We start from the raw sequence: 70801 nt of genomic DNA, 5'->3' as shown, positions 1-70801 counted from the left end.
AGAATAAAAGGATTCCCATCCAGCCATGAGGGCCCAGTGGAGATTAGATAATGGGGATTTATGGTGGACCCAGGCAGCTCTATTACATGACATCCCCGAGAGATGTTCATCAGCCTGGGTGTAGGAGTGGAGAGAGTGGTTGGTGGAGGTGACTCAGGGTTGAGGACAGACAGGATATTAATGGAGGTGGGAGTCTTCAAAGGTAGGGACATGGTTCAACTATTAGGGTCAAGGATGGGATAAAAGCCAAAGTGATAAAAAGCAGGCAAGGGGGTGGCTAGGTGGCGCAGTGGCTAGAGTACTAGCCCTGGATTCGGGAGGACCTGAGTTCAAATCTGGCCTCAGACACTCGACACTTACTAGCTGTGTGACCCTGGGCAAGTCACTTAACCCTCATTGCCCCCCTCCCCCCCAAAAAAAGCAGGCCAATGTCCTGATTTTCAAAAAAAAAAAAGTGAAAGAGAAAGGAGTTTACAAAGTATAGGTCAATGAGTCTGACCAGTTCCTGGTAAAGTTCTAGGATGGGTTATGGGTGGAAGAACATCCAGCTAAGTTAGGGGCGATGGCAAAGTCAGAATGGCAGTTTCACCGAGAACAGGTGGTGTCACGCTGACCTCATTTCATTTTTGGGCAGGATTTGTCATCACAATAAGGATTATCATTCATATTCAGTTTCAGGTTTGTAAAGCACTTTACAAATAGGATCTTACTTGGTCCTCCCAACAATCCTGGGAGATGGGAGCTGTTATTATCATCCTCATTTTCCAGATGAGAAAACTGAGGCTGAGAGAGATTAGGTGATTTAACCAGGGTCTCACAGCAGGTAAGTGTCTGAGGCAGGACTGGAATTCAGGTCTTCCTAACTCTAAGTCTGGCACTCCACCTGCTAATATTGTAGATGTGTTTTTTTGTCATTGTCGTTTGGTTGTTTCAGTCATGTCTGACTCTCCATGGTCCTATTTTGGAGTTTTCTTGGCAGAGATACTGGAGTAGGTGACCATTTCCTTCTCCAGCTCATTTTACAGATGAGGAAACTGAGGCAAACACAGTTAAGTGATTTGCCCAGGGTTACACAGCTAGTAAATGTCCAAGGCCAGACTTGAACTCAGGAAAATGAGTCTTTCTGTCTCTCTATCCACTGTGCCAGATGTGTTTTACCTGGATTTTTTTTTTCGTAGGACAATGAGGGTTTAGTGACTTGCCCAGGGTCACACAGCTAGTAAGTGTCAAGTGTCTGAGGCCAGATTTGAACTCAGGTCCTCCTGAATCCAGGGCCGGTGCTCTATCTGCTGTGATACCTAGCTGCCCTTCATAACTTTTTTTTTTTTTTAGTGAGGCAATTGGGGTTAAGTGACTTGCCCAGGGTCACACAGCTAGTAAGTGTCAAGTGTCTGAGGCCAGATTTGAACTCAGGTCCTCCTGAATCCAGGGCCGGTGCTTTATCTACTGTGCCACCCAGCCGCCCCCTGTCCCTCATTTTTGAAGCCGACCCATGGCATCATGGGGCAATGCTTTGATTCTTTTGTGAATTGGATTTAAGTGAAGCCTCACTCCTCCAGAGTCATCAAAATCCACTGGCAGGAGAAAAGTCAGAGTGACCGGCAATGGCCCAGGATGCAGTGGATGGTGACCTTGGCGTCTTCGGTGACACAGCTTCAGTGGACCTCATGGTCATTGGAACAAATTGTTCTCATACGCCCATTCCACTGGGGAAAGTCTTCACATTTTTGTGGAAAAGATGGAAAGATGTGGGCTAGATAATAGAGCAATTATATAGAATCAGACCTGGCTGAATGCCTAGACCTAAAGGGGAGTCATTAATGACTCCACATCAACTTGGGAAGGAGGTCTCTAGTGGAAGGCTGCAGGGATCTGCTCTTGGCCCTGTGCTGTTTAACATTTAAAAAAATTTTTTTTTTTTGCTGTTTAACCTTTTAATCTGTGACTTGGCTGTATGGATGTCACACTTATCAAATCTCCAACCGACACAGAGCTGGGAGGGATGGATATTACTCTGTGTGACAGTCAATCCAATTCAATTCAATAAACATTTATTAAGCACCTGCCATGTGCCAGGGATACAAATAAAGAAAAGAAAGACAATCCCTGCCCTCAAGGAGCTTACTATCTACTGGGGAGAAGGAAGGGGCAAAAGGGAAGGTTTGGGGAGACATTTATTGCTCTACTTTCTAGTCCTCCAATCAGAGGGGAGAAAGTGATGAATATAAAAAAATGAGTTAGCCCACATGGTGATGACATTTCAGATCACCAGGAGGCATGATATTCTTGTGGAATTGAAACCAAGCTGATGGAAAATGGAGAGTTATCTGGAAAGCAAAAAGGTCTTGACAGGCTAGAGCATGGGACTGAGTCTAATATGATGAAATGTATTTTTTCTTCATTTTTTTACGGTCTTCATCTTATTTATATTGATGCTTTTTGTTGCTACATCATATTAATTTCTGAATATATCCTTCTCCTACCCAGTGGGCCATCTATCCCTGGTAACGAAGATTTAAAAAGAAAGAAGAAAATGCTGTTTAATAAATCGAACCAATCTGTCAACTGAATCAGAAAATATATGCAATGGCCTATATCCATAGAAGGGCACCTACGTGGCTAGATGGCACAGTGAATAGGGGCAGAAAGACTCATCTTCCTCAATTCAAATCCAGTCTCAGACACTTACTAGCTTTGTGACCCTGGGTAAGTCACTTAACCCTGTTTACGACAGTTTCCTCATCTATAAATTGAGCTAGAGAAGGAAATGGCAAATCACTTTAGTATCTTTGCCAAGAAAACTCCAGATGGGGTCAATAAGAGTTATACATAACTGAAAAACTACTGAACCAAAACAACAACAACACACCCATAGATTTGCCCAACTTTGCAAAAAAAAAAAAAAAGGAGGAAGGTGAATTTTCTTTTATTTTTTTATATTCATTTATCTGTTGATTCTACATGACTTCAATTTCCAAACACATACCCCTCTATTTGCCTCCCAGGTAGCCCTCCCTTATAACAAAGATCAAGAAAGAAAAAAGGAGGGGCAGCTAGGTGGCACAGTGGATAGAGCACTGGCCCTGGAATCAGGAGTACCTGAGTTCAAATCTGGCCTCAGACACTTAACACTTACTAGCTGTGTGACCCTGGGCAAGTCACTTAACCCCAATTGCCTCACTAAAAAAAAAAAAGAAAGAAAAAAGGAGATGTGCAGCAAATGACCACATCAGCTGAGTGTCACAGTATATGTAGGACTCTGGACCCAACAGTCCTCAACTTCTACAAACAAAGGAGGGATGGGGGCAGCTAGGTAGCACAGTGGATAAAACACCGACTCTGGATTCAGGAGGACCTGAGTTCAAATCCAGCCTCAGACACTTGGCACTTACTAGCTGGGTGACCCTGGGCAAGTCACTTAACCCTCATTGCTCCACCCCAAAAAAGAAAAAAGAAGAAAGAAAAGAAAAGAAAGGGAGGAGGATTTTCTCATCTCTTCTCTGGGGCTGATTGGTCAGGGTATTTACAAGGTATACAGTTTCATTTGAGGAGAGGGGGTTCTTCCTACTTAGGAGTTTCTATTTGTTTTTCCTGTTTTTAATCACTGTATTCATTGTGTCTAGCATTTTCTTGGTTCTGCTCACTTCATTCTGCATCAATTCATATAAGTCTTCCCATGTTGTTCTGCATTCTTTTTTTCTTTTTCTTCTTCTTTTTTTTTTTTTTGCAGGGCAATGAGGGTTGAGTGACTTGCCCAGGGTCACACAGCTAGTTAAGTGTCAAGTGCATTCTTCATAGAATAATAGATCTAGAACCTCAGAGGCCATCCTTCATTCTGTAGATGAGGCCTAGGGAAGTTCAGTGACTTGCTGTCATAAAATAGCAAGCATCGTTCCTTGTGACACTGAAATATATTTTTATATTTGAGTACCACAGTTTATTTAGTTGGTCTCTTATCAATGAGCAGCATCTATTTGTTACCAGGTCTTTGGGAAAGAAATAAGGAAAGGAAGGAAGGGAGGGAGGGAGGGAGGGAGGAAGGAACAAAGGAATGAAGGAAGGAAGAGAAAGAAAGAAAGAAAGAAAGAGAAAGAGAAAGGAAGGAAAGAAAAAAAAATCTCCTGAGAACATTTTGGCACTGATAGAACCTTTATTTCTGTAAGATGAGATTAAATAGAATATATTCACATTTTTAAAAAAATAACTTCCCAAGGACAAACCAATTGCTGTAGTTTGCCTGCTGTTGGTTTGAAAAAAGATCTTATACTATGAATACAAAGTAACCTTAATAGAAAGTCAGAGTGGGATACATAGGGCCACTGGGGGGTGTCATAGTGTACAGATCAATAGGATTAGGAGAGCTAAATAGCACATCAGACAGTTCCTAGCTGCGGGACCCTGGGCAAACCACTTAACTGCTGAGTCAGTTTTCTCATCTGCAAAATGGGAATAATAATAATAGCACCTACTTCCCAGGATGGGTAAGAATCCAAAGGAGATAATAGTCACAAAGAGCTTTGCAAACCTTAAACCTCAAGATAGATGCTAGCATTGGGGGAGGGAGAGGCACAGCAAAAAAAGCTAATGGAAAGCTGAGAGGTAGAGGGTTGGATTTGGCATCAGTGGGGCCTGAGTTTGAATTCTGACTTTGCCACTTCCTTTGGGTATGTCATTTAGTTTAGTTTAGGGTTTTTTGGTTTTTTTTTAGTGAGGTAATTGGGGTTAAGTGACTTGCCCAAGGTCACACAGCTAGTGTTAGGTGTCTGAGGCCGGATTTGAACTCAGGTACTTCTGACTCCAGGGCTGGTGCTCTATCCACTGCGCCACCTAGCTGCCCCTGGGTATGTCATTTAACCCGGAAGGGCCTTCTTAGGCCATCTGTCCAACCTTCTCATCTTACAGACAAAGAAACTAAGGTCCAGGACCAGGACTTGAACACTCATCTTGTGATTCCCAATCCAGCCCTCTTTCTGTAATACCATCCCACCTCCATGGGCCTCAGTTTCCTTATTTGTAAAATGAAGTGTTTGATTAAATTCAAGGTGTCAGACTTGCAGCCCACACCCAAGTGGTCCCCAAAACTCCCTAGTGTGATCCTGAACTAGATTAAACATAATTGGGAAGTGTTTAACAAAATTAAGAAAAATACAATGTAATATAGATGTTAATTTGTGATTTTTCTAAGTCAATCTGTGGCCTTTAGGGATCTTTTTCAATGCCACTGGACCAGGTGTCTTTCTAAGGTCTCTTTCAGATCTATATTGAGGATCTTAGGCTCCTAACAGAGGCACAGTTTACACTGAACCAGGGAGGGGATTGTCCCACTGTACTCTGCCCTGGCCTGTCCACACCAGGAGTGGTCTGCACACACTGCATCCAAGGGGCAGCATCTATAGGCAATGCAACCTTCAGGGGAGGCCACCTGGGATGCTGAAAGATCTTGTGTCCTTGTCCTCTGAGGACCATTTGGAGGAAATGGGGACTCTTAGGCCTGGAAGAGAGAAGTGAGGGGTGAGAGGGAATGTCAAAGGACATGCTAGTTGTGTTTAAATATTCAAAGGAGGGTCACCTGGAAGAGGGAGCAGGATTGTTCCATTGGCTCTAGAAGGAATTCCAGCAGCAGCAGGCAGAGGTTTTGAAGAGCCCACTTTAGACCTGGCAGAGAGACACCTTAAAAACCAATCCAGGCGCAGCCATCTGGCTCAGTGGATAGAGCACTGGCCCTGGAGTCAGGAGTACCTGAGTTCAAATCCAGCCTCAGACACTTAACACTTACTAGCTGTGTGACCCTGGGCAAGTCACTTAACCCCAATTGTCTCACTAAAATAAAAAAAAAAAAACAAAAACCCAACCCAGAGCTGTTCAGCTGCAGAAGGGGAGGGTGGGGTGCCACCTCAGCAGGTGGTGGCTTCATTGGAGAGCTTCAAGCAGAGATTCTTGACTCCTTATTCAGAAGGTTGTAGAGGATTTTCTTGGTTAGATACAGGTTGGACTCGAAGCTCTACTTGAGTCATGGTATCCCTTCCTCTAACTAGTTTTTTTGATTCTGTGAGCAGAATCCCCACTACTTTACCAGGACCCTTATTTGTACTTTAAGCCCCCCTTCCTTTCACTAATGCTGATTTCGCCTCCAATGAATCCTCCTCCACTTCACTGACTGCTCAATTCTCACTGAGCCAGGGGTGTGCTGATTAATGTTTAATAACCAGGTCTACCCCCCAAAAAGGTACATATAACGCACTTGAGAGTTCAATTTACATCATTAACTTTTTCTCTCGCTTTTCAAGTATTTTTTTCTTTTTCTTTTCTTTTTTTTTGCAGGGCATTGAGGGTTAAGTGACTTGCCCAGGGTCACACAGCCAGTAAGTGTCAAGTGGCTGAGATCAGACTTGAACTCAGGGCCTCCTGAATCCAGGGCCGGTGCTCTACCCACTGAGCCACCTAGCTGCCCCCCCCCAAGTCTCAACAATCAATAGAATGTAAATTGAGCCCTGCTTTGTAGAGTCTGTTGATCTGTAACTTGTAAAAGCTTGAGATGGAAATTTAACAACTGGCTTTCCAGTTAGATCTGGCGCTAGCACACCCCTTTCCATCCCTTGTGTTATTTCTTACAGTATAAAAGCATTCCGTTCCCATACCACATTGTGTTCAGCACTGCCCAATGGATAGGCATTCCTTTCATTTCCAGCTCTTTTCCAGCTTAAAAAATGTTGCTGTAAGTATTTTTGTACGTATGGGATTTTCCTTCCTTCTTTGATCTCTTTGGGGGATGATATGTTATATACTGGAGAACAGCAGGTAGGCCCATGAAGGGCAATAATGTGAAATAATTCTAAAAAGATGGTCTGGAGACAGGTTGGGAAAGGCCTTAAATACCAAACAGAGGGGGTTCGTGTTTTATTCTGGGTACAGTAGGTAGCCAGGAGCTTCTTGATCAGGGGAGTGACTTGTGCATGAGAAATATCAACTTGGAAATTACATGGAGGTTGGTTTGGAGAGGGGAGAGGCTGGATGGAAGCAAGGGGACCAATTAGGAGAATATGACAGTAGTCTAGGTTAGGAAGCAATGGGAGTTTGAAGTGGAGGCGTAGCTGGGGGAACAGGAAGGTGCCCAGGGTGTTGGGGAGGGAGAAAGGACAAGATTTGGCAACTGGTTGGATATGGGGAGTAGCCAGAGTGGAGAATGAGTCTGAGGTTGTTGTAATCATGAGTAGCTGTTAGGATGGTGAACCCAACAGAAATAGGGTAGTTAAGAAGAGGACTGGGTTTGGCGGGGAGAGATAATGAGCTCTTTTTTGGAAGTGTTGAGGACAGCTAGGTGGCACTACAGTGGATAGAGAGAGTGTTGGAGTCAGGAAGACTCATTTTCCTTGGCCTCAGACACTTCCCAGCTGTGTGACCCTGAGAAAGTCACTTAACCCTCTGTTTGCCTCAGTTTCCTCATGTGTAAAATGAGCTGGAGAAGGAAACAGCAAACCACTCTAGTATCTTTGCCAAGAAAATCCCAAATGGGAGTCACAAAGAGTCAGACACAATTGAAAAACAAAACAAAACCAAAACAACTGAACAACAAAAAGGTTGAGATGCCTCTGGGACATCCAGGTGAAGATATCTAGCCCGGAGGTGGCTAGTAGTGTGGGACTAGAATTTTGGGGATATGTGAAGCAGGCTCCCCTGCTTAGTTTCCACTCCATCATTATCATCTTTTTAATTCCCTCTGGCCTTCCCCCTTTCAGCTGCCTTTTGTATATTGTCTTCTCCCATTAGACTGTAAGCTCCTTGAGGGCAGGTACTGTCTTTCTTTTCCTTATTTGCATTTCCAGTGCTTAGCACCGTGCCTGGTTTAGGTGCTTAACAATGTTTATTGTATCACAAACAAGGATTGGGTAGAGATACATACTTAGATGTCTATCTAGATGGAGAGGGAGGGAGGAGGGAAATAGAGGAGTCTTCTCCCTCTGTATCTTTTTTTTTTTGTGAGTCAGTGGGGGTTGAGTGACTTGCCTAGGGTCACACAGCTAGTAAGTGTCAAGTGTCGGAGGTCGGATTTGAACTCAGGTCCTCCTGACTCCAGGGCCGGTGCTTTATCCACTGCGCCACCTAGCTGCCCCTGTGTATCTTTATAGGAGATAATTTAGTACTTTGAAGCTAAGGAGGTCACCACATGAGAGAGTAAGAGTAGGGGGAGAAAAGAAGAGAGCCAGGATCCAGCCCTGGGCTGTTGTTTGTCCTTCGTTCCTGAAGAGGACATTGGGGTGATGTCATGACTTGCAGTCAATGGATTTAAGTAAGGGAGGGCTGTGCAAAAACTTTCTCCTCCAGAGCCATCTGGGTCCAGTGGCAAGAGGTGGATCAAGAGGACTGGAGATGGCCCTGGATGTTTAAGGCAATTGGGGTTAAGTGACTCGCTCAGAGTCACACAGCTAGTAAGTGTCTGAGGTGAGATTTGAACTCAGGTCATCTTCATTCCAGGGCCAGCTTTCTATCCACCTAGCTGTCCTTTCAGCCCCGGCCATGCCTATGGGGGGGGGGGCGCGGCAGGGAGATAGGAATGATGATCCATCGGGGAATCTGAGGAGTGGTCAGACAGGTAGGGGGAGAACAGAGAGGGCAAGCTCTTCCATGAAAACGCAGATAGGAAAGACTATTGAGGGGGACAGTGGGGCACTGTCAGATGCTGCAAAGAGGTTGAGAAAGATGAAGGCCAAGAAAAGGGAAGAGATCGTTGGTAGCCCTGGAGAAAGCAGTTTCAGTAAAGAGGTGGGGTTAAAGTCAGATTGCAAGAAAGGATAAAGAAAAAAAAAACCCCAAGCAATGAGGGTTAAGTGACTCGCCCAGGGTCACACAGCTAGTTAAGTGGCAGGTGTCTGAGGCTGGATTTGAACTCAGGTCCTCCTGAATCCAGGGCCAGTGCTTTATCCACTGCACCACCTAGCTGCCCCAACCCAAGCATTTATTAACCGCTTACTGTGTGTCAGGTCTACTGGGCTGAGTACTTTTCACCTCATTATCTCACTTGTTCTTGAGAACAACCTCGAGAGGTAGGTGCTATTACTTTCCCCATCTTAAAGTGGAGGAATGAAAGGCAGAGGGAAGTTAAGTGGCTTGCCCAGGGTCACACAGCTAGTAAGTGTCTGAGGCTGGATTTGAACTTAGGTCCTTTTAATTTTAGGCCCAGTGTTCTATCCACTACACGACCTAGCTACCTCTTAGAAGGGGGTAAGAAGTGAGTGGAGAGTTAAGTGGAGGTAGAATATTGGAAGCTTTTTTTTAGAAGTTTGGCTGAGAAAGGAAGGAGAGATAAAGGATTGTCACTTGAGGGGATGGAATAATCAAGTGAAGACTGGTTTTTTAGAGATGGGGAGATCTGGGCTCATCTGAGTGAGAATGATTAAAGAGGCAAGCTCCTAGGAGGTGTATATATATTTTTTGTTCAGTTGTTTCAGAATCTATGTGACCCCATTTGGGATTTTCTTGTCAAAGATACTGGAGTGGTCCATCAATTCTTTCTCCAGCTCATTTTACACATGAGGAAACTGAGGCAAACAAGATTAAGTGACTTGTCCAGGGTCACACTGCTAGTAAGGTCTGAGACGACTTGAACTCAGGTCTTCCTGACTCCAGGCCCAGCGCTCTATCCACTTTACCACCTAGCTGCCCAGGCACATAGTAAATATTTATCGATTGATTGAGACCTGAGGGCCAGTAGCTAAGATGTGGTCATCTTAGATGGACAGAGTAAATCTCAAAGGAAATGAGGTGACTGAGTGATGGGGAAGGGAGGCAGGTCTGGAATGGCCGGCTGATTGATTGATTGATTGGAAGCGGTAATGAGCAATGATGGATATGCCTCCTCCTCCTGATCCTGGGGAAAGGGAGGCATGAGGTTCACCTAGCCCTAGAGAGGGTGAGGCCCAATGCTGAGTCTTCTGGTGGGAGCCAAGCATGCAAGAAGAGGGAAGCAGTGTGGGAGGAAGAGGGCTAACCCAAGAATAGTTTGTTAACAACTGGACGATCCCATGGAAAGGGAGGGCAGGAGGGAGAGGGTGAGGGCTCAGGTAGACCTAGAAGAGGAGAGGGAAGTGCTGGGCAAAACGAGTTTTCTCTTCCTCAGGCTCTGCTAGGGCCTAGCAGAATTCCCCAGGAAGAGGAGTTAGCATATTAAGAGTGTAGACTGCAGGGGCAGCTAGATGGCACAGTGGTTAAAGCACTGGCCCTGGATTCAGGAGGACCTGAGTTCAAATCCAGCCTCAGACACTTGACACTTACTAGCTGTGTGAGCCTGGGCAAGTCACTCAACCCCCATTGCCTAAAAAAAAAAAAAAAAAGAGTGTAGATTAGTAGACAGGTACCCCTCTCCAATAAGCCCCAGTCAGATGATTTAATATCAATTTTTAATTCATCTTTCTTTCTCACAATGCTGGGGGAGGGGAGGATCCAGGGCCTGATCTCAGGCAAGGTCCAGAGAGCCAGTTTGGGAGACTCCTGGGGTTCTTTTTTGGGGGGGGGCAGGGCAATGAGGGTTAAGTGACTTGCCCAGGGTCACACAGCTAGTAAGTGTCAAGTGTCTGAAGTTGGATTTGAACTCAGGTCCTCCTGACTCCAGGGTCAGTGCTTTATTCACTGTGCCACCTAGCTGCCCAAGCCCCAGCTTTCTAACTGAACCCCTAGCCCTCTCCCAGCCTCCTCCCTAAGCCTCTGATTATCTCTGAAGGCTGATTTCTCAGCAGCTCTGGAAGGCCCCATTTCCCCTCAAGCCACAGCAGATCCAGCCTAGGCAGGTCCCAGATTTCCTCTTCCCCAAGTTTGATCCCTCTGGAGCCCTGAGACTCTGTGGTCAGGTCAGGCGGGAGAGCCAAGGGCGGGAAGAGGAAGGAAAACTTCCCCCAGTTTCCCTGGGGAGCAGCTGAGGCATCAATCATTGGTCCTCAGGAAGCCGCTGACCTCAGGGCTGGCCCGGCAGCCACAGAGCCCGGCAGTCTCTGGGAATGGCTAGGGGCCAGCAGCCTTGGCTGGGCTGGGATTCCCACTGGAAACAGGGCCTGAATGAGCAACCTTTCCAAGCCTTGGCCATCTTGGGAAGAGGCCCCCTCCCTGGGTCAAGGGAAGGGATGCCAGGCCCTGCTAAGGAGGCATGCCAAAGGGAAGAAGACCCCCAGGGCCCGGAGATAGGAAGGGGTGGGGAGGAGACAAGGATAAGGAAAATACATTTTCCCCCACTAACATGGGAAGGCTAAACCCTTTTCTTTGTCAGCCCCCTTGTGGAAGCAGGGAGTGGGGATGGGAAGCATCCCAAGCTTAGGGGAGCAGAGCATGAATGAGGAGGAAAGGTGATATTTAGGGAAAGCTAGGGATTCTAGATCTCTAGAAATGGAGGGGTTTTCCAAGGCCACCAGGTCTCAGAATCTTGGAATCTCACATTTTACAGATAAGACAACTGAGGCCTAGGGAGACAAAGTTGAGTTCCAGATCCTTCCAGGGAGGGAAAGTATAATGGTCTCTCCATACCCTTGTCCTATTGCTCCTCTGCTCCCCAAACCCTATACCCCCAAAGCGCCCAAGTGTGAGGACAGAGAGATAGAAAGACAATCTCTGTCCCACTAAAATGTAAGCTCATTGCCCGGTAAGGATTATTTCATTCTTTGTATCCCCTCAGTGCCTAGGATTGGGCTTGGGTTTGGGGGAGACATCAATCAATTGCCCTCAGGGAACCCCAAGTTGCTCAGGAGAGAGGCTAAGAGACAGCAACAGTAATGATCTCTCCAGGGCAAATCGGGGTTTGATTTTCTCATGGGGAGGCCAGCAAAAGTGTATCTTTTTTGAGGTAAGTGTGGTGTAGTTAATAGGGCACTGGGTTTGGAGTAAGGAAGACCTGGGTTCAAATCCCACCCTTAAGAAACTTACTATTCAAATTTTTTTCAGTTCAATAAACATTTATTGAGAGCCTACTATGGATCAGGCACTGTGCTAAGTACCCAGGATACAAATGAGAAAAAAGAGTCTCTTCCCTTAAGGAGTTTACAATCTAAAGAGAAGGAAAGTTTGGGGGCAGCTAGGTGGTGCAGTGCACAAAGCACCGGCCCTGGAATCAGGAGTACCTGAGTTCAAATCCGGCCTCAGACACTTGACACTTATTAGCTGTGTGACCCTGGGCAAGTCACTTAACCCCCATTGCCCCGCAAAAAAAGAAAAAAAAAAAGAAAAAAAAAAAGAGAAGGAAAGGAAACTGGGGGGAGGGCAGGTAGGACATAAGAGGGGCCCCCAGTCTGGGGCATTGATGTTTTCCCGAGTCCAAACCAAGCAGAGTTTCTGATGTAGAGTTAGATAGAAAGTTCAGCTCTCTAGAAAGGAAAGTGTTGGATGTTCCTTTTTTTTTTTCTTTTTTTCAGGGCAGGGAGGGCTAAGTGACTTGCCCAGGGTCACACAGCTAGTACGTGTCAAGTGTCTGAGGTCGGATTTGAGCTCAGGTCCTCCTGAATCCAGGGCCGGAGCTCTACCCACTGCGCCACCTAGCTGCCCAAAAGGAAAGCTTTGGGAAGACTTGATCAACTGTGTAAGCCTGGGCAAGTTACTTAACCTATGTCTACCTCATTTTTCCTCTCAGATAAAATGACAGGAAGTTGAAGTCCTCTGAGGTCCCTTCCAGCCCTCAGTCTAGGATCCCATGGCTTGGAGTTCTACAGAATTTTTCCTGAACAACCACACTGGGAGTGGCTACTAACGTGTATCAACATTATTCACCCATTATACAAGAGAGGAAATCTATACACTGAGAAGGCAGTCACAGCTCCAGGAAAGGGAGGTCCTTCCACTGCTTGCCCCACCTTGGGAAGCTCCTTCTTTGTGGGGAAGACAAAGCCCTGGCTTCAGGGAGCTTCCACTGAACCCTGAGGGGAGCTCTGTGTTTTAGACCGAGAATGTGTTGCAAAGGGGCAGGGAAAGACCTCGCATTGTGTACTATGAGGAGGGGGCAGATAAACAGCCAATCAGAGGGGCGTGCTCGGATGCCAAGAGCAGAATTTCTAAGGGCAAGGGGTTGGGGTGCCCAAGGGCCTCCCACTTGGGGTGAGGCAATATCACGTGACTAAAGATTGCCCAGGGCCGATCTTAGGCAATCCTTTAGGATTGTGAGTACAGGAAGCGGAAGGCTGAGCCAAGGGAAGAGGCAGCTCCTAGCTTGGCCCTGCCCTGCCCAGAGTCCCGAGGATGGGAAATCTGGGCTTTTGCTGCCCCCTCCTGGCTCTGCTGCTATCCAGCAAACATAGTCTGCCTCCAGCAAGGACCACCCACCCCATCGCCTGATGGGCTGGGATGATGAATCCTAGGAGCCCAGGGCTGAGGAACTACAACCTGAAGCTGGGACCAGTCTCAGACATCCAGGGGTCCCAGCCTCTAGTCTAGTCTCCTGGGCGGCTGGCTCCTCTCTTCCCTAGCAGAGGGTAGGCTAACCCTTTCTGTCCGGGTCAGTGGGCCCCCTTTCTCCCCACAACCCAACAACAAGCGTTTAGGTATCTACATTGTCAGGCGCTAAGTGCTGAAAACTCACGAAAAAAAGAAAAGGAAAATACTTGTCCACAAAGAGCTTGTATTTTATGAAGAGACACACATATAAAAGCATATTCAAAACAGCTGATTTATGGGACCCTATGCACTTTATAATAATTATTTCATTCTGTCCTCACAACCATCCTGGGAAGAGGTAGGTGCAATTATTATCCCCATTTTACAGACAAGGAAACTGAGGCAGACAGTGGTTAAGTAATTTCAGTGCCATCCAGCTAGTACCAGGAACTGAATTTGAACTCAGATCTTCTTGACTCCAGGACCCATACAGAAACCACACCACCACCGACCTGTCTCATTTTATATACAAAATATATGATAGGTCCCAAGGAGGAAGTGGCACCAGAGTCATTAAGACCTGGCTTCAAAAACTGTCTCCAAAATGTACCAGGTGGTGGGACCGTGGGCAGGTCCAACTTTAAGATAAGTCTCTAAGGTACAGAACAGCCCTGGTAGAAGAGCCACAGCCAAACCATGAGCCCCATCAGACTCTTGAGGAAGTGAGCTCATCCATCCGTTCCATGGGCTGGGGGGCGGCCGGTGTTGGCATGGAAGTCTAAGAGGTAGCAGTCACCTAGTTCAAACCGCATCCAAAAGGAATCCCCACTATAGGCCCCATGGAAAGGAGCCCTCCCCCCAGGGGCGGCTCCCCATTTCCCCCCATTCCACTTTGGGCCAGCTCCAGGTATTAGGAAGGCTTTCTTGGGGCAGCTAGGTGGCGCAGTGGATAGAGCACCGGCCCTGGATTCAGAAGGACCTGAGTTCAAATGCAGCCTCAGACACTTAACACTTACTAGCTGTGTGACCCTGGGCAAGTCAACCCCAATTACCTCACTTAAAAAAAAAAAAAAAAAGGCTTTCCTGACGCTCTGCTTCAATCTGCTTTTCCACACCAACCACCTGGCTCCAGGGCCAAATAGAACGAATCCAATCTTTCTTCCGCAGGACAGATTTTCAGTGCTTCCTGTCTTCTCTCCATCCTCACACTCATGGAACATGGGCTCCAGGTCCTTGACCACTTGGTTGCCCTCCTCTGGACACTTTAGGCCTATCACTATTTTGTATACTGAAGTACCTAGAACCCAACGTAGTACCCCATATGTGTTCTAAGGCAGAATACAGAGGGGCTACTATCACCTCCTTATTCCTGAAACTATGCCTTCTCAATGTCACCCAGGACCAAAAAAAGCTTTCTTTGCTGCTGTATCCCATTGCTGACTCACTGTAATCCATTAAAACCTCCTGGAGGTTCTTTTGTTCACCAGTGTCTCCGTCTTCTTCTGGTTGGGAAATTGACTTTTGGAGGGGCAATGAAGATTAAGTGACTTGCCCAAAGTCACACAGCTAGTAAGTGTCAAGTGTCTGAGGCAGCTAGATGGCACAGTGGATAGAGCACCGGCCCTGGAGTCAGGAGTACCTGAGTTCAAATCCGGCCTCAGACACTTAACACTTACTAGCTGTGTGACCCTGGGCAAGTCACTTAACCCCAATTGCCTCACTAAAAAAAAAAAGTGTCAAGTGTCTGAGGCCAAATTTTAACTCGGGTCCTCCTGAATCCAGGGCTGGTGCTCTATCCACTGCACCACCTAGCTGCCCCCAGGAGATTAACTTTAGGAACCCAAATGTAAGATGTTACATTCACCCCTATTTAATTTCATTGGATTAGCTTTTAGCCCAATGTCTTCAAGATCTTTCTGTGTTGTCACCCAATGGGTTAGCTGCTGTCCTTTCCAGCTTCCGTCATTTGAAAATTTGATGAGCGGGCCATGAACGCTTTTAACCATCATTGGTAAAGATGTTGAATGACACAGGGCTGAGGACGAATCCCTGAGGCACTCCACTGGACACCTCTGGCCAGACTGATATTAAATCATAATGACCACTTCTGACTCTACATGATCATCTAGTCCACCTCTCTCCATCTTCTGCATTAGAACTGCATAAAGGACTTTATCAAATTCTATGCCAAAACCTAGGTAAATCATTTCTAGGGAATTCCCTCAACTGACCAACTTAAGATACCTTGTCCAAAAACTCTTAAGTTTTAAAAATGAATTTTAGGGGCAGCTAGGTGGCACAGTGGATAGAGCACCGGCCCTGAAGTCAGGAGTACCTGAGTTCAAATCCGGCCTCAGACACTTAACACTTACTAGCTGTGTGACCCTGGGCAAGTCACTTAACCCCAATTGCCTCACTAAAAAAAAAAAAATTAAAAAATGAATTTTAAAATTGTTTTTACATGTAATTGGGGAAAATAAAATAGTAGTTTAAAAAAAAGATACTGTTCAAAAAGAGAAATAAGGTTACTTTTGACATGAACTATATTTGCCAAAGCCCTGCTGGTTCAGATATTTGCCAAACATCTATTGAACGTCCATCCTAGAATTTCCCCAGGAATCAAAGTTCCCTGGCCTAGTTCAGAGACTCCATTCTCTCATTTTTGAAAATCGGACCATTTTCATTTTCCCTGTTGTCTTGCAGTTGTTCAAATATTAGTGGCTCAGCAACCCCTTCTCTTCAGTTCTTTCAGTACTGAGGATGTAGCTCACCTGGGCTAGGTGAGCGGGATTATGATGTATGTGTAGGAAGGCCAGATTGGCTGGCCCACAGTAGGTGCACACACTTGACATCTCAGTCCAGGGGGTGTCAAATGAGCCATGCCCCTGCTGTTGGACCAGGGAAGCCCCTCTGACCTTTCCTCAGGCCTTGATCTCTGCAGCTTCAGAGAAAGAGGAAGCCTGGCTACTGGTACTGGCTGTGCTTCTGATTTGCTGAGTGACCCTCAGCAAGTGACTTCCCTTATTTGATGCCTCCCATTCTGAGGTCCCTCCTGGCAGTGACATGCTAGGATTCTGTCAGGTTGGTCTTTGGTGCGCTGCCTAAGTGTCCTTAAGCTACCCCCTGGATGCACAAAGCAACCCAGCTCCAGTACAATCAAAGTCATTTTCCAGCTCCAGGGTTCTGGGCGCCTGATAAAGGTTGGTGTGTGATAACAAGAGCTGTTACCCTACCAGAAACAACTGTGCCACTTACCAGGGGGCCTTCTGGAGACAGTATCAGAGCCTGAGGAACAATTCAGACAGGGAGGCTTTCAGGCTGAATCGAGGGGAGGGGCCCCAACCCTCCTGCTCTTGGCTCCAGATGACAGACCTTCTCTTCCCAATGACAGCTTGTAATTCCAAGTTTGCAAAGCATTCTACAAACATTATCTTATCCTCCCATAACCCTGGAAGTTAGGAGTTATTATGACTTCCATTTTACAGATGAGGAACTGAGGCAAACAGAGGTGAAATGCTTTGCCCGGGGTCATAGAGCTAGCAAGTATCTGAGGTCACATTTGAACTCCTGTCTTCCAGACTCCAGGTCTAAGTGGCTTTTCTTCTTCCCCCGCCCCTAACCTCTCCAAGAGATAGCTCCTTTGCTGAAGCGGCAATCACAGAATCCTAGAAGAAACTGAGCTTCGAAAGACCACTTGCCTAACTAAGGTCACCCAGCAGGGCTGGAGCCCAGGTCCTCCAAATGCAGGTCTTTTTCAGGGGCCTGAGCTGATAGATGGTAGAAATGAGTTGGAGGAAAGGAAGGTAAGGGAATTCTCCAAGTTAGTGGCCCAAGTATGGAATTTTCAGGATCCCAACACAGGGGTTTTTCCATAGCTCCTTGTATCTAATCTCAGTCAGAGGCAGATGGACCTGGGCTGGAAAGGGGGCGAACCACCAAGTCCATGGGTGCCCACCCCCTCTAAACCACCAGGCTCCCTCATTTCGGCCTTGATTTCTAGCCCCGAGGGGCCCAAGAGCTCACACTGTTTCCCTCCTTCATCCCTTTGAAGTGCCCAGACAGGTCCCTCCAGCTACAGGCCTAGGGCTCAGGGTCAGGGAAGCCTGTCTTCCCAAGCAGAAAGAATCCCGAAATAGTCCCTGAGAGAAGGCATAGGAGAAGGGGTGCTCCTCGGCTGAGCAGGTTAGAGAGGATGGATGCTCTGGGTTAGGATTTGGGGAGACTCAGAATTCCTGTTCTGTAGCCAACACCGTGACTCATTTGGTGACCGCCCAAAGGTATCCTCCCTGCCTCTTCCTGGGCCTCAGTTTCCCATCTATAAAACAAAGGGGTTCAACTCAATGGTTCTCTTCCAGCTCAGACATTCCCTGCCTTCCCGTCCTGACATTCTCTCTGCCCTTCCAAATTGGGTAAGAATTTTAGGGCAGTCCAGGGGGTTGAGTTATTGGGGCAGCAGCTGCTGCTCCTCCTCTTCTTCAGGGTCCTCTCAGGCTGGATTGCACGAGGGCAGGGTAGAAGTAGACAGAGGGGACTCTTTGAGAAGGCAATGATGGCACCTTCCAGTTAAACCCTTCCCCAGTTTCTGGGAAGCTGCTGAAGCCGGAGTCTTCAGAATAAGGGAGGGACAAATGGAATGGGGCTGGAATGAGAACACAGGGATCCTTCCTTCCTCCTTCCCCAACTTTCAGAGGTCAGTCCAGGACCGAGGAAGAGGAACCAGTTCCCTTTCCCCACCAGAGCTGTTCTAATTCAATAAAAACTCACATGTAAGTCACATTACAAAAACAGCAAAGATATAGGTCTCATTCCTCTCCCCTCCCCAGCAAAGTGAAGGATGCTGCATTCCTACAGACAGCAAGTCCTAGCCTGGCCTCAGGCTCTTTCCCAAATGGGAAACAGAGGCAAGATACCCCTAACCACAGTTCCCTAAAACAGCTTTTCCCCTACCTAGTGGGACTAAGCCCAAGGACATGAAGCACAGAGGAGCAGTCTGGCCCAGGCAGGGGAGTGCTGGTCCAGGGCCAGGGGGATGTGTATCCAGGAGAGGGAGGGGTGGGAGGCAGCTCAGGAGGCTCCTACGTAGCTGAAATGATTTCGGTCACTCTCGGTGAGGGTCAGGGCCAGGGCCAGGCTGGGCTTCCGTTCTGACTCCTCATTTGGGCTGGGCTGAGGGGGACGAACCTTGAAGAAGTCTGAGACATAGCGTACCTGAAAAGGGAATAGGTCAGTGGAGAGAATGAATGAATAACTGAATTAAGGAAAAAGAATTTAAGTGTACAGAGCACTAGGGACCTGTGGGGAGAGAAGGGGAAGAGGCAGAAAAGGCAGAGAGGAGAATAAGAGAAGGGCCGTGGTGCTCCAAAGATGGGGGAGCCCAGGGACAGCTGCAAGGAGTGTATGGGGCCCCTCACCGTGAGCCCGGCGATGAGCGCGCCCTGCAGGAGACCGGTGAGCACGTCACTCCAGTGGTGCTTGTAGTCGGCCACTCTCGTATATCCCACGTACAGAGCAAAGGCCACCAGGAAGAACTGGACAGTGGGTCTCAGCAACCTTGCCCACCGCCAGCAGAGACGGGCCTGCACGTACAACTGCAGGGGAGATGGAAGCGTCCATGGGGCTGGGCTGGGGAAAGGAGTGTCCCCATCTCTGTCTCCCTTCCATCCTTTCCCACCCTCCTGCTGCTGGAATAATTAGGACCCAGGAGTCCTGGGGGCCCAGCAGGGCTCACTCACCGCAAGGAAGACCATGCAGTACATGCCAAAGGAGGAGTGGCCCGAATAGAAAGACAACCTAGGGCAGGAGCAAAAGCACATCTTAGAGGCTCCTCACAGGCAGAGCCCTCCTACACCCAACACAAAGATGCACTCACTACATGGGTCCTTAGGGTATGGGATGTCAGGGATGGGAGGGCCCTTAGAACATAGGATGTCAGGGATGGGAGGGCCCTTGGAACACAGGATGTCAGGGATGGGAGGGCCCTTAGAACACAGAATGTCAAGGATGGGAGAGCCCTTAGAACAGTTTCATCCATCCTGCCTTAGGGGAGTCAGGTCTCAAGGGAGGAAATATGGCCTGTGGGGCCTGGCCCCCGTGGCTTACCTGGATTCAGTGACATTTGCAGGACTTCCCCGACACACGGCCTCAGGTTGAACATAGCCAGAGCAGTTGACTCGAGACCAGTCAGGATCACAGACAGCTATGAAGTTGGGGCGAAGGCGGCCAATCATGTACTTGGCTAGATCAGTCAAGGACTGGCTCACACTTGCCCCAAAGAGGTAGGTGCCCAGGACCTTGTAGAGGGCAGCCACATAGTTGTTGAAGTCTGAACGAGAGTAGAGGCGCTCTGTGTAGACTAGGTAGGCCTCTCCAGATGAGACCTGCCAAGTGAAAGTTGGTTAGGGGACACAGACAGGCTTCATCAAGGACCCAGGAAAGGGGCAGAAATGACAAAAAGGGGTCATCTTTCTAGGGGACATGGCAGCTCCTGAAGGGCACCGTGCTATAGTGGCCCGGGAGTCAGGAGGACAGGGTTCAAATTCAGCCTCAGACACTCACTAGCTGTGTGACTGGCTATGTGCCTGTTTGTAATTGTCTGTACATTGTCTCCCCCCATTCGACTGTTGGCTGGTTGAAGGCAGGCACTGTGTAACACAGGTGGTCTCTCCCCACTCCCCCTGCCAGTCCATTCTTCTTCCTATACCATAAGCTGGCCTCCTCTTGCCAGCTGCCCCATGATATCTCCCCAGCTCTAGGTGCTGGTAGTCCTGGCTCAGGCAGGGCAGCATCAACTCTCACCCGAGGAAGTCTCCCCTTTCCCAATGTCCCCCCCAACCCCCACTCAGGGCCAAGCTGGCCGCTTCAAGAGGGCAGGGCGTCCTTACAATGATGACGCTGACAGTGATGGTAACGCCAGCCAGGAGGCCATGGGTAATGGTGTCAGGGCGGTAGGGGTATCGGATGGTGTCATCACTACAATAGAAGCCCCTCTTGTAGGGAGAATTCACCAGTGTCAGGATGATAAAGGGCAGAGCAGCTTAGAATAAAGAACAGAGAACAATATCACTGCTGGGAGGGCCCTTAGTGTCAGTCCTCGGTGTCAGAGCTGGGTAGGCCCTTAAAACATACAAAGTCAGCTGGGAGGGTCCTTAGAACCCAGAATGTCAGAGCTGGGAGGGCCCTCAGAATACAGAATACCAGAACCAGGAAGGGCCCTTAGAACCCAGAATGTCAGAGTTAGAGGATCCTTAGAACATACAATATCAGAGCTGGAGGGTCCTTAGAACCCAGAATGTCAAAGCTGGGAGGGCCCTTAGAACCCAGAATGTCAGAGCCAGGAAGGGCCCTTAGAACACACAATGTCAGAGCTGGGAGGGTCCTTAGAACATACAATATCAGAACCAGGAAGGGACCTTGGAACCCAGAATGTCAGAGCTGGGGAGGAGGGTGATTCCCAAGAGATCATGGAGTCCAATTCTCTCATTTTACAGATAAGGCCAGGAGAGGAATGGGATCTGCCCAATGTGCTGAGTGTCAGTGGTCAAAGGGAAGACTAACGCAGGTGTCCTCATTTCTGACCCAGAGCTCTTTCCGCCCTCACCCTCCCAACACCAGCAGCTCATACCCAGAAGCACCCTACCTACCCTTTGCCCTCAACCTGTCAGGCAGCACATTTTCTACTGGCTTTCAGGTGTCAGATAGGGCAGGGCCAACTGGACCAGCCTCACCCAGGGCCAAGCCTTGGACTCACTTTCCTCAGAGGCCAGAGGTAAAAGAGGTGTTCTTAGAGGTTTGAAGGGATGGAAAAGGGGTCTTCGGTGAGGGCTGGGAAATGGATCCATAAAGGGGTCTAAGACCCTGAACCCTCTGCCACGGGGCTTGGCATAAAGGAAGGTGCTCCCTGGCATGCTCCTTCTCTGGATCCCACTTTTCTCCTCTATAAAAAATGAGGGTCTGGTATTCTATCATCTCCTCCTATGGAGCAGGTGATGTCAGAGGACCCCCCTCCACCCCCCACTTTACAGAAAGGAAGCAGTGGCCCCTAGCAGGGCCCCAGGGGAAAGGAGATAGTGTCCAGGGTATTACGGGGATCCAGGTGGTTACCACTCCCGACCCATCTCCTCCCTTAGGGAGGGATTAAGGATTAGCTCCAGATAGGCCAGGTCAGCTTGATTTCCCTCCCCCAGGCCACCTTAAAGGGCTACCTTTAGCCCAGGCTCCAGCAGCTTCAAGTCTCCCAGGCTATTGTCTGTCAGCCCCACAGTAAACACTCAGCCTTTGTCTGGGCCCTGGGGGAGGGGATCCGAGGTGGCCCTCGGGCTGTCAGCAGCACCCCCCCCCCCTTTCCAGGAAAACCAACCAGTCTGACTGGTTTGGGATCGGCTGGGGCTAGGGTCCCAGCTCAGATTGTCCCCCTCCCTCCCCCAGCCACTCAGCTTTCATTAACTCATACCTGTCCCCTAAGCCCCACAGTCTCCATCTACAATTATGTTTCCCTAGAGGAGCATTTTCTGCAACTAGCAGAACCGGACTGGCCAAGGAGCCAGGAAGCAGGATGGGCCGGCTCTGCACAGGCTCTGGTCTGTCTCAGCGGGCAGGTGTATGGGGGATATTTGCTTCAGTTTGGTTGGGAATCAGCTACAGGGGCCACCGAGCCCTGGCCTCGGGGATCCCAGTTTAACTGCCTGTGTGTCTCTGAACTCTGAGTTCCTTGTCTGTAGAACGAAATTGCTGGCTCTATGCCCTCCATTTTTGTGTAGACATTCTGTGTGCTGAAGTTTTCCAAGACTCGGGTTGGGGATGAGTCTGAAAAAGTCCCTAAAGTAATCCTCCAAATTCGAAAGTTAGAGGAGTATAGAAGGGAGGGAAGACACCAAGAAGTTGCATCTCATTCATTCAACAAGCCCGAGGGCTGCCACCATGCTGTGTGTGGGACCCGGATCCCAGACCTTCACGCTTCTGTCTTAAGGTCTCCCTGCCTGGCAGGGACTAGCCAGGCTTAGCTCAGGCAGAGTTCTCCCAGGTCAGGACTCCCTCCCTTCGATGATTCATTGCCCCAGGGAGGGAAACCAGAGGAAGGAGGGCTGGCACAACCACCCTGATTGGAAGAGGGACCAACTTCCTTCTCTTCCCAAGCAACTCCCCTTTATAGGTGGGAGTTTACTCAAAGAGTCAGAGATTAAAATAGCTGTAAATGCATAGTGCAATCCAATCCTTTGATTTTACAGATGGGTAAACTGAGGCTCAGAGAGTGAAAAAGAGGGTTAAGGGTTCAACCCAAAGTCATGGAGCCATGGCGCAAAGCTGGGGTTAGAATGTAGTTTGCCCCAGAGGTCGTTCCCACCCCCATCAAGTCTTCTTCATAGGGGAATCCTTCCTCAGATCCATGGGGAAGTGGGGGGGGCGTTTATTTAAGTTCCCCGGTTCCAGCCTTCCCAGGTCTGGGCCCTTGGGACACCTCCTTAGGGGCCGACGTCCAATTTGGAAGGCCCTTTCTCCTATTCCCCCCAGACGGCGGGGTCCTGCACAGCTTCGAGATGGGGTGGAGGTGGGCACACAATTGCATAGGGGGTGGGGTCCGGGGATAGGAAGAAGGGTTGGCGCTGAACGCCCGGCTTACCGACCACAAGGCACACCACGTCGAGCACCACAAACACCTTGTTCCTCTCCATGCCCGGCCCGTCCCAGCCTAGCCCTGGACGGCTGACTCTGAGCGCAGCTCAGCCCCGGCTCCGCTGCCCCGGGAGGTGGACGCGGACGGGGCGGGGGCTCCGGTTCCTCGGCTGGGAGCCGAGCAGCCAAGAGGGAGGGAAGGAGGGAGGGAGGGAGGGAGGGAGGCAGGCCAGCCAGGCTGGGCTAAGGGGAGGAGAGGGAAAGGGAGCAGTCACATGGCGGCGGAGCCGGGGCGGGCGCCCGAGGGGCGTGGACCAGGCGGGGAGGCTGGACTCTGGCCCCGTCCCGCCCCCGGAGGGAGGAGGAGGAAGGAAAGAAGCGAGAAGGAAGGTGCAGGCTCATGGGGATCCAACTTTAGGATTAGAAGGGCCCCGAGAGGTTTGCCCCGTCCAGTTATTTTCAATCAAATGGGACAAGGTTTCGCCAGGCGCTTGCTTGGCACAGAACCTGGTGCACAGTAGTCGCTATATAAATACTTATTCCCTTCCCTTCCCCTCATTTTGGAGATGGGGAAACCGACACCCAGCTATCTCCAAGGGCATGGGGAGTTAGTGACAGATCCGGGAATAAGGAGCTCAGTGTCTTTATGCCATTGCCTCTTGTTAGAGGTCATTTGGGCCAATTTTCCCGGGCAAGTCCCTTCCCCCCCAACCTGTTTTAATGTAAATTGAGGGGTCCTCTCTCAACTCAGAGGTAGTTGGGGGATGCAGGATACAACTCTGGACCTGGCGTCAGGAAGGCCCAGGGTCCAATCTGCCTCAGACATTCACTGGCTGTGTGGGACCTTGCAGCAGGTCACTTCACTTCTGCTTATCTTAGTTTCTTCAATGGTGAAACTGGGATAATCATAGTAATATGGTGATTCTTTGTTAAACTGCCTTCCTGCCTTCAGTCACTGCTCTCTCCAGTTCATTCTCAAAGTTCTGGTACAGCTTCCATGGAGACTTTAATCAATCTTTCCCTCCCTATTGCCCGCCCCCAGCACAAAACGTTCTCTTCCTGCTCAGATTTTCTTGGAGTACATTGTCTGGACCATTGTCCTTAAGACACACAGGACCTTCAATCCTCTTTCTCATCTATCACCCCTTGCAAGTTCTTTGAGGGTAAGGATATATATTTGTAAATTTCTATATGCCCAGGCTCTAGTACTCTGCAACTAGTACATAGTCATTTGTTGAATTATCCTAAAGTTCCACCTAGTTCTGACCTTTGGTTCTAAGGGAGGGAGGGGATCCAAAATCTAGGTCCCTGACACATCTGGATGATAGCAATGCACCTCTCCGCATCCAAGGGTGTGAACAGCCCAGGTAGATCTTTGCATCTCTGGGCCCTTGGGGGTAAGGAAGCTATTACTGGGACCAGGAAAAGAAGATTCTCCTGGAGCCTCAAAAATCACCATGGAACCTTAAAAATGGATTAGTCCAATACCAGTCACAAAAATGGGGGTGAGGAGCCTGGAAACCAAAGGGATTTTTTCACACATAGATCTTCCTGATTCCCAAACCAGGGTTCTTGTCACTCCAAGCACTGGAGAGGCAATGCTGCATAGCAGAAAGAGCACTGACCTTTAAGTGAGAGAAGCTGGATTCAAATCTTGGCTACTACTCATGTGACCTTAGCTGCCCCCCCCCCGCCAATCCCCAGGGCCTCTTCTATAAAATAATGGGTTTGTTCTAGATTGGGCAGGGGGATGTGATAGACTGGAGGGCATGAGGGCATGTTCCCAAATTGGGGAAAGAATTCCCATATGCCCCTGGTTGTCATTTCATCAGCTTCTCATACTAATCGCAAGCACCGCAACTCTCATTTCCACTAGATGCAGTGCTCAGATCCTTTCCTTAAAGTGGCCTGCCTTATACCCTAATACTCTTGTAAGCTGCCTCAGTAGCTAAGGGTCCCCTGCTTCTTGGAAACAGCCTTTGGACGCACTTGGTTTTTTTCCACTTGGGGAGGGTGAGGTCATGGATCCCAATAGGGAAAAATCTATAGCATAGGGAAGGTCCAAACTCAGTAAGGAAATATGTAACTAATCCCTTCAGTCAATTTCCTCTGCCCTCAAGAAGGGACTTTCCTTCAGAATATAGGATATAGTTATGACAAACTAATTTTTTCCTTATTCATAGTGGGGGTAGTGGCACTGGGAATATAGTTAGAGGATTCATTAATTAACCCTTCAATTTGCAGACCCAAAAGCTTGCATACCTAGTCTCATTTTTTTTTTTTGCGAGGGGCAATGGGAGTTGTGACTTGCCCAGGCTCACACAGTGAGTGTCTGAGGCTGGATTTGAACTCAGGTTCTCTCGAATCCAGGGCTGGCGCTTTATCCACTGCACCACCTAGCTGCTCCCTGTATACCTAGTCTCATCCTTGAGAATCTAGGGTGGGAGGTTGTCACACAAGAGGATTGATTTAGTTTCCAACAGACAGATGGTCCAACTGGAGGCTCCTAAAACCAGAAGAAAGGACCATAGATAGGTTTTATCTTTATGACCCCTGCATATAGGAAGATAAGTTGTTATGCAACTGAAAACTTTTGTGTAAATCAAACTCAATTTAAAACGTCCAAGGATATTAAATGATGTGGAGTGTGCCTAAAAATACCCCTACTGAGTCAGATTCCATTGTCAGTGACAGAGCACAAGGAAGTAATGGCCTGAGGGAGTGAATGCTAGGTTCCAGCTGACTGGTCTCCCTCCCCTTACTCATTCCATGTGGTCTAGACAGCAGTAGCTACCTGGCAGGATACTCAAGTACTCTAGAACCCCTGATCCCTGCAGAACCTTGGAACCATGAAACTTCAGAGCTGTAAACAGACCAGAACCATCCCACTTGGGGTTCCTGCTTCCTTCTTTACTGCCCCAAGCAAGCAGAAACTATCAGCTGGTACTAAATGCTTCTTCAATCAACCCTCTTCTCAGTCACACCCATTGCTTCTTGGCTTTAAAAAAAATTTTAATGGAGTAACTTGCAGAAAAATTTTGTAGCTGCTTATCCTCACAGATCGTAAAGGGTTACTATAGGAAAAATACCTCTTTTGGATCCGGATTATATAAACTACGTCTGTGATTCTCTCCAAGAAAGGGCAAGAACTATTCACTATCTTTCATTCACACACTCACTTTTCCTTGTTTTTTTTTTTTTTTGGTGAGGCAATTGGGGTTAAGTAACTTGCCCAGGGTCACACAGCTAGTAAGTGTTAAGTGCCTGAGGTCGGATTTGAACTCAGGTCCTCCTGAATCCAGGGCCGGTGCTCTATCTACTGCACCACCTAGCTGCTCCGCACACACTCATCAATGACACAACTATGTTGGTTGACAAAGACAAGTCCCCTAGGTTTGCGGAACCTCAACCCAGGACTATCTTGAGTCCTAGAACCCAAGTGCTGAACTCATAGGCCCTCATTAGTGCTCAATGGTATGTAATTAGCCGTTGCCTAAGAGGACCTTAGCTTTTGTAAGACAACAAAGTTTCCCAATTCCCGTTATGACAAGGACACATCTTTGACTTCAAATCAAATTTAATAAATAACGGCGAGGGCTATTGAAGGCAGTTTTCACTTCACAGTGTGGTCCTTGGGGGAGGGTTTGAGTCTGGCCCTCAGGAACAGCTCGGGGAAAAAACAAATGTGCTTCATGACATATGGACCTTGGGGGTGGGGGCAGAAGAAGCCATGGCCCCTGCCTAACCTTCAGGAGCCCACTGATTTGTAAACAACAGAAATATAAATAAATGGGAAAGGAGGGGCAGGGGAAGAGAAGAGAAAAAAAGAACAAAGCCCTCCAGCCATTCTGCAGAAAACAAAATCAAGGCTTGGAGGAAACATGGGCATGGACAAGTGCCCTCTCTATATTGCCAGGGTGAGGAGGTTGCTTCCTTCCCAAGAGCCCTCAGCGATTCTAAAATCGAGCTGTGGCTGCCACTTGCTTTACGCAAGCCAAGAGGCCAGACACTCCCATCTGGCCCCCACCCCTGCAGCTTGGCCAGGGCCAAGCCAGAAGAAGGCCCTCCCTGCCTCCATTTCACACAGAGCAGAGAACTAGGGTCTCTGGGCCTATTTGTGGGCCTGGGAGGTTAGGTCATCTGACCAGGGCCGGTGGCCAATGTGACACGAGGGGGGGAGGGGGAGGAGCAGGGAGTGAGTGTAAAGTGCTGCTTGACCTGAAGTGGAGGGGAGCTGACAGGAGTCACTAAGGGCCCAAACACAGTCTAGAGGTATATGGCTCCGAGTCCGGCCCCTGCCCCACCCTTGTCCCCCACGTTATTTGGCACCATGAGCAGCAGCTGGCCATCCTGCTGGCCTTCTTCCACATGCCCCTAGGGAGGTCCTTCTCCGGAAGGGAATGTCTTTCCCTTTGCCCAAGCCTCGATGCTGACAAAGTCAGGAGCTGCCATCAGGCTGGGGGAGATTGCTGGTGGAAGGGGCTGGGCCAGGTCCCACTCACCCCCAAAGCCTGCCTTCCCCCCACCTCACTGGGGGGGAGTGACTCTGACCTTTTCTAAAGGTCCTGGGGGTCCCTTTCCCAGGCTAGGCTGGTGGTCTCAGCAGACCCCTCCCAGAGGGCTCATCCTTACAGTGCTGGAGTTGTCCAAGAGGCCACCATGTCCGCTGCCAGCAACGGAAGTCCAAGGAGGGCCTGGGAGGCCTGGGTCCTCCTCCTCCTTCCCACCCCCTACAGGCTGCCCTCTAGCACCCACTCTACTCTGCCCTGGGAGTTGCTACCAGGTTTCAAGTTGAGCTGAGGGGCTGGAGAACCTTCTCTGCCCCAACCCCAGTATGCGGCTGTGTCTGGAAAGGGCAGGCGTCAAGGGCCCAGCAGGCCCAGAGCTCCTCAACCCCTTAGTTCCACCTTCCAAAATGGAGGAGTTGACCAAGGCCTGGGAGGAGCAGGATGGAAGTGGGGGTGGGAGGGCTCTGACAGAGGCAATAGCAGGACAGGCCTGGCATGGGCAGAAGGGGGAAGAGAAGTTGTCAGCCAGAGCCCTACAGTCTGAAAACAGTGACGCGTTAACAGAGAGGAGTCTCGGTGCACACACCTGCCCCCAGATTAACAAATCAACAGGTCATCACGTTACAGCTGTCAGAAGAGAAGAGAAAGAGAATTATTTCCATTAACAGGAACCACCCCCACCCACTTGCCAAAAGAGATGCTGACTACCCTTCCCTTTGTGGGGCATGGGCACTCAAGCCACAACTGCCCCAGTGGCAGAGGCAGTCCTCCTGACACCCACATCCTAGCGGCCCGCCAGCCCTCCTGGGCCTCAGAACTCTATCCAGGGCCCTGCTTGGCTTCTTGCCCCACACACCTCCCTTTTCCATGTACTAGGTAAATGGAGGATGGGGAAGGCTCCAGAGTCGGGGATGCTTACTGTGACAAGGGCTCAGGGTGCAGCACGGGGGCTGGGCAGGCAGGGTGGGCAGCCAGGAAAGGATTTACATCCCCGATGCCAAGGAGTCCAAAATCTGTGACTGACAGAGCCACCTGGGCAGGGGCCACAGCTTCCTCCGGGTCTCTGTCCAAATCCACATGGCTGGAGATGAGAGGAAGTTCCTCCCCAGGGAGTGCCGCAGGCAAAGCCAAGTCCACTGCCAGCCGCCCAGCAGGGGCTGGATCCAGCTCTGCCTTGTCTACTGCTGGCAGTGGATAGAAGCCTACGTTAGCTGGGGTAAGGGACTGCTGGGGCAGAGGGATGACCGAGGACTCCTCAGCTGGATCCAAGGAGCAGTTGGCCTCCGAGGGTGTGCTGCATTGGCCCGACTCACTCAGGCTGCCCAGGCTGCAGGCTGCGCTTTCCACACTGAGAGGTTCTGGAGGAAGAGGGGGGCAAACAGGGACTGGGTGAAAGGGAGGCGATTCCACTTGTACACTCCTTTCAGGACCTCCCACCCCCAACCCCTCCCTCCCCTGAGACTTAAGTCCCAAAACTGAGGCAATGATTCCCAGGTGCAACCAGGCGTTAACACTTTGAGTGATGGGGAGCTCACTACCTCACAAGGCAGCCCATTCTATTTTCTCTCTCACTGGCACATTTCCAGAGGAGCACCGTTGCAGAGAGGAAAGAGCCCAGGGCTAGAAGACAGGACACCTAGGTTCTAGTTCGGCTCTGCCACTGACCAGATCTTGGCCTTGGACAGGAGGCAGCGAATCAAGTATGGCCTTTTCAAATGTACCCACAGTAATGCAGACTGAGGAGAGGTGAAAGAGAAGAGTGTAAGTGGACAGAATTAGGCAGGAAGGTTTCAATGGGGTTGGTAGGGAAGGAGCAGACAGTTTTACCAATGAAAGCAGCAGGGAGCTGCTCACTGCCTTCCCCCAGGCCTGGCTTGGCCTGGCCCTCTCCTATGAGGTCTGCCCCACCCCGGGCTAGGATAGAAGGCCCTGAGGTCAGGCTCACTCCCATACCACCTCAGGGCACTTTACCCCATGTTGCTAGTAAGCAGCAGAGCTGGGACTAGAACCCAGGTCTTCTGTCTCCAAGTGCAGAGCTCCTTCCATTCCACCGTGTCTCTACTCTCCCTTGGGAGCTACCTGTGCTCTCCATGGCCAAGTGGTCCTGGGGGAAGGTTGAGTCCAGGCAGTCAGTGGCCGAGGGGACAGCCGGGGAGCTCCGTGAGCGGCCAGAGCCTTCTACCTCACCACTGTCCAAGTCGTTGTCTGCAAAGTCCCTGCGGAGCAAAGAGGACACCATGAGGGCACGGGCTGGGACCTAACGTGATGGAAAGTTGGGCAGCTTTCACCTGCTCCTCCCCCACCCTCTCCCCAGAGAGGCCCTCCAAGGAATGGAGAACACTGCGGGGCTGCCCATGGGAAGGTCTAGTTCTCCCACGCTGCTGCTTGGGAAAGGGGTCAGGGCTGGGGAAACTCCAACCAGGAGCCCAGCACCAGTGGGTCCCTGGGGCCTTTATGACGTTACTGATGGTATCGTGAGAAGCTTTTCACGCACGTGGCTCCAGGCTGGACGTACTTCTTCCGGCCGAAGCGGGTCTGCTGGGTGAAGTACTCGAAACGATCAGACTTCTTCCACATATAATAGTATTCCACGCACTCACCCACTGACCGTGTGCGCACCTGGGATGAAACCAGAGTATAAGAGCTTCAAGACCCTGCTAGTCCAACCCACACCTGACCAAGCAATCCCGCTACGTTCCCCCCAAGAGGATCATCCAACCTCTTCTTGTAAACCTTCAGTAAGGAGACCCTTGTTATCTCTCTCCCAAGACAGATCCTAGATTTCACTCTGAGACAGCTCTAATTGCTAGAAAGTATTTTCTCCCACAAAGCCTAAATCTGACTTTGTCATTTCCACTCACTGATGCCAATCCTGCCCTATTGGAGGGTGGGGGTGAGGGTTTAAGGAGAACAAATCATTTCTCTTCTACCTGACATCCCTTCAAATACTTTAAAGCTAAGCCATGATGTCACACCCTCCCCCTCTTCTCTAGGTTAAACATTCTTAGTTCCTTTAACCAAACTATGTATGCCATCTCTCTCTCCCCCTCACACCCAATTCAATGCCCTTTACTGGAAACACTTTAGCTTATGAATGCCACCGACAGTCTCTATCTAGAGTTGTGTCCTATCTCCTTGGGCCCAACTCTAACATTCCATGGACATGCTTATATATTCAGACTTCGTTTTCTTTCCTCCTCCTTACTCAACAACTTGGACTCTGTCCCTTGTCTGTTACCTTAGGTTTGACCTGATAGCCTGAACTCCACCCTTGATTTCCAATTCATTCTCTTACCCTGTCTGTTTCTACATTCATCTTGCCACCCAACTGTGGCATTCACTATGACAACCTGATTTCTCTGTCCCACTGTCATCCACCATTAGGTGCCCATGATACTGGCCAAGGACACAGATTTATTCATGTTTTACCTTTTCCCCATCCAATTTGACAGGTCCCTGGCAGGTGCATACAGAAAAAGCTAGTGGTTGTTGGTTCTCAGGGCAAAGGCCTCTATGTCTCTACTGCTGCTAGGGTTGTGTAACCTCTGGCTTTATGACTGGAGAAAGGAAGAGGTAAGAGGAGGCCTGAAAAAGAAAGGACTCCTCTTCCTCTGATCTGGGGAGAAGGTAGAGAAGAAATGTCACAGGATAAGGCTGACGTTGACTCGATTACCTAGTTTTTCTGGTAGAGGAGTACGTCAGGAATGAGAATGATCTTGCGTGTTATTTTTGCACCTTCAAGTACCACAATGAAGTGGAATGCTACAATAGACTAATTAGATCATTTCACAACATCTCAAAGTTCAGTATCTTCAGCTTCTAAGGGAATAAGGGGAGCAAATGATCACACACAGCCAACTTCTCCTTGGAAGAGGGAAGAGCCTGACTTTAGGCAGAGGATTTTTGGAAAATTCTGTGTAAATCAAACTTGACTTAAAATGTCCCAAGAAAAGCAACTTGACTTGGAACTATCAGGAGAGAGGGATACCAGGGGTTCCACTCCTAGCCATCTACCCCAGGAGGCAATGAAAACGGGAAAAGACCAAAATATTCTAACAGCAGCATCTTTTATGAAAACGAGAACTAGAAACAAAGTGGGTACCCATTGACAGGTGATGGTCTAAACAAGTTATGGTACATTAATGGAATGAAATAGTATTGTGCTGTGAGAAATGCAGGCTATCCTAAACAGAAAGAAATATGGAAAGGATGCAAAGTGAAGCAAGCAGAACCAGGAAAAAAAAAGATACAAATCTAAACAGAACAAGAATAACAAAACAATCAAAACTGAATTAGAAGGACCAAAGAAATAAAAGGAGAGTCTTCCCCCAAATCTGCCACCCCGCTTCCACAGTAAGTCACAACAACATTTTCAATATGCTGGTTAATTTTGCTGAACTTTTTGACTTTTCTTCCTCTTCTAGAAATTCTTTCTTCCAGGGGATGGGAAGGGAAGAAGTAGGAATGATAGATGTTGGAAAGACCAAAGTTGGAGGTAAGACTGGAACTGGAGTCTGAGGTAATCTCTTCTGCCAGCTGGGGCTGGCTCCCACCTAACAGCTCACACGTAGGAGCAGCGGTTCTTAACCTGAAGGCTATCAACTTTAAAAAGTTTTTGATAACGATTTCAATGTTATTAGTTTCCTTTATCATCCATAGCATTTTATGTATTTAAAAACATTTCTCTAAGAAAGGACCCAAGCAAATCCAGGACGATTCAAAGCACACAGGGACTAAGTCCTGGCCCCGGCTTTGGGAGTCCTGCTTTCTTGGCCTTGGATTTCATGCCTCTAATGAGGACTTCTCAGTTTTCCACCCAGTCTTCGAATGAAAGGCCCAGCTAATGCCACCATTCTTATTCTAGGGTCTTCCAGGCCCCGCTTTCTGTTTAATTGTGGATATGGAAGGGAGTTCAAAGGCCACTGAGGTCTCTCTACAATGTCCCCAGAGATGCCACACAATTTGTCTGAAGACAGCCAGTGACAAGAGAGCTTACCGAGGCAGGTCATTCCACTTTATCTCCTACTTTTGTCTTCTGAGACTGAGCACAGTCCAATCTAAATCGCTCCTTCCATACAACAAGGTAAGGGAATATTGCTATCTCGATATCTCCCTCTCCCCTCATTTCTTCCCACTCATCTTCCTTTGGCAAGGAGCCTAAGCTTCTGGCTTCCCCAGCCTGGTCACCCAGTCTGCTCTGGGGGTGCTGCCTGTTGTCAATACTACAATATGGTGCTTTGAACTGAGCACAATACTCCGGAGAGCTTGATGAGGCCATCAATATTGTTGCCTCCTTTTCTATGTCATCTGTCAAATCAGGATAAAAATAGCACTTCCCTCCTGGGGTTTCAGAAGGATCCCAACAGTGAAAGATGTGAAGTGCTTAGAAAACTTCAATATTGGCTATTCTTATTTCCAACATGCTGCTGCTCTTAATGAAGCCCAAGATCGTAATAAGATCAGAGGTCTGATGTAGGAAGGGAATTGAGAGACCACTAATCCTATAGATGAGAAGCCTGAGGTCTCTGAGGTGGAGGGTCTTGTCTCATGTCAGTGACAAAGAGCTGGAATCTGAACCCAAGGTTCCCAGTCCCTGGGGGCTGATGGAGTGTCCTATGATATTCTACCTCAGTCTCCTGATTCGGTTTCCTTTTCCTGAATTCTCTAACTTTTAGCTATCTTTAGAGTCACTAATGAAAATGTTATTGTAGCAGAGAGGGTGCTCTGTTTATCGTTCTGTGACCAACTGTGGCCAGCTCAGGCCTTGTTTGACTCACAGGAAGGCAGTAAGTGCATCTCACAGAGAACCTCCCTATTCTTTCAGGCAGAATTGGTTCTTATAACATTTCTTCTAGTCCCAACTCTCTTCATGACTCCCTGTGGTACCCTGGCCTGTTCTTTTCCAAGCCCTAGTCTCCTTTACCTTCCCCATCTACTGTATCCTCTATTGTTCACAAATTCCCTTTCATCCTCTCTATTTTCCAATTATCTTCACTTCTATCTTCTAGCCCAACCCTGGCTTTCTTTTCTTTCTTTTTTTTTGGGGGGTGGGGTGGGGTGGGGCAATGAGGGTTAAGTGACTTGCCCAGGGTCACACAGCAAATAAGTGTCAAGTGTCTGAGGCTGGATTTAAACTCAGGTCCTCCTGAATCCAGGGCTGCCAACCCTGACTTTCTCCTGAAGACAGCATATCCTACTTTACAATCAATGCAAGCTCCTTCTCCAATACCAAAATGTATAACCTGGAAGCAGTTGGCATATTTCTTGTTGCCTACTGCCAGTTTCCAACCTTGTGTCACCATCACTCAGCAACCCACTCCTCTGAAGTTCACATCTTCCATTTATACAGCCCAGTCTAGAGGGTGCTGTCACAGGCCTTGCTGCAAGGCAATGACCAGCACTTGGCTCAGTCTTCTCCATTTCCAAGATCATGAACTTTCAAGTCCTCTTCTTTGGCTGTGATTCCCTGGCTTGCCAACTATCACCAGCCAACTCTTTACATCGTCCTGACTGCAACCTTTGGCCCTTTATTCCTAGTTCTTTCAGTTCATCGCCACCTCCTAGTCTTGATAGTTTGAGCTAATCAGTTCAGCACAGTAATTCCTCTACCCTTGAATTCCTTGCCCTCAGTACTTCTACTACTGCCTTATTAATTAATACTCAAACCTGAGTCATCCCTGCCTTTTTTGGAGAATTAAGTCCACTACCTATTCATCTTGTCTTAACACCAACTGGGCCCTCCTCACAACCCTTTTCACCTCAGATTCACTCCCTATCCTAGAGCCCCAAATTTCTTCCCTTTCTTGACTTCATACCAGTTCCTTCAGATATTTTCCCCTCTTGCTAATACTCAGTCACTTATCTTGGATCTCATCTAATCTATGTGCTTAAAAAAATCCTCCCCCAGGGGGTGGCTAGGTGGCGCAGTGGATAGAGCACCAGCCCTGAAGTCAGGAGTACCTGAATTCAAATCTGGCCTCAGACACTTAACACTTACTAGCTGTGTGACCCTGGGCAAGTCACTTAACCCCAATTGTCTCACTTAAAAAAAAAAATCACCCCCCCTCCCCTAACCTCCTGCTATTCCCTCCACCTACAACCCACAAAGAGCCTTCCACACTGGTTATCTCACCCTCTCTTAACTCTTCATCCTTTATCATCTGGCAATTCTGACCTGAATCACTTTATATACATGGTTTTCCTCCAAAGGTCACCAATGACCTCAGAATTTTTCAATCCTTCATTTCTCCCTCAGCTCTCATTCTACCTGATCTTTTTACAGCATTTGAATACCCCTGCCCAGACCCCTAGCCTTCCCTTCTGGGAAGCTGCTCTCCCGATGCTTGAACCTTTCTCACGACTTCTGTTTCCATGGTGATTTCATGCTTTCTGCTCTCCCTATTAAGTATGGGTGTCCCCTTGCCTATGTTCTAGGGCTTAGTCTGTCTGCACCATGTCTCTTTCTGTAATTTCATCTGCTTCTATTTGTTCAATTATCACCTCTATGCAGACAGACTCCTAAATAAATATTTCCCCCTAATCTCTCACATTAACTTCAGCTTCCTTTCTCCAATTATCTGCTAGCTATCTCTATCTGGATAGCCTCCTCAAACTCAATATATCCCAAACCAAACTTTTCTTCCCTCTAAACATACTCCTCTTCACTGACATTACTACTAACTAGGCCTAGGCATTTAGCATCCTTTGTCTGGTCTGCTATAATACCTCCTAATTGATCCTGAAATCGCCGTTTCCGCCCCTTTGCCCTAACCCCCTTCCAAATCTTTTCTCTGTTCAAGTCATTTTATACATAGCTGCCACAACTGTCCTAGGACAAAGATCTCACCACTTTCTTGCTCAAAACTTTGGTTACTTCTTATTACCTATAAAATACAAACTTCTTGGGGTGGCTAGGTGGTGCAGCGGATGAAGCACCAGCCCTGGATTCAGGAGGACCTGAGTTCAAATCCGGCCTCAGACACTTGACATGCACTAGCTGTGTGACCCTGGGCAAGTCACTTAACCCCCATTGCCCCCCCCCCACAAAAAAACAAACCCCACAAACTTCTTTTCCCAGCATTCAAGGTTCCAACCTACCTTCCTAGGCTTATTTTACATTATGCATGTTCATGTACTCTATATTCCAGACAAAGGTTAGTCCCAGACCTCAACATGCAGCACCTCCATTTTCAGTGCTACAGGCTGTCCCCCATGTCCACCATACATTAAACTCCACGTCTCTGCCTTCTGGAATTCTCATTTTCTTCCAAGGCTCAGGTACCACTTCTACTATGAAGTCTTCCTTGACTCCCAGAGCTGAATGTGACCTTTCCTTGTCTCCTTCATACCTTAATTCAAGCCATAATTGTGTGTGTGTTGCCTTTTCCCCCCAGCAGATTATAAATCCTTCTTAGTGCTGTGCCCAGCATAGAGCAGGAGCTTAAGAAATATTTGTAAAATTCCAAACTATGGGTTCCATACCTTGTTCGCCTGTATCAGATGGAAATTTTTCCCATGGACCCTGAAGCCATGCTCAAAATTCCTACATTCTTCATCACTCCATGCACAAAGTTCATCTATAATAAGAAAAGACAGTAGGCTGTAAGTTGGGGCTCAAAGAAACTGAGTGGGCCAAGAAGCCACAGGCAGGCCCTCTCACCTTGGATTACTTTCACGTTGAACTGCAGCCTCCGAAGTGCCTCTTCCACGTTGAAGTTGCATTTCACCAGCTCATACAGGGCCTAGAGATAGCAGAGAGGCTATGGCTGAGTCCCCTACATCCCACATCTCTAGAAGCCCAAGTTGAAAATGACCAAGTTACCACTCTCAATGACAAGTCCCTGGAGCCGTGGTCACAAGGGGCCTGCCCTTAATCCTGGGAGGCACAGATTGTAGAGCTTACCTGCTGATATTAAAAGCCAGGGCCTGGGCTCCGGTCAGGTGCCTCTCTTCACTATTAGTCTTGACAGAGGTACAGCCATATGGTTGGGCCCCAGTTAGTACAAAGTACCTCCAGTTAGGTACCAAAAGGAATTATAGAATCACAACACTCAAAGGGACACCACAAACCAGCTGGAATACCCCTCTCCTGCCTCACTCTACACAAAAGGAAACCAAAGTCCAAGGACTGGATCAGGAGAAAGAGAGAAAGAGTGAAAGAGAGAAAGAGAGAGAGAGAGAGAGAGTGAAAGAGAGAGAGAGAGAGAGAGAGAGAGAGAGAGAGAGAGAGAGAAAATAACTTATATCATATCGGATGCTGTCTTGAGGAGGGGGGAGAGAAGAAAGGAAGGGAGAAAAATCTGGAACTTAAAATCTTACAAACATGAATGCTGAAAACAATATTTACCTGTAATTGGAAAATAAAATACTACCAAGAAAAAAAAGAGAATCTAGAGCTACCTTTCTTTGACTTGTTATAGAGACAGAGATGCAAACACTCTGCTCCAGGTGCCAAAGCCTCTCTCATCTGGCCCAGACTCAGAACTGTGGTACTCAAAGCACAAGGCCATCCTCAACGTGCCAACAGGCCAAGCTTTGTTCACCCTCCAGACTGTAGTGCTTGGCTGCTTTTCGTGATGCCAAAGAACAGGGTAGGAAGAGGCTCCACACATGCCAACCTTCCTATAGCTCACCATGTGTTAGACATCCAGGAAGTCACAAAGCCTTTTGTGAACTGGTTTACATTCATAGTTTGCCCTAATCTTGTGGAGGAAATGAGTTCTCTACTCATTTACTCTCAACTAAGTAAATTAAGAACAAGACTTAATTCTTAAGCTCTAGAGCCAAGAGGGAGCTAGTCCAATTTCCTCATTTGAAAGATAAGGAAATTGGAAGCCCAAAGAGACCATCAGTATTACCTAGGGTCACCCATGTAAAAGAGCCAGGATTCAAATGTAGGCTCTTTAACTCCTTGTCCTAAACAGGTTCAGGTGACCCTTCCCAGGAGTGTGGGTGTATCTTCCTTCCCACTCAAGCTCACCTGCTCATTGTCTTTCACAGCTACCCCAACAGGAATCTGAGAGTCAGCCATCTCCTCCCACTGCCGGTTCACTGCCCGGTACAGAAACTCTTCTACTTCCCCTTCGGGAAGGACATTGGGATCCCATAGCAGCTGGTCTTCTTTCTCATAGACTGAGGAAAGAACAGAGCCAAGGGACACATTGACAAGATGATGGCTATAGCCTAATCAGCCTGAAATGGGGGGGGGGGCGGCGGCTGTGCAGGGGTCAAGAGGCATAACAAGAACTTAGTCTGCAAGGGCATTATGCTACAAAGTTTCAGGCAATTTTCCTCCTACAATCATTAGCATTACTTCTGGATGTTTCTAGCACTATTTAGCAAGGATTTTTTTTTACACTTATGACTAGGCCATGTCAAACCTTTACCATAGTTTACTACACATCTCATCCTGGCATTCAAGGGATCATCACACTGCTACCCCCACCCCTTTCCAGCCTCCAGGCAACTCAAATGCTGTGCCAGCTACCAAGCAAGCTGAACACACTGTCATATTTTTGTTCCTGTTGTTCCATATGCTTGGAACAGCTTCATATCCTGGAAAGAAGGGAGAGCTCTGGAAGGGTCTATACTCAGTAGGAACAGGATAGGAAATAGGCCCTAAGAAGGGCAGAGTGCCATTGGATATTAGGATGTACTCTTCTGAAGAGATCCAGGGAATCAGAGAGGAGGTACATGGTGGGGAGAAGGTAGGGAAACAGTGATAAAATAATGGAATTTGGCAGATACTCAAAGGCCCACCTGGAGATTAATCTAAACTGATTGAATTAAGTGAGCGTGATTGACTTTTCTGGTTAGCCTACTTCAAGTTAATTAGATTGTAACCACACCTGACTGGCCCTTGAGAAGGAATTGTTCTCAGAAGGACTCTGAACTCAACTCGAGACCACCCTCAAGTCCAGTGAGCCAATGGATTTGGATGACACTAACCAATCCAGCTTGAAGCAGTATGTAAGGACTGCCTCTGTTCCAGACCTATAAAAAACTTCCACACTCAGTTTGAAAAGAGTTCATGATTGAAGCAGTTTGAGGGGAGTTCATGCTTGAAGCAGGCTCGTGGTAGAGGACTTGAGGAACAACCAGACCAGTCTGAACTCTAGGTTAGATAGGCCTTTTCTTAACTCCACATGTTCTTTTTTTTTCTAATACCTAGTATGCTTCAATAAATGCTTAATGCCCAAAGACTGGTGCTAAAGCTTCTAATTTAAGGCGACCACACATTAGATTTCTTAGACATCACAGTTAGATTTTAAACTTCATAAAGCCAAATTAGAACCCAATGCCCACATTCTGCTCTCAGGGTCTCCTTTTAAGCTCCTCTGTCCAGGCTCTGCCAGGCCCTATTGGAAGAAGAACTGAGTCATCTCTGTGGAACCCATATCCTGCCAGCCAACTCCTGGTTTCTGGATGAGATGTCTCCTACTGATCTCATGCTGGCAGGGAGCTGGATGACCCTAATCCTCATACGAGGCATTCTGTTCCTTCAAAAGCCAGAGTTGTCGCTGTCTCTAGCAAGGCCTGACTGAAATTGACTTGATGGGAGAAGGGACTCTGGGGAGAGAGTCAGATGTCTGGAACCCCAATTCCAACAGAAAGGTCACATTTTTTGGTGACCTTTATACCTGGAGTAGCCCAGAAGGGGAGAACAAGTGAGGCTTTTAGAAGCCAAGCTTATAGGGTGAGTTCAGGCCAAAGCAGAGGAAAGAGACATGAAAGAGCTACTGGCGCAGAAAGGGACACTGAAGGGGAATCTCAGACCTTTCTTTTCCTCTCAGAACCACAGTAATGAACAGTATCTCAGAAGCCTGATCCAAACCTGGTAGTCGTCCAACCTCTGTTTAAAGACTTCCAGTCAAGGGAAATGCAAACGAGCAGGGATGTTGGAGCTTTGGATCTCTGTCAGGAAGTTTTCCCTACATCGGGCTTAAATCTGCCTCTTTGTAGCTTCCTCCCATTACTCCTAGTTCTTGCCTTTGGAGCTAACCAAAACAAGTCTAGTCACCTCTTCCTTATGCCATATGAAGACTGGTTAGGGATATTTCACCAAAAAAAGGTAAGAGAGAAGGGCTATATCGTAAGTATGAAAGTGTTGTTTTATGGAGATAATCATCAATATTGGAGAGCAGAGCTGTCTTGGCAGAGGGTCAGCAGTTCCAACATGCTTCAAAAACATGCCTCTTAGAGGGATGAGGCCCCAGGAATCCATGGGCCCCTGCTGTGATGGTCAGACAGGTCCAGTAACTAACCGCATGTTGGCTCTGCTGCTGAGCACATACCTTTCCACCACTCCCATCTCTTCCTCAGGGATTGAGGATCAAATCCATATTACCTTTGGTACTACAAAGGGTGTGTGTCAACCTACAGCCCTATGGCTCTCTTAAGTATTACTGTGCTTCTGAATTGTTGTTCAATCAGATGGAAGATCCCTAACTACTACTCCCTGCTCCTCCTGCGAGCCAACCCCCGGCTCATTCTAACTCCCCCTTTCATTGTTCCACCACCCTCCCCTGGAATGGCTACACAGCACACAGGGCCAAGCACACACCCCTAGAGTACTCCAGGAAAGCCTTTTCCAAATTGACATCAGGCCGTTCAAGGCCAGTCTTCTACCCTTGATCCCCTCCACACACTGTACGGTCGAGTACACGGGCCTCTTGTGACGCCCTTCACTCCATCTCACCTCTGGGCCTTTGTTCCGGTTGTCCCCAACGCCTGGAAGGCTCTCCCTCCTCACTTCCACCTCCTGGCTTCCTTCAAGATAGCTTGAATCCCAGCTTGGGCAAGCTGTCCTTCCCACTGATGCACTAGTGCCACTCGTTCATGCTATACATACTTTGTATTTACAGTCATTTGCATGTTGCTCCTCCATTAGAATGTGAGCTCCCTGAGGGCCTTTCTTTGCATTCCTAGTGCTGGCATACAGTAATTAATTAGTGACTAAAAAAACTATGCTTCAATCTGCATTCAGAGTCCATCAGTTTTTTCTCTGGAGGTGGATGCCATTTTCCATCCTAAGTCTTTCAGAACTGTCTTGGATCTTTGTACTGATCAGAATGGTGAAGTCTTTCCAAGTTGTTTATCTTGACACTACACTATTGCTGTTACTGGTTCTGCTCACTTCACTCAGCATCAGTTCATATAAGTCTTTGCAAATTTTTCTGAAATAATTTCTTTCCTTCCTTACACCACAATAATATTCCATCAATCATATACTACAGCTTGTTAAACCATTCCAACTGATAGGCATCCCCGCAATTTCCAATTCTTTGTGACCACAAAAAGAGCTGCTATAAATATTTTTGTACATGTATGTCCTTTTCCTTTTTCTTTGATCTCCTTGGATACAGACCTAGCAGTGTTGATGGATTTAAAGGGTATCTGTAGCTCTTTGGCAATAATTCCAAATTTCTTTCCAGAAAGGTTGGATCAGTTCACAATTCCATCAACAATGCATTTCTCAATTCATGACTTGTTCTTGATGGAAATTATGCTGATCACTGTTTCTTTTATTAAATTCCAGAATTTTACTAAGAAGTGAAGTCTAAACAGTTAGAAAATTCTTATCTTCTTAACTTATTAAAACCAAGAAATGAGCAGCTATGACAACTACGGATGCTATCATCCCTATCTACCTTGAGCTTTAGTCCTATTTTTCCTCTATGATCCTCCTCTTTCCCCATAAAAAACTTTCAAAACACTTTAAAAAAAATGTATTAGCGGGGCAGCTAGGTGGCACAGTGGATAAAGCACCGGCACTGGATTCAGGAGGACCTGAGTTCAAATCCAGCCTCAGACATTTGACACTACTACCTGTGTGACTGTGGGCAAGTGGGCAAGTCATTTAACCCAACTGCCTCACCAAAAAAAAAAAAAAAGTATTAGCTTTTTAAAGCCGTCTTCAATTCATTCTTAGTTTTCACATCACTGATTCTTACAGAACTATGCCAGGTTTTTTTATTCACCCTCCATTACTTGCCCTTACTTCGAATTGTACTGGTCTCTCAAAACCCAAGTTGGTGGGGAAAAGACAAGTCAAGAGGGCAGAGTGAAAGCTCACAGCTGCCAAACTTCCCCTACAAAAAGATTGCAGAAAACACCAAACAGAATTCCAGGACAACTTAGGAAGGCCGAAAGAGGTTTGAGGACAGCGAGGTGGGCCCTGACCAGACATGTAGCATGGCAGAAACAGCACCAGCTATGCAGCAGCAGGAGTACCCAGGACAGCAAGGAGATCGAACACCTGGGCAGAAAGAGATCCTAGAAGACTCCTTTTACTAGTATTGTGTAAAGGACCAGGGCCTGTTTGGCAGCTCCTTCACCAATTACTCAGTTCCAGGTCAGAGAAGAGCATTCGTAGTGAGTCACTACTGGGAGGAGTATGAGCCCTATCTGGATAAGAACCAGAGTGCAGATCAGGAGGGCAGTGACCAGAATGCTTCTAGATCACACACTGGAAGCACCAAAAACTTAAGAGGCCCCTATTGACCTGAGAAAGCAGAATGACATAAAAAACAAAAACCTGGGCCAGTCATCTCCCTCCAAGAGGTAAACAGAGCCCAAATGTAACATTGGGAAAACTAATGAGATGCCAGAAAATTATAAAAAGAGAATGAACAGTATGGTAAAAGATGCACAAAAAAATACTGAAGAAAATAACTCCCTAAAAACCAGAATTGGCCAAATGGTAAAAGGGGTACAAAACCTCACTGAAGAGAACTTCCTAAAAATTAGAACTGGTGAAATAGTAAAAGATGACTTCTGAGACATCAAAAAAACAATAAAACACGGGGCAGCTAGATGGCACAGTGGATAAAGCCCTGGATTCAGGAGGACCTGAGTTCAAATCGGGCCTCAGACACTTGACACTTACTAGCTGTGTGACCCTGGGCAAGTCACTTAACCCTCATTGCCCCGCAAAAACAAACAAACAAAACCAACAACAAAGAAATGATAAAACAAAGTCAAAAGACTGAAAAAATAGAAAATATGAAATATCTTATGAAAAATAACTGACCTGGAAATTAGATCAAGGAAGAGACAGTTTAAAAATTACTATACTACCTGAAAGCCAGGATCAAGAAGTTAATAATGGAAAACTGCTCAAATATCTTACAACCAGAGAGCAAAATAGAAATTTAAAAGGATCTACTGATCATCTCCTGAAAGAAATCCCAAAATGTAACTTCCAGGAATACAGCCAAATTCCAGATATCACACAGGTCAAGAAGAAAACACTACAAGCAGCAAGAAATAAACCATTCAAATACCACAGTAAGGATCACAGAAGATTTAGAAGATGACATTCTAGAAGGCAAAGGAGTTAGGATAACACAACTAAGAATAACCTGCCTAGCATAACTGAGTATAATCCTAGAGGAAAAAGTAGATATTTCATGCAAGAGAATTTTCAAGCATTCCTGATGAAAAGGCTAGAGCTGAACAGAAAATCTGACATTCAAACACAAGATTCAAGACAAGCACAAAAAATGAGTGGGAAATCATAAGGGAATTACATTATTATTTTTTTTTGTAGGGCAATGGGGGTTAAGTGACTTGCCCAGGGTCACACAGCTAGCGAGTGTCAAGTGTCTGAGGCTGGATTTGAACTCAGGTCCTCCTGAATCCAAGGCCTGTGCTTTATCCACTGTGCCACCTAGCTGCCCCCTGAAATTACATTCTTATGTGGGAAGATGAAACATGTAACTCCTTTAGTATCATTAGGACAATTAGAAGGAACCTACTTAGAGAACATGGGTGTGAATCTATTATGTTGGGATAATCTCAAAAGAAGAATAGAAGGGTAGAGAAAGCAGTGAGAAGAAGGGAAAGGAAGAAAGGGGAAAACTATCTAACATTTTAAAAAGGTGAGAAAGAAGAGCTTTTACAACTGGGGGGGATGATGGGAGGAATATAGGCAACAGAAGAAAATATAAATACACACAAAACTGGACAGAGAAATTCATCTTAACCACAGAGAAGTAAGAGGGGGAGGGTCTAAGAGAAAGGGGGGGAGGGGGAGGAAAAGCAGTCATAAGAGAGAAAGTGGATTAAAAGAGACAATAACCAGAAGTAAAACAGATTTTTGAGGAAGGGACAGGCTAAAAAGGGATAGAAGAGAACAGGATGCAATTATAACAGTGAATGTGAATAGGATGAATTCACCCATAAAATAGCAGAATAGATTAGAAACCAGACTCTTAACAATATGTTGTTTACAATAGACATATTTGAAAAATAAAGACGGTGTTACAAAGAGCCTAGAGCAGAATCTATTATGTTTCTCTGAAGTTAAAAAAGCAAAGGTTGCAATCATGGTCTCAGATAAAGCAAAAACTGACTTAATTAAAAGAGATAATCAGAGAAACGATATTTGGCTAAGGGGTATCATAAAAAATCAATAATGAACAAATATTAATAAAAATAGCATACCATTCAAATTCTTGAAGGAAAAGCTAAATGAATTACAGGAGAAAATAGTAACTATATTATTGGGGGAATCTCAATTTACCTCTCTCAGACCTAGATAAATCTAATTATAAAATAAATAAGAAGTTAAAAAGATGAAGAGAATTGTAGAGAAGTTAGATATGATAGACCTCTGGAGAAAATTAAATGGGAACAGAATTATGCCTTCTTTAAAAAAAATAAAAAAATCAGCCAAAACTGACAATGTACTATGGCATAAAAACCTCACAAATATAGAAAAGCAGAAATATTAAATGTACTCTTTTTGGACCATAGTACAATAAAAATTACATTCAATAAAGGGCCTTTGAAACATGGATTTAATAATATAATCCTAAAAAATGAGTGGGGCCAAAGAACAAATCATTGAAACAGTATTTCATTACAAATAAAAACAATGGGAAGCTAGGGGGCTCAGTGGATAAAGCACTGGCCCTGGATTCTGGAGGACCTGAGTTCAAATCCAGCTTCAGACACTTGACACTTACTAGCTGTGTGACCCTGGGCAAGCCACTTAACCCTCATTGACCCACAACAACGACGACGAGACAATATACCAAAATTTGTAGGATACAGCCAAACCAGTACTTAAGGAAAAATTTATGTCTCAAAACACATTAAAGAGAGAAAGAACAGATGAATGAATTGGATGTAAATTTTTTAAAAAGACTAACACAACACCTAGAGGAATGCAAAATTTAAAATCTCCAATTAAATCCTGAAAATCAAAGGAGATTAATAAAACAAAGTTAAAAAACAACTATTGAACTAATAAAACCAGAGTTGGTTTTATTAAAAAAAAATAATTGGCTAATTTGATTAAAATAAAAAAGAAAACCAAATTACCAGTCTCAAAAATGAAAAGGGTGAATGCATGACTAATTAAGACGAAATTAAAGCAATTATTAGCAGTTATTTTGCCCAACTGTGCACATAAAACTGAGAATCTTAATGATATGGATGAATATCTACAAAAATATCAATTTCCCGGGTTAACAAAACAAGAAATATTTAAATAACCCTATTTTAGAAAAAGAAACTGAACAAGCCATAAATGAGCTCCCTAAGAAAAAACCCCCAAGAATCAGATGGATCTACAAGTGAATTCTACCAAACATTTAAAGAACAATCAGTTCTAATATTGTATAAACAGTTTGAAAAAAACAGATAAAACGAGTCCTACCAGATTCCTTTTATGACATATATATGGTTTTAATACCTAAGCCAGGGAGAGACAAAGAAAATTATAGCTTAATTTTCCCAATGAGTATTGATGCAAAAAAATTTAAATAAAATATTAGCAAGGAGATTGCAGAAATACATCACAAAGATCATACACTATGACCAGACTAAATTTATAACAGAAATGTAGGAATGGTTCTATATTTGGAAAACTATAAGCATAACTGACCAAATCAGTAATGAAAATCACAATCATTATTACATCAATAGATGCCAAAAAGGCTTGATAAAATACAACATCCATTCTTATTAAAAACTATAGAAAACTTAGGAATAAATGAAGCTTTTCTAAAAATAAGTGGCATCTATTTATTTTTTGTTTTGGGGCAATGAGGGTTAAGTGACTTGCCCAGGGTCACACAGCCAGTAAGTGTCAAGTGTCTGAGGCCGAATTTGAACTCAGGTCCTCCTGAATCCAGGACCAGTGCTCTATCCACTGCACCACCTACCTGACCCCAGTAGCATCTATTTAAAATCAAGAGCAAACATTATCTGTAATGAAGATAAACTAGAAGCCTTTCCAATAAAATGAGGGGTGAAAGAAGGATGTATGTTATCACCATTATTACTGAATATTGTACTAGAAATGCTAGCTATAACAAAACAAGAAGAATAAATTGAAGGATTAAGCATGGACAATAAATAAGGAAACAAGGTTATCACTCTTTACAGATGATATGATGATATGCTTAACCCTAGAGAATCAACTAAAAAACCTTTTGAAACAATAATCAATTTTAAGCAAAGTTATAAGACATAAAATAAACCCACATAAATGTGCCATTCTGGGTCATAGATCTAGTAACTTAGAAGGGTACCTGTGCTGGGGGGTTGCATTCCCAGGCAGGAAGAGACTGTGTTGGGGCAGCTAGATGACGCAGTGGATAAGCACCGGCCCTGGATTCAGGTGTTCCTGAATTCAAATCCAGCCTCAGACACTTACTAGCTGTGTGACCCTGGGCAAGTCACTTAACCCCAATTGCCTCACCAAAAAAAAAAAAAAAAAAAGAGCCTGTGTTGTCTATTGAGAAATGAGGAAGTTCAGAAGCAAGCTGCAGCAGAGCAGCTCAGACCTAGAAGCAGAGCAGGATCTCATTCCCAGCATCTAGCCCAACCAGGGCAAGAATTTCAGACCAAATGGGAATTTACAAGTCTATCACTGAACCAACAGAACTTTCCAACTGGCTGATGGTGCCTGAGTCCAGCAGCATCTACTGTTGCTCAGAACCAAACTTAAGTCATGAACTTCCAGAGCTCAGATTGGAGGTAGCAATTATCTTTTGGCTAGATTAGAACATTTTGAAAACAATAAAAGCTTGCCGTTTCCAAGCCTGTTTCTGAGATCCTGGAATAGCACTCAATACTTGAGGAAAAGAGCAATAGAACTAGAGCAAGTCTTACTTCTAGAAGTGGTACAGAGCCCAGCCCTAAAATTGAGTACAAACTCAGGGAGTAGATTGAAAAAATGAACAAAGAAACAAACAAAAGAATCCCATCATAAAGAGTTATTGTGGTATTAGGGTAGCTCAGGACAGACATCTAGAAGGAGAATGACTGAAACATCTACCATTAAAGTCTCAGAGAAAAACACAACTTGGGTACAAATTCAACAAGAATTCCTAGAAGAGATGAATCAAGAGTTAAAAGAATTGGAAAGGGAGTTAACAGCTTAAGACAAGACAATAAGAGGGAGCAGCTAGGTGGCATAGTGGATAAAGCACCAGCCCTGGATTCAGGAGGACCTGAGTTCAAACCTGGCCTCAGACACATGACACTTACTAGCTGTGTGACCCTGGGCAAGTCACTTAACCCTTACTGCCCTGCAAACAAAACAAAACAATGTTAGCTAAGAATCATTGGATGACATGACAAAAATAAGGGTCTAGATATATTGTGAAAAATCTTAAAACTGCCCAGATCTCTTAAAACTAGAGGGCAAAGCAGGAATAGAAAGAATCCACTGGTCACTTCCTGAAATAAGTCCCAAAATAAAAACTCCCAGGAATATTATAGCTAAAATCTAGAGCTTCTAGATCAAAGAAAAATTTCTGCAAGCAGCCAGAAATAAAGGAATCAAGTACCTAGGAGCCAGAGTCAGAAACACAAATAATTTAGCATCCACCACTATAAAGAAGTAGAGCTTGGAAGAGTATTACAGAAGGCAAAAGATGGGCTTATAGCTAAGAATAATTTACCTAGCAAAACTGAGCAAACTTAGAAACTCTCAAGTATCTGAGGGGGAAAAATGGACCTTCTATGAAATAAAGGATTTCCAAGAATTCCTAATGAAAAGAGCAGAGCTAGGTAAAAACTTTCAAGTTCAAATATAGGAGTTAAGAGAAACATATGAAGGTAAACAGGAATGAGCAATGATAAGGAATTAAACAAGGATAAACTGCTCATCAAGGGTTATAGGAGGATGGACATGGCCTGAAAGTAGTTTTATTATATCTTGATGATCTTAAGAATGAAAACAAAGAGGAAGAGGAAAACACTGAGGAGAGGAAGGAAGGAAAAAGAAGGTTATAGGGAAAGTTATCTCACATAATAAGAATGTGAATGTAGATATCTGTAGAAACAAGGTGAAAAGGTAAAGGGGAGTAGCTGGCACTTCAAATTCATTCATGAGAACTAGTTAAAAGAAGGAAGAATATACACACATACATATAACATCTGGGTACAGAAATATATTTCACTCAACGGAGAAATGCAAAAAAAAATAAGTTCTTTTTGAAGTGGCAAAGAACAGGAATTTAGGGGGTACCCATTAATTGGGGGAATTGCTAAGCACACTGTGGTATAGAAATGTGATGGAGTATTATTTTGATGCAAGAAATGAGGAAGAGGATGAAACCAGAGAAACCCGGCAAGACCTGTATAAAGAGTGAAGTGAGTAGAAACAGGAATAATTTTTACAGTGACTTTAAAAGGACTGGGACAAGACACAGTTCCAGAGGACTAATGATGAAACATACTACCCATGTAGAATGAAAGACATTTGGGCAAGTGGGGAGGGGGAATGTGACCACTGAGCCGGGTTGGGGGAGGGGGGTGGCAGGGAAGGATGGCAGAGTCAAGATGGTGGAGTAAAAGGTAACATTTTTATGTTAGTTACTCCACAATGACCTGAAAAGCAGACTAGACGAAATTCTCATTGGGAAAGCCAAGAAAAAGTCACAGTGAGTCATTCTTTCAGCCCAGAGCAGCTTAGGAAATTAGACAGAGAAGTCTGTGAACACTGAAGTGGGGGCTGGCCAGGAGCACAGCAGCAGGACAACAGTGATGAGTCCAGCAACAGTGCACTGAACCCCAAAACACACAATAAAACAGACCCAAACCTGGGTCAGGAACTCAGAGATCTCTGACTAGGAGGGCAGTGAACAGACTGCTCCACAGATCACACCCCTTTGAGAGCAATGAAAACTTATTGGCCCCCAGACTGAGATGCAATGTGACCAATGTGGAGATCGGTTTTGATTAATTATGGATGTTTCTAACAGGTTTTGTTTTTTCTTTAGCTCTCAACTGAGGGGAAGGGGGTTAAGATAGGTGGGTGAGAAAAAAGATTTTTTTGCTGATTTAAAAAAATTAATAATAGGGGCAGCTAGGTGGTGCAGTGGATAGAGCACTGGCCCTGGAGTCAGGAGTACCTGAGTTCAAATCTGGCCTGAGACACTTAACACTTACTAGCTGTGTGACCCTGGGCAAGTCACTTAACCCCAATTGCCTCACTAAAAAAAACAACAAACCAAAACAAACAAACAAAAAATTAATAATAAAATGAAAACAATCCTAACATCTTGTTATTAATGCCAACATAACCAACTAAATTCTGCTCTAAATCATCAGCAGAGGAATTCACTGTGTTAGGCAGAATCTCTGGGGACTACAGATTAGATTTATTTATTATGATCTTAAATTGATCCAGGTTAAGATGTTTATGTTGACACATCAGCATACATGATAGAAAAATTTTGGAAAAATGCCAACTGTCACTTAGAAGAAGTGCTAGCCAAGTACAGTCCTATGCTAGAGCAATTCCTCATGGATCTATGTTGCCAGGATGTTTGGGGTTAACATACTGAACAGCAGCAACACCCTGACTTGTTTTCCCCCTTTGTTCTGTTTATCCACTCTGAATGATAAACTCCCCTGCCTGTTCAACCATAGCCCAGGCTATTATATGCAAACTACATTAAATTATGAACTGGATGTTCAAAATTACTCCCAGACTGTAATCCTTGGGTCAAACAGGTAATCCCACAGGTTATACATGAAGCCTCAGTTCAAACTTCTATCTGACGCAAATCCAATGCTATAACGATGTTTAACTGTCCCCAATGCAGAAGTCACTTCATATGGCTTAGGATGTTTCGGGCCCATCTCCCTAAATCCACAGTGATAAAGGTAGAGTAACTTTCAGCCAGGTGTTGTCCATATCAGAGCTGAAGTGATCCTCTAAACTAAAGCTTTCAGGTCAGGAGGTATGGAGGCTATTAAAGTAAAACAGCAAGTAAACTAGTGTGATGCACTCTGAGAACCTGTCCCAGTAAGGGCACCCTTGTCCAAAGCTTCCCTCAAAACTATACTTTATACTTTAAAACTAGGGGGCTGCTAGGTGGCCCAGTGAATAAAGCACCGGCCCTGGATTCAGGAGGACCTGAGTTCAAATCCGGCCTCAAACACTTGACACTTATTAGCTGTGTGACGCTGGGCAAGTCACTTAACCCTCGTTGCCCTGCCAAAAAAAAAAGGAAAAGAAAAAACTATACTTTATACGTTAGGGTGGAGAGGTGGAGGGCATCAGGAAATAAACATGTCACCCATATGAAACAATTAGGAAAAAGAAAGGAAACTAAAATTTATATAATATCTATTATGTGCCAGACACTGTGCTAAGTACTTTACAAATATTATCTCATTTCATCCTCAAGATAAATCTAGGGGGTGGGTGCTATTCCCATTTTACAAGTGAGGAAACTGAGGCAAACAGAGTTCAGTGACTTGCCATTGGTAACACAGCTAGTTAAGTGTATGAGGCCAGATTTGAATTCAGTTCTGGACTCCAGACCCAGCCCCTTTCTTCACTGTGCCACTTAGGACATTACTTTCTTTAAATTTCCTTTTATAAGACCAATAGTGCTGTTCAGTTGACCTTATCTGTGAGGTAAACTGAAAAACTATAAAGGCAAAACAAACATCTCATTGCTCACCAGGAGGGTCATCTAAAACATAAAATCTGCATACAGTCGTTCAGTTGTTTTTCAATTGTGTCTGACTCTTCATGGACCCCATTAGGGATTTTCTTGGCAAAGATACTGGAGTGGTTTGCCATTTCCTTTTCCAGCTCATTTTACAGATGAGGAAACTGAGGTAAACAGGGTCAGGTGACTTGCCCGGAGCCACACAGTAAGTGTTTGAGGACAGATTTGAACTCAAGAAGATGCAAATATACAGACTGAGTTTTTCTAATGACAAAATACAAATACTGAATATGTATTTGCATTTGCTTGTTAGCCTTTATTTTAATTTTTTTGGAGGGTGGGGAAATGAGGGCCAAGTGACTTGCCCAGGGTCACACAGTGTCAAGTGTCTGAAGCCGAATTTGAACTCAGGTCCTACTGAATCTGGGGCTGATGCTTTATCCAGTGCACCACCTAGCTCACTAGCCTTTATGATCTAAATCTTTTCCTTGTAGTTACCATGAGATTTTTTTTTTAAGTGAGGCAATTGGAGTTAAGTGACTTGCCCAGGGTCACACAGCTAGTAAGTGTTAAGTGTCTGAGGCCAGATTTGAACTCAGGTACTCCTGACTCCAGGGCCAGTGCTTTATCTATTGCACCACCTAGCTGCCCCTACTATGAGATTTTTAAAAGAATTTATACCCCAACAGGGTGTAAATTTCTACTCACAGTGGCAGTTACCCATTACCTACAACAAACAGTAAGGAAAATTTCAAGGCACAAGAGACTTTGTAGCATTCTTATGGCCTACATGGGATGAGAGAATAACAAAATGGACTTCTTAAGAACCTAACTAATATTTGTGCCAAGACTGGACTTTGAGGGCTTAATGCTCTGTTCCTACTGCTACTCATGAGGAGGGCAGAGAGAAACTGGCCTCCCAGAAAACCTAAGACTCTCAAGTCATGCTGTATAGGCCTACCAGTCAGACCCCCAGTCATGCCTATATCAAAGAGCTCTCCAATTGGACCATACTAGCCATAGTCAGAAGCTAATGAAATGGATTATCTCATTCACCAATAGCAATCAAGTTTCAATGACCTGGTGACCTTGGCAGCAACCTCTAACCAGAAGACCAGGTCTATATAAAGGTCCCATCTATGGAAAGAAAGCCTTTCAGCCTCACTGCAAGAGTTTGCCCTGGGTCTTGTGAAGCCCTAATATTTTGTTTCCTGCCAGGACCATCAAGTCGGAGTGAATGAATACCGAATCTGAACACACACCCAGCACATGCCTCCTGGTCTGGACTTCTTTGCCCCATTAGACTCAATGGAAAAAGAATCACAGAGTAAATATATCAGCCTACTTCCACATCATAAACCATACACAGGATCTCCGTAGGTTGCATACTGACTTAGAAAACCATATGTTAACATTAACTATGTTCTACTGTTTTTATTTATTTTGTGTAACATTTCCCAAGTACACTTTAATCAGATTCAGGCTGTATTGGGGAGTGTGGTGGAAGGCAGCCTGACTATTTGACACCTCTGAACTAGACCCTATCCCCCAATCTTCTGATTTAAGCATATCATCCCAGATTTCCAAACATATATCCAAGTGTTAAATCCTAAACCCATGGGTTTTTTTTCAGTTTTTCCTGGTGCTACTCATCTCTAAGTACATGACTTGAGTTCTCTGTCACCCTGGGCTGCTCCCTTGCCTCCTATTCTGAGTGTTGATTCTATTTCTGGAACTACTGGAGGTCGATATCACTGAGTGAAGCTAAGAGGAGAGCTTCAAAGGGGAGAAGGTGGAAGTAAGGAGGAAGATATTCTTCCAGCCTGAATGCTGAAGTCAGTCTCCTATAACCCGTCACTCTGAAGAGTGACTCCCATATTAAAATAATAAAGTAGGCACATCCAACTCTAGTGTTTATAATTTTGCTCTTCCACAATTGCCCTGCTATGCTGACAATAGGAAAAAAATAAAGTTGCTTTATGGTGCTCCCCAATGTCAATGACACATTTGTAAGCCTCTGCACAACTTCCACCAAGATTCACTGCAGACCTGGAATGACATCTTCCATTTCTTCTCTGGTTCCTACACTATACTTAGCAGGCTAAAATTGTTTGTATTCAGAGTTTACTCAGTTAACAGGAGAATGCTGGCTCTCAACTGATCCCATCCATGGCTTGTAACAACAAAAAAGCTTCTCTACTCAATTTTCCCTCTAACTTGTGAACTGTTGGCTGAGTTACAATGAGCGATCCATACAGGACCCTAAGCAGCTGGTGAATGGTGCAGCCAGGACTCACTTCTTTGATGATCCGCTCCTCCAGTTTGGTTCCTCTTAGATAGGTCTTCTCATAGTCCCTCTAATGCAATAGATTCCTTTTTGTTTCCAAACCACTCCACTTATTCTGGCCAATTTCTAAGCCCCAGATCAAGTCCACCTCCACCATAAAGGTCTCATTGCCGAACCCTTAACTAGTTCCAGATTCTTAATTTTCCCCTTCTAAATTCAATGCTTATGTCACCTATGGATATTCATTTATTTCTCTAATAAAATGAATGCTGTTGAAGGAAGTGTCAGGTAGGCACCAAGAGTTTTACAATTATTAACTCATTTTACCCTTACAACCACTTGGGAGGTAGGTGATATTATCCCCATTTTATAGATGAGGAAATGGAGACAGAGCTGAAGTGACTTGAACACGGTCACAGAGCTAAGAAGTGTCAATGGCTGAATTTTTTTTTTTTGGAAGGGGAGGCAATTGGGGGTTTAAGTGACCTTCCCAGGGTTACACAGCTAATTATTTGAGGCCAGATCTGCCTAGCTACCACCTACCACCTACCTGTCCCCAAAGGCTAAATTTTAACCTAGGTCTTCCTAACTCCAGGCCCAGTGTTCTATCTACTCTATCTCACTGCCTCTGAAGGCATTTATTCATTCAAATGTTAAGTGCTTTCTATGTACAGAGCACTGTGTTAAGGCATTATGGATATGTGCTTTAGAAATATTAGTTAAGTGGACTTGAGGACTTATGGATGCATCTGCCTACCTTCAGATGGGGCACACGAGGGAAAATTTCATCTTTCTTCCTTACGCTGCTTCCCATCTTATAATCCCCCATCTTGGTTCAAAGGCCTCAAGAACCTTATTGCTTACCTTTTTCATTGTGTCTGTTTAAGTGGAGGGCGGGAATAATAGCCTGATACTGAGGTCCAATCATGATCTCCTGAAAAGTCAAGATGCCAGAAAAATTACCCACAATAGTGGGGCACAATGGGGCCTTCATTGGGCTCCTGGCATGCAGATGGGCTGGGTAGATATTTCCCAAGCACCCTGATGGCTTTTTCCACAAGTGCATGCAGGTCAATTCCCTTTGTGGGTCCTCCCAGGTGTTTATCTTGGTTGGTTCCTGCCTTGGTTACCCACCCAGCACTATCCACCTGGCTCGGGAAAAGGAAACGCTCTTTTCTGAGGATAACTGAGCACCTGACGTTCTATCAGCTGTCACTGTCCCCATTTCACAGAGGAGCAAACACACTGACTTTCCAAAGTGATACAATCTATCAGTGGCAGGGTCAGGCTCCAATCCTCATTCTCTTATGCTAAGCCCCCATGTCCCCCCACAAAGTGATTCTGGGAAATGCTGGGGTGGTTCTGCAGGTATAAGTCTGGGGTTTTCCTTGTCTTCCATCCCACCTCAAAGTGTCTGTTATCAAGGAGCCCTCTGTGGATCACTCACTTTCTTACACTCGTTGGAGGGCAGAGAGTCGTCTTCTGAGTCAGATGAGGAAGAAGAACAAGGGTCTTTGTCTTCATCAGCGAGGAAATGTGCTTTGGGAAGAGGAGAAAAGACACACATGCAGTTATGACTTGGCTTGCAGCACTGGTCTACTCTATACAACGGACGGGGCCATAAATAACAAAGAATGGTAGGTAGCTCATGCCTCTGGAGACAAAAGGCTGCACATACTTTTCTATACTGAGTCTGGGAACACAAGGATTATTTTCCTCATTCTTCCCATGAGAACTAAGGTTTAGAGATGGCAAATGATTTGCCCAAGACCACAAAGGTCAGGGTGGAGACTCAGAAGATCTGAGTCTCTGTGGCCAATGCTCTTTCCATCACACCCTAAACCCTTGTCTGTCAAAGGAAGGAGAGAGAGAGGAAGGAGGGGGGAGGGAGAGAGGGAAGGAGAGGGGGAGAGGGAGACAGACACTACACAAATTAAGATTATAATTATGTGATTCTGACAAAGGAAACCAGGGTATAAGAGCAACATCCCTTAGGGAGGACCAAGAAGCAGAGGCTGACTCTAGGTTCTCCCCAACTTCCCCCCACATCTTGCTTCACTCCAAAAAGAGGCTCAAACTGGCAGGCAGAGAGGCTGAATTGAAGTTCAACTCCTAGCAACGTACACTTCTTTGGGGGATGCTGTGCTCTATCCTTGACACTTATCAAAACTCTCAAGTGACATCAGCAGTAAAACCTACAGCTGGCCTGGTTGGGGAACAGGTCCGATGCATCATGGGAAGTGACTGATGGGGTCAGGTCATCAGCTGATGACTGTGTCTCCTCCTCTTCTTCCCCTGAAAGCAAATCCTTCGCTATTTGTTCCTTTTAACAAGAAAATGAAAAACATTTTTTTTCAAACTTGAGGTCCAGAATGAAGCAAATGTTTCCCCAGGTACTATGAGGCTAAGTGCCCTCCCAGGGAATTCCCTTCAGGATGATCCCACAAATGGGCCTCCTGGGCAGATGTAACAGCCTGAGATCACAGGTCATGATGTTCTATGGAAATCTGTGTGTCCCTCTTTCCTTAACCAATCTTCCTTTTGGCCTCACTTCTTTTTTTTTTTTTTTAAAGTGAGGCAATTGGGGTTAAGTGACTTGCCCAGGGTCACACAGCTAGGAAGTGTTAAGTGTCTGAGGCTGGATTTGAACTCAGGTCCTCCTGACTCCAGGGCCGGTGCTCTATTCACTGCGTCATCTAGCTGCCCCCTTGGCCTCACGTCTTATGGAGGGTGAGCTAACGTTCCCCAGGACCAGGGCAAATTTTATCAATTCATCAGTCTAAACCAGACTTGCAGACTGATGCTCACCCAAGGTGAGAGTTTATGCTGAGAATATTGGCAAGAAACAACCGTGTTAATTCTACAAAGCTGTTACGTTTTGAATAGGATTTACAAGGTTAGTCAAACAAAAAATTGCCTTGACATGAAGAACAAGGTCAACTTGGTTTCCACACTAGTTTGCAATTTTTCCAAGTGATTTGTCTCTGTCCTGCAGTTCTCCCTTACCTTATCCAGGGTCATATCTGGGAGGTTGGGGGCAATGTCATTTCCCTCACTCTCCTGCTCTGAAATTGGATCTGATGCTTCATAGCCATAGAGTGCAAGCAGTTCTTCAAATGGCATGTCGCTGCTCTGAGGAGACAACAAAACAGTACGAGGAGAGACTAGTGGGCCCAAGACCTCTCCTTCAGCGTACTGTGACCTTTGCTCATAAGCCAGAATTCAAGAGGAAAACTCAGGATTAAGAAACATCCTAAGGTAAGCTGGATGCATGCAGACAATCAAGTACATTTATCCCAACACTCCCTATTCTTTTTTTTTTTTCAGTGAGGCAATTGGGGTTAAGTGACTTGCCCAGGGTCACACAGCTAGTAAGTGTTAAGTGTCTGAGGCCGGATTTGAACTCAGGTACTCCTGACTCCAGGGCCAGTGCTCTATCCACTTCGCCATCTAGCTGCCCCAACACTCCCTATTCTTTAGGGGATAATTCTTTTGGGAACACTCCTTAAAACACCAGTCCTCAGTGACCAGTACTTCCTGTGGATGCCACTCAATTCATGTTAATACTGTTTTATTGTCTAATTGTTTCACAAGATATGTGCCTTCTCTCTCTCAAATGAAATCAAGGTCTTCAAAAATAAGGACCTGCACTAAACTCTAGTGGACATGTGGTAGGCCTTCAACAGACACCTTTGGAATCTCACATCTTGATAAAAACTGTGCTGAGGGCAGACCAGAAGTCCTCTACCTTCGGTTTGCATCCTGGCTCTGTCACTTCTGGGCAATATGAATTTGGGCACAGTATTCCGGCCCTCAATTTTCTCATGTGTCAGATGGGGAATAATAATCTCTATCCTGCTTACCCCAGAGGTGCAGAAAGATAATGCAGCACTTCAAAACAGTAAAATGAAATACAAATAAAAGCTTTAACATATGTTAGGCAAACTAGTGTTTTTATTATACATTGTGACAGGAGATGATGGGGTGGAGTTGACGAAATTTTTCACTCCACAACTTCGGGTTTTTATCCATTTCCATGGGCCTTGTTCTCTCCTTGGACATGATTAGAGAAATAAGGGGGTATAGGGAGTGAAAAGTCAAAATGATCATGAAAAAGGTTTTGTTGAACCCAATTTAATGAAACCTTGGGGTCTGGGGAGAAAGGACATAAAGGCTGTGGTTAGTGGAAAGGAGTCTGGGATTCCAATCATTCAGGCTCTTGGCCTACCGCCTCGAGGAATTTTGGTAGGGTCTGATTAATTCCCCCAAGGGCTCTCTTCACAGGGGAATTTCTCTTATTTCCCCCAAAAGAACCAGTTGAGGATTTCAACTGTTCAAAGTGTTCACTCTCATTTTCAGGTACTGAAAACATGCCTCGGAATTCCAAGTCAGACTACATTGTCCTCAGCCCCACTGTGAGGGGGCTGCCCAAGACAGGTTTTCCTAGCCTGTCCTGACCCATCTTACTGTGTACCTGAGATGTGAAGCTTTTCTCCAGTTCTTCTAATGACTTTTCTTTGTCCCGTGTTTCACCTTCCTGTTCTTCCCGGATACCGTAGTTTTGGGACAAGATCTCTGACAGGTTGAAATGGTGGTCATCAGAGCCCATGGACACAACTGTGGGGGACACCAATCTGAGTGAGTTTCCCTGACTTGTAGAATCACTGTTCAATGGAGTCAAGTCCCTGCTCCCCCTATCCCCAACTCTGCCTTTTGCCATCCTACCTATCCTTTTATTTATTTATTTATTTTTTTAGTGAGGCAATTGGGGTTAAGTGACTTGCCCAGGGTCACACAGCTAATAAGTGTTAAGTGTCTGAGGCCGGATTTGAACTCAGGTACTCCTGACTCCAGGGCCGGTGCTCTGTCCACTGTGCCACCTAGCTGCCCCCTACCTATCCTTTTAAAGGCCAAGTTCAAATGTAGCCTCTCCTGATGAAGTAGTCCTTGGTTCCCTCAACTGAAAATGATTCATCATTTGATTTCATAGTAATTTATACTCTTCTCATGTACTTGTTCTAATCTAAACAATGTCTGATATCTGTCCTATTAAACTTAAGTTCCCTAAGGCAAGGGACCATGGTCTTACTTATCTTTCTATGTTCCCCTAGAGCCACACAAGAGGTCCTTAAATATATTTGTTGAGTTTAATTCTAGCACTTCAACAACATGAACGACTCCAAGAAAATACACCTAACTTTGCTAGTATTAGATACTAAGAAAGATGGGAAAAACTGAAATCATTAAGGCAACTGGGAAAGAGTCTTAGAAATCTGTTGGAGTAACGTAAAAGTGTTATTTTTATAAATAACTTCATTTTGGACAGACTGTCCACTAGCTTCTTCCTTGGCCAATCTAGGCCCAGTCCTGCCCAGGCTGCCTTACTTTAGCTCAAGGAATCTCCAAGTTGAGTTCTATAATGCCACTTGCTACTGCACGGATTTGCATAAACCTCAAATCAAATTCATCATTGAAGGGTTGGATCTAACCCATGGAAGAGTTTTGAGTCTTATCCCTTGACAGCAGTCTTATAAAAGGTTGTCACCTGTACTACAGCTGCTTTTGCCATCATGTTTCCTAACTAGAAGTGAAAACACTGTATAACTAGCCTCCCCCTTTGCCCCTTTGTTTGGTCAAGCCACAAGGCTAAAGAAAGCTGTTTGCCAGTAAGGAGCAGAGAACTGGAACAGAACCCAGGATTCTTCTCTGCCCTGGATTGTTCTCATTGGCTTAGGAGGGAGAAGCAAGGGGTGGGTGGGTCCTGCCTGAGCCCTGGGCAGTCTCCACTCACCAGCTTGTCCCAAAACAAACACTGAACAGCACTGAAGTTAGAGACCCAGCTGCCAGGTGACAAATGGAGAAGGGGACTGGCCTCAGCCTTGGCAGTCAAGTGCCAGGGTGCCCGTGCCCGTGGCTGGAAGTAGAAAGGGAAGCCATGAAAACTCGAGGGCAAATACCTGCTGCTGTCTGCAGGCCGGGCTCCCCGGGGCATAGGCTGTGAGCTGGGTAGGAGACCACCCGCGGGCTCTGCCTCCCCGCCGAGGCCTATGGAAGGAAACAGACACCAATGGATCACATGATGGTCTGCCAGAAATTGTTCCTTACTTCCTCTTGCCCCATTCCTGCCCAGAGACTTCTTGATAATCATACTCCACCTCCCTCATTTCCCCCCTCACCATTGACTTTGGATTCTGGGATGTTGCCAGACTGTGAAGTCTAAATGAACCAACAGCTTTGGTGACGTGTTTGGGGAAACTTTAGGAATGTAACTGCATTGGTGATTCAGCCATTGAAGAGACAAAAGTCAGAAAACACATTTCCACAAGTGTACAGGCAGACCAACTACAGCACAAGGACCTCACCTTGCCACAGGACCATATTAGAGGAGATGATCTTTCTTTCTATCTATCATTTATTTGTTTGTTTGTTTGTTTTGACTTTACTCTTTAGCATGCAGACTTTTTGGCCTATCAGAAACTAAATCATTCTAGGCTGGACCTAGAAAGGAACCTGGCTTTTATACCAAAGTACTTAACAGAAAGGGCAAGAGATGCTAAACCATGTAAGAGAAAGGAAAGGCTTTGTAGTGCTTAACTCCCTTCTATGTAGCCAACTTCCAGCAGGGAGGGAAGGAGAGGAAAAGAAAGAAAAGATTAAACACTTAGAATGTGCCAGAACTGTGCTAAGCACCTTACAAATATCATCTACATTTGATCCTCACAACATATCTGAGAGGTAGATATTATCCCATTTTACAGATGAGGAAACTGAGGCATATAGAGGTGAAGTGAGTTGCATTGGATTATACAACTACTCTTTTTTTTTTTTTAAGCGAGGCAATGAGGGTTAAGTGACTTGCCCAGGGTCACACAGCTAGTAAGTGTCAAATGTCTGAGGCTGGATTTGAACTCAGGTACTCCTGACTCCAGGGCTGATGCTCTATCCACTGCACCCCCTACAATTACTGTCTTGAAGATGGCTTTCAATTCAGGTTTTCCTGACTCCAGGGGCTCACTGCTCTACCCACTGTACCCACCTAGCTACCTCTATTTGATCTCATCATGAAAAATAACACTAGTCCTATCCGCTATCCACTGAGAATGAGGGAGTCTCTTCTTTTTCCCCATCTCGAGACATCAGACAAGTTAATCTTTAATCTTCTCCCCAATTTTTCCTATATAGTCTCCACACATGCTAACACCTTGCCCCAAGAGAGCTCCCCCACTCAGAATCTTTCAAAACCTTGGAACTGATTCTACTGCTCAAAACTTGCCTTTGAGGGGGCAGCTAGGTGGTGCAGTGGATAAAGCACTGGGCCTGGATTCAGGAAGACCTGAGTTCAAATCCTACCGCAGACACTTGACACTTACTAGCTGTGTGACCCTGGGCAAGTCACTTAACCCTCTTTGCCCTGCAAAAAAACCAAAAAAAACACGCACAAAAAACCCTTGCCTTTGGGAGGTGTTTTCAAGGCCTGCTAGTTTGTCTTCTGAATATCTTCAATGCTGGCAAATCTTTGTTTTGCAAGCAGATATGAATTTTAGAAATAATGTCATCTGGAACTAAATCTGGACAAGATAGAAAGAGCTAAGAATGCGTGTTTGCTATATAAAAATAAATAGGGTTGTAGATTTAAGAGCTAGAGGGACCTTAGAGATTAAGTGACTTGTTCAGGTTCATTGAGCTAGTGTCTCAAAGGAAATCTGAACTGAGATCTTCATGACTCCCAAGTCCAGAACCCTACTGACACTCTAAAATATTTCTTAGAGACTAGAAGGAAGAAGCCATGAAAGAGTAAAGGGTCAGACGACCTTCTCATTTCCACCGCTGACTTGTTCTATACGCCACATCATCAGGTGGTTATAACGAAGACTTCATGTCCTTCCCCTTTTTCATTAAAATTTAATAAATAATTTCAGGATCTTAGAATCTCTAGTTTCTTTCCAAACTCGGCTCAAAGCTTTCTCCTACATGGAGCTTTCCCAAAGTCCTCAGCAGTCCCCCTACCCCCATTACTTTATATTTACCATATCCTTAATATGTTTGCTTTCACCCACAGAAGGTAAGCCCCTTGAGGACAAGGATTATTTCATTTTTGTCTCTGCATTGCCAATACCTAGTAAATTGAAAAGGCTTAATAAATGCTTGCTGATGAATTGATACCTCAGATAGAAGTCATAAGACTGACTTCCCTGGGGCTTCTGGATTGGCTGTGAAAGTAGTTTCATATCTGATTTAAGCAATGCTAACTCGTGCCAGGGGACGAGTGGCCCTAAAAGCTCAACTCTCCATTGGGGAACAATATTCTTATTTAGTTCTGAATCTATGGGAAATCTCTAAATACTCTGAGAGAGAATTTTTGGGTTTTTCGTGAGGCAATTGGGGTTAAGTGACTTGCCCAGGGTCACACAGCTACTAAGTGTCAAGTGTCTGAGCTTGGATTTGAACTCAGGTCCTCCTGAATCCAGGGCCGGTGCTCTATCCACTGCTCTATCTAGCTGCCCCTGGGAGAGAATTTTTGAAACAAGTTATTTTGATAAAGACCTCATTCCTCAAATATAGAGAACTGAGTCAAATTTATAAAAATACAAGTCATTCCCCAATTGATAAATGGTCCAAGGTCAAAATTATCTATACTCATATGAAAAAATGCTCTAAATCACCATTGATCAGAGAAATGCAAATTAAAACAAGGTATCTAAGGTATCACTTCACCCATATCAGTGACAAAACTGGGAGGCTAATCCATAGCTGGTGGAGTTGTGAAAGGATCCAATCATTCCGGAGAGCAATCTGGAACTGTGTCCAAAGGGCTATAAAACTGTGCATAGTCTTTGATCCAGCAATATCACTGCTAGGTTTATATTCCAAAAACATCCCCAAACAGAGAAGACCTATTTATACAAAAAATATTTCTAGGGGAGGCTAGGTGGCACAGTGGATAGCACACCGGCCCTGGAGTCAGGAGTACCTGAGTTCAAATCCAGCCTCAGACACTTAACACTTACTAGTTGTGTGACCCTGGGCAAGTCACTTAACCCCAACTGCCTCACTTAAAAAAAAACAAAAACCTATTTCTAGCAGCTTTTTGTGGTAGCAAAGAATTGGAAATTGGGGGAATGCCCATCAGTTGAGGAATGGCTAAACAAGCTGTGGTATGACTTGTGATGGAATATTATTGTAAAATAACAAAGAAATGACAAACAGGATGATTTCAGAAAGGCCTGGAAAGACTTGTATGAACTGATATATAGTGAAGTAAGCAGAACCAGGAGAATGTTGTGCACAGTGACAGCAATACTGTTTGATGAAGAACTGTCAATGACTTAACTATTCTCATCAATACAATGATCCAAGACAATCCCAAAGGACTACCACCTCCAAAGAAAGAACTGATATTGATTGAACAGACTGAAGCATGCTATTTTTCACTTTCATTTTTTCTTTTATTCAAGTTTTCTTGTGTAAAATGACTAATGTGGTAATGTTTTGCATGGTTGCACATGCCACCTTGGGGGGGGGGAGGAGGGAGGGATAAAATTTGAAACAGAACTTTAAATAAAACTGTTTATTATTAAACAAACAAATACTCTGGGAGGCAACCAACTGCCTTTGTGAGCCCAAGGGTCTCCACAGGCCAGAGGTTGGTTTTATGACAATAACAGAGGAAAAATCCAATTTAAGGTAACTCCTGGATCCAAGCCTTCAACAAGCATTTATTCAGCCTCTCAATGTGCCAGACACTCCATGCTGAAGAGTTCAGCCAAAGCCCGCTCTCAGGATGCACCTTCTTTCTGAGCCATCTCTCCCTAACAAGCTTTCCCATGCAGGGTTCCTATATAATCCTGTGCTCTCTGCAGTAGCTCCTTTGTCTTGGTTTCTCTTCAAGTTCTTTTTGGGGTCTGGAGTCAAGTTGCTGTTTGTAAACTCAGGCTTGAATATTCTGTTAATACCTGGCTTTAACTCAATAGCACAAGCACCAGGTTGTTTGGGATCCCCACAAAGCAGCACTCCTTATGGAAGCAGAGCTCATGCTGATGCAGTGTCCCTAGAATTGACTTCAGCTACAGCAACACCAGGGGAACACAGGTAGCCTCCAAGAAGAGTGATGACTTAGTCATAATTAAGACACTGGAAAGACTTGGTGTAGTTGTTTCAAAAGCCATACACAGCACTTGGGAAGTCAGATCCCATAAGGAATTAACGTATCTTAATCATATCTTTTCTCCCCAATCAGATTCTAGTCCATTCATGAGAAGGGATCATGTCTCAGGTTTCTCTTGCACCCCCTACTTCCCAAGTCCCTGACCTAGTAGAGCCTGCATGAAGAAAGAACTCAAACACTCAATGAATGAATAATGGGGGAGGACAGGGCAAGGCAAAGAGGTACAAAATGTTGGCAGAGAGAACAAAGACTTCCCCCTTCCCCATGGTTGAACCTTCCCTGATTCAACTATGCTTTAATAACAGGGCAAAGCTGTTGCTCCTGACGGAATTGTCTGCTGATGGTCTCTGATGTAAATCATTTTAATTTTCCCATGAAGCTGACACTACTGCCCTGCCCAGCTAGTAAAACTGATGAAGACGCTTCCAATCACAAATGAATTTATGGCCATTTCTAGGACTAGAAAGCCAGGGAACACATGCTTGTCACTGGTGGTGCTCAGAGTCTTGATGTCATCCTCCTAGAAAAAACTGAGCTGTCCCCAAGAATCACTAGCAGAAAGGCCCACTCTGCCACACTGGGCAGAAGAGTCTGGTGGAAACTACCCTTCACAGAGCTTTGACTCTTGTGTTACTGGTCATTAAGTCACTTTTCAAAAACATTCCGGGCCATCTAAAAACCAAACAGACTTTCAGGAAGATCACACAGAGCCCAAAATACCTGCTAGGAAGTAAGGGACAATATTCCTGATAGATTCTTGGTAACCATGGACCAATCTTTTTTTCTTAAACAGTCGAGATGATGAGTCTATAGTTATAATTCCTTCAGGAACTGATTTACACTCTTCAGATGGCCATCTTCAATCTGAATGCAACCTATCTTTGTGGTCTTATTTTCTTCTCTCTCTCATCCCAGTTTGGCTGGAGCACAGTGTGCTACTGGTTGTAGCCAAGCATGTCCCTCAATTTCTTGACTTTTCCCCCACACTTTCATTTCCTGGAAGGTCTTCCCTGGGCCACTAAGTGACCTGCCAAAATCCTCAACATTTATCCTTCAAGGCCCAGTTCAAATGAGACTTCCTCCTGGAAGTTCTCCCTGAACCTACCAAGTGCAAATAGCTACTACCTTCTCTGAATCCCCACAGTACTTTGTAATCCTATTAATAATAAATGCTAGAGGGCAGCTAGGTGGTGCAGTGGATGGAGCACTGGCCCTGGATTCAGGAGGACCTGAGTATGGATCCAGCCTCAGACACTTGACACTTACTAGCTGTGACCCTAGGAGTCACTTAACCCCAACTGCCTCAGAAAAAAAAAATTAATAATAAATGCTAGATATTTAGCTTCTGCAACATACTAGTTGTGTGAATCTGAACAAGTCACCTAACCCTTCTGTACTCTAGGTAACTCTAAGACGTCAAATGGAAGCAAAAGTGCAACTTGAATCAAGAGAGTTCCCTACACCAAAGAAGTCACAGGTCCGGCCTCTATCCCTTTAAGAATTATGAGTTCTGCCATGACATAAACCTTAGAGAAGAACATGAACAAGATGGGCAAATATGGATGGGTTGCAATCTGTATCTCTGAAGGATACATCCAAATCAAAGAGATCAGAAATCCACTTAAGTATTTTTAGGTTTATGAAGCCATTTCTGGATAATGACCCTGGAAGGCAGGAGGTACAATTATCATCACCCCCATTATATGAATGAGGAAACTTAGATTTAAGGAGATAACCGTAATATCAGCTGGCATTTATATAGCACTTTGAGATTTCCAAAGTACTTTACCTTATTTGATCTTCACAACTCTGAGAGGTAAGAATTTTTGCAGATCAGGAAATCAAGGCAGACAGCAGTTAAATGACTTGCCCAGGCCCGCACTAAATGTCTGAGGCTAGATTTGAACTCAAATCTTCCTGACTCCAAGTCAAGGGTTTATCCACTGAGGCCAGCTTCTTCAACGCCTGCGTCAGGACTAGAACCCAAGTGCCCTTACTTTAAGCCCAGAGTTCTTTTGGCTACATCACACTGCCTTCTCTCAGGCCTTTAAGTAGTGACCAGTGCTGGGTTTTAAGGCTCTTACTATTCAAGACCCTACACAAGCTAGCTCAGGGATACATACATACACTTCCTTCCACATACTCTAAATTCCAGTAAAATTGAATGACTCTTTTCACTGACCCACCTCTCCTCCCTATTTCCTTCTACTTCAAAGTCTCTCAGATAAAACCTAGCTTTCCTGAAACCTTCTCTCAGCCCTCAAAGTTATCTTTCCCTCCTCAAATTTCTCATACCATTTTACTCCTTTTTGCATGTCATTGTGATGGTGTTTCTCTATTAGATTTTAAGTTTCTTGAGAGCAAGGTACAGCTGTTGTAGAAGCTACTTTGTATCCCCAGTGACTGGCATATAGTAGATGCTTAATGGTCGATGAAGAACGGAAATTTGAATGAATTAGTATGGTGGTGGATCCAGGAGCAGAGCAGGCCCCACGAGAAACTGTCCAGGATTGTCTCAGTGGCTCTGGTACAACAAAAATGCTTGCCCCAAATCGGTTTATTTACATTGTCTTCTACTGAAGTTAATGACTTCAATCTGCACCAAGCCTTCAATAAGAGGCCACCTATCCTCCAGGTTTTGCCAAGAAAGCAACCTAGGCAGTGAGCAATACTTAAATACTACCTTACCAGGTAATAAGGCCCCTCTTACCCAGGTAGCTTTAATACAACATAACACGTTAACCACTGAGTCTTTATTGCTACCTGCATTGCTGAACTGTCATCATCCAGGGGTCCCCAGAAAACCCATTTTTCTGTTGTGAGAGAAGCAGTAAGGTCTGAGCCCTAGACAGGGGGAAGGGGTGGGGAGGGGTAGGTAGATTTGGCTTCTAGTCCCGGTTTCAGCCTCTGACTCACAGTGGGAACTTGGACAGTCGATTCCCTCTAACGTTTTTTCCCAGTGCTTTTTTGGGGATCTTAGAGCCAAAACCCCCCTTTCTTCCTTTTCCCCTTACCTCCCTCCGCATTTGCTGCAAAGCTTTACCTAGGTCCTAAGTTCAAGTGTAAAGGCCTATGCAAAAGTTTCTTAACCACTCCGGAGGGTGGGGGAGGAGTTCAGGCACCTCGGCTGCAGCAAAGCGCAAAGCTCCCAGATCTAAGCAGCAGCTGCGCTCGCGCAACGCGCAAGGATAGTAATGCAGAGCCGCAAACATTCTCTCCCCACCCCACCCCGAGCAACTCCTTCGCAAAACCCCGGGAGAGCCCCGCCCAGCCCCACCGCACCCGGCCAATGGACAGCCTAGCTGGATCCTGGGCGAGCAGTCCCTTCTCCAGCGCAAACAGCGCAGGGCGCGCTCAGCAAAGTTTGCAAATGCGCCGCAACGCTAAGATGCGCGGAGCGTCACTTGGGGATCTGTGGACCAAGGGGGAGGGGGGGAAGAGGACGCGGATAGGAAGATCCCTACGATCCCCGTCCCCCCCCCCCTTTCATGGGGACCTAAGCCTCGGAGTACCAAAAGCTCGCTCCGCAAAGTTTGCAAGCGCCGGGTAGGCGCGCTGCCCCCTCTTCATCTCCTGCTCCCCTTGCGCGAGCGCGGCCCGACCCCCTCCCATTCCTGGCCCCAACTCCGCTCTACCACCCCCTCCCCACCCGGCCGCCCGCAGCCGCCCCGCTCCTCTGGCCCCCCCCACTCCAGCCCAGCAGTACCGAGGCGAGCCGCCGCACATGCGCAGCCCGGCCCGCGGCTCACTATTGCGCCGCCGCGGAGCTCGGCCCGTGGCTCGCTATGTGGCAGCCGGGGGCGGTTGGCGGTTGGGGGGGAAAGGAAAGCTGCGCGCGGCCCCCGACGGGAGGCGGCCCGGCTCGGGTCCTCGCGCTCCGCTACAAACCCTCCCCCACCCCCGTCCCGGTTCCTGTCCCCATCTGTGTCTCATCAGCTGTGGGCCAGGAGGAGCCACGGCCCCCGGGAGGTGGGGGGGCTAGGGGGATACAGAAGCGGCGGCGGGCGGTCCTCGGCCAACCCCGGTTCACTCACCTCCGCCATGGCCGTGTGTGAGCGGGAGGCGACGGCCGCGCCGGGAGCCCCGGATGTGAAACCGCCCGCTCATTGGCTGTCGCCGCCTCCATCAGGAGGCAGGGGGAGGCTGCGGGGACTGGGAGGGGGTGTGTGGGGGGAGGAGCGAGGGGAGGGGCCGGGAAGGGAAGAGGCACGAGGGAGGGGCCAGGGAAAGGGGAGGGGGCGTATAAGGGAAGGGAGAGGGGCGGGGTCACGGGGGAGATGTGTCTGGGAGAAGGGGGAGAAGCCATAAAGATAGGGGGGCAAGGAGGGGAGGTCGGGGTAAAATAGGGTGGGACTGTCCAGGAACCGGGAGAAAGGAGGCCAAAAAGAGTTGGGGAGAAATTGGTGTGGTCTGGGAGCAGAGGCCGGGGGAGGGGGGAGCTCAGAAAGGGGAGTGGGTGAGGTTAGGAAGAGGGCGTGGCCTCGAAGGAAATGGGTTAGGGTCTTTAGGGTAAGGGTAGGGGAGAGGGCTAGAGATTAGGAAAAAGGAAAGAACCCTCGAGGGCAGAGAAGGGTCCTTCCATGAGAGGCATTATGTTATGCCCTGATTTCTGGACTGTCCCCTACTCATCAAATGACTTTGGACCAGTACTTTTCTCTTTCTTGGTGTATTTTCTTTTTTGTAAATCGAGGTGGTTGAACTCCTGCCCCAAAATCCTATAAGGTGATGGGAAATATAGCTTGATGCAATGAATAAAGCGTAACTTGGACTCTAGAGGACCTGAGTTCAAATCCCCTCTTGGGTGAGCCTAGAAAAGCCGCTTAACGTCACTGGTCCTCAGTATCATCAGTAAAATGAAGGCTAGGACCATGGTCCCTTTATGTCTGTCAGCCCTTTCCCTTCCTAACATCTTCCCTTCCCTTCTCAGGCCTTATTCCATAAGTACCTTACTTAACCCACTAATCCTCTTGCCCTCCCTTCTCAGTTCTTATTCCAAATATAACTTAACCCATTGATCCCATTTCCCCCCTCTTTTGAGTCTTTTTCCCAAATGTAATTTACTTAACCTATTGGCCTAGTGTTGTGGGTAAACTTTTCATTGATGGGGGTCTGCATCCACCGACCTAATTATGTGCTTCCCTGAGTACAGGGATGGCTTAAAGCATTACTTCTTTATTGTTTTATGCTTTTTTCAAATGGCCCACAGGTTATCTAACACTTTTAAGATGTGCAAAACCCTTTGCCTACACAATCTCATTTGAATCTTAGGACTCAGTGGAGTAAATCTATCAATCTGTCAATCAATTTTGTTAAATGCTTACTGTCTGCTAGGCCCTGACAGAGGCTACAAAGGAAAGGGAAAGACATTCCCTGTCTGAAAATGGGTACTTTGATTTGCTTGAGCCCCCCAATCATCCAGGTAACCAGAATAACTGTCTCCACTAACAGTCCTTTGCCCTTTGTATGAACTAGAGTAAACCCAGCTGGACATGCAGGGAATCAGTAACCCTGAAACCAATCAAAGACTTATCTGACTGCAGGATATGTGACTATGGTCTTCAGCTATTCTCTAACTCTGGAACAATTCTTTTCCAAGAAATCTGCATAATCAAGCCTTGAACTGAACTGCCTATTACCTCTGATTGTGTATCAAAGGCCACATCCCAGCACCCCTGGAATTTCTCATACACTTCCCCTCCCTTTGGGAGTGGGTTCTTTCTAAGCCCGCTTTTCCTCCAGATTTCTTGCCTACCTTTGTTTAAACTTTGGCACCCATGATCATGCTAGATTTTCTTCCCTGCTTAATAAAACCTTTTAATTTTTACAGGCATTGCCTTTCTCTGGTTTTCCATCCCTTTTAGGAAGAAGCTGCTTAAAATCTCAAGAACTGGCCTTTGCATTCTCCAGTTCCTTTGCAGAATAAGAGATCTAAATTCCATTTAAGAGAGGTTTGCCTCACTTTATACCTATTTTCAAGAAGTTCACAGTCTAATGGGAAAGACAGCATGCAAACAACTATGTACAAAAGTTTTATGTAGAGAATGGAAAATAATAAACAGAGAAAAGACTAGGATTGAGGGGGATCAGGAAAGGTTTCTTGTAAAAGGTAAGAAGTAACTGAGACTTGAAAGAAGCCTGGCAAACCAGGAGGAGGAGATTTGAGAAGGGAGAGCAATCCAAGGATGGGAGACAGCCTGTGAAAATGCCCAGAACCAAGAGATGGAGGGTCTTTTCCCCTCCATAGTTACTGGGTCACAGGGGATTGAGGGGCAGGGGAGGTTATGAAGAGCTTTGGACACCAAATGGAACATTTTATATTTGATCCTGAAAGTGTTAGGGAGCCACTGGAGTTTATTGAGGGGAGTGACAAGGTCAGATCTGTGCTTTAGGGGAATCACTTTGGCCACCATGTGGAAGATGGATTGGAAAGACATGTGGCCAGGACACCAATCAGTAGACTGCTTCAATAGTTCAGATGCGAGGTGATGAGGGCCTGCACCAGGGTACTGTCAGTACTGGAGGAGAGAAGCAGGACGTATAGGAGAAAGATTACAAAGTTGAATCAACAAGGTTTGGCAACTGATTGGATATGGGAGGGTGAGAAAGAGTAAGGAATTGAGGATGACACAGGTTGGGAACCTAGATGATTGGTGGGTTTCTTAGGGTCCCATGTCCCACTACAATACATAAACAAAATAGAATACAATATGTAAACAAAAGAGAACACAAAAGAATTAGAGGCATACCTTCAAAAATATAAAATACTGGGGCAGCTAGGTGGCTCAGTGGATAAAGCACTGGCCTTGGATTCAGGAAGACCTGAGTTCAAATCTGGCCTCAGACACTCGACACTTACTAGCTGTGTGACCCTGGGCAAGTCACTTAACCCTCATTGCCCTGCAAAAAAAAAAAGTTAAATACTCAAATTAACAGAAGTCTAGAGATCTTAAATAATCCAATCTTACAAAGAAAGAAAATGAGAGCCAGATGTAAAAGCTAACCAATTCCTGGTCCTGCTGGATTCATAGAAGAAATCTATCAAACTCTTAAAGAACACTCAGTATCAATACTGCACAAATTATTCATAAAAATTGAAAAAACACCCTAGCATATTCCTTTTATTAGATAAACATAGTCAATACCTAAACCCAGGAAAAATTAAGCACAGAACTAAAGATCAATTATCATTGATGACATAGATTAAAAACTTTTCAATAAAATTTTGTCAGACTTCAATAATTCATGAAATAAGTCATTCATTATGGCCAAGTTGGATTTATAGCAGGGATGCAAGGATCAACATTAGGAAAGCAATCAGTGTCATTAATCATTAAAAACAAAAACATCCAAAAGCACATGATTATCTCAATGGATGCAGGAAAAAAAAATACCTTTGACAAAGTACAATGCTCTTTTATGCTAAAAATACTACAAAGGATATGCCTAGAGAGACCTTTTGATAAATTATAAAAAGTATCTAAAACCAAAAACAAACATTTTGGGCAATAGGGACATAACAGAACCTTTTCTAATATAAGAATAAAGCAAGGATGTCTATTCTCTCTATTCTTTGATATAGTTCTGAAAATTCAGGCAATAGCAATAAAGGTATATTTCAGCAATACAATGATCCAAGACAACTCTGAAGGACTTATGAAAAATGCAATCCATCTACAGAGAAAAAATTGTTGGTATCAGAATGCAGATTGAAGCATAATTTTTTTCTTAGTTCCTTTTTCTAAAGTTTTTTTTTTTGGTCTGTTTTCTTTCACAACCTGACTTATGTGGAAATGTTTTGCATGACTACACATGTATAACATATTGAATTGCTTGAGTTCTTAAGGGGGAAGGTGGAAGGGAGGGAGAAAGAGAATTTGGAACACAAAGTTTTTAAAATGTTAAAATTTGTTTTTACATGTAATTTGGGAAAAATTCTAAAGAAAAAAAGAAAAAAGAATTAAAG

General features: G+C 45.7%; 2 protein-coding genes across 5 annotated transcripts; both read right to left on the bottom strand.

The window, feature by feature from the left end:
- Positions 1–15758: 15758 nt before the first annotated feature.
- Positions 15759–23160, bottom strand: PLPP2 (phospholipid phosphatase 2). Its single transcript, XM_043965179.1, has 6 exons — positions 22958–23160; positions 20223–20374; positions 19441–19718; positions 19074–19131; positions 18753–18929; positions 15759–18549 (listed from the first exon to the last, which is right to left on the bottom strand). Exons 1-6 carry the CDS (start codon positions 23007–23009, stop codon positions 18406–18408), a joined length of 861 nt encoding a protein of 286 aa, XP_043821114.1. The 5' UTR covers positions 23010–23160; the 3' UTR covers positions 15759–18405.
- A 3349-nt stretch (positions 23161–26509) lies between these two features.
- On the bottom strand, positions 26510–66959 carry MIER2 (MIER family member 2). Of its 4 annotated transcripts, none has more exons than XM_043978339.1 (14): positions 66873–66959; positions 58631–58718; positions 57148–57290; positions 55680–55868; positions 54873–54996; positions 54121–54212; positions 53538–53607; positions 37438–37589; positions 36118–36199; positions 35940–36034; positions 29974–30077; positions 29538–29674; positions 28378–28816; positions 26510–28085 (listed from the first exon to the last, which is right to left on the bottom strand). In XM_043978339.1, exons 1-14 carry the CDS (start codon positions 66879–66881, stop codon positions 28064–28066), a joined length of 1746 nt encoding a protein of 581 aa, XP_043834274.1. In that variant the 5' UTR covers positions 66882–66959; the 3' UTR covers positions 26510–28063. The 4 variants fall into 4 exon arrangements, with proteins under 4 accessions (XP_043834274.1, XP_043834273.1, XP_043834275.1 ...); XM_043978338.1 differs by having other exon boundaries at positions 29953–30077; positions 66873–66956; XM_043978340.1 differs by having other exon boundaries at positions 29953–30077; positions 55680–55805; positions 66873–66951.
- Positions 66960–70801: the final 3842 nt, after the last annotated feature.

Source organism: Dromiciops gliroides, chromosome 1 (genome assembly GCF_019393635.1).
Source record: "Dromiciops gliroides isolate mDroGli1 chromosome 1, mDroGli1.pri, whole genome shotgun sequence".
In the NCBI taxonomy this organism is placed as follows: domain Eukaryota; kingdom Metazoa; phylum Chordata; class Mammalia; order Microbiotheria; family Microbiotheriidae; genus Dromiciops; species Dromiciops gliroides.
This window is presented reverse-complemented; position numbering and strand designations above follow the sequence as displayed.

Excerpts from the sequence above, each read along its gene's own strand:
- MIER2 (XM_043978338.1), bottom strand. Across the intron at positions 53,608-54,120 it reads CCTCCAACGAGTGTAAGAAA|GAGATCATGATTGGACCTCA; the intron begins GTGAGTGATCCA and ends TTGACTTTTCAG. Across the intron at positions 28,817-29,537 it reads CTTGGCCATGGAGAGCACAG|AACCTCTCAGTGTGGAAAGC; the intron begins GTAGCTCCCAAG and ends CTCTTCCTCCAG.
- PLPP2 (XM_043965179.1), bottom strand. The coding sequence starts at position 23,009 with ATGGAGAGGAACAAGGTGTTTGTGGTGCTCGACGTGGTGTGCCTTGTG. Across the intron at positions 19,719-20,222 it reads TCACTGTCAGCGTCATCATT|GTCTCATCTGGAGAGGCCTA; the intron begins GTAAGGACGCCC and ends TTCACTTGGCAG. Across the intron at positions 18,550-18,752 it reads CGCTCATCGCCGGGCTCACG|GTACGCTATGTCTCAGACTT; the intron begins GTGAGGGGCCCC and ends TTCCCTTTTCAG.